This window comes from Oncorhynchus tshawytscha, linkage group LG18, assembly GCF_018296145.1.
Source record: "Oncorhynchus tshawytscha isolate Ot180627B linkage group LG18, Otsh_v2.0, whole genome shotgun sequence".
In the NCBI taxonomy this organism is placed as follows: Eukaryota; Metazoa; Chordata; class Actinopteri; order Salmoniformes; family Salmonidae; genus Oncorhynchus; species Oncorhynchus tshawytscha.
The window spans coordinates 39,304,630-39,368,482 of NC_056446.1; the positions used below are offsets into that span (position 1 = coordinate 39,304,630).

A 63,853-nucleotide genomic window follows, 5' to 3' on the forward strand; every position below is an offset into this window, starting at 1 on the left:
TACTGTCTCCAATTATTTTATGACTCATATTATGACAGACCAGCTAGATCTACTGTCTCTATTATATAGTGACAGACCAGCTAGATCTACTGTCTCTATTATATAATGACAGACCAGATAGATCTATTGTCTCTATTATATAATGACAGACAAGCTAGATCTACTGTCTCAATTATAATATGACAGACCAGCCAGATCTACTGTCTCTATTATATTATGAAAGACCAGCTAGATCTACTCTCTCTAGTATAGTATGACAGACCAGCTAGATCTACTGTCTCTATTATATTATGACAGACCAGCTAGATCTACTGTCTCTATTATATTATGACAGACCAGCTAGATCTACTGTCTCTATTATATTATGACAGACCAGCTAGATCTACTGTCTCTATTATATTATGACAGACCAGCTAGATCTACTGTCTCCATTATAATATGACAGACCAGCTAGATCTACTGTCTCTATTATATTATGACAGACCAGCTAGATCTACTGTCTCAATTATAATATGACAGACCAGCTAGATCTACTGTCTCTATTATATTATGACAGACCAGCTAGATCTACTGTCTCTATTATATTATGACAGACCAGCTAGATCTACTGTCTCTATTATATTATGACAGACCAGCTAGATCTACTGTCTCTATTATATTATGACAGACCAGCTAGATCTACTGTCTCTATTATATTATGACAGACCAGCTAGATCTACTGTCTCTATTATATATGACAGACCAGCTAGATCTACTGTCTCTATTATATTATGACAGACCAGCTAGATCTACTGTCTCTATTATATTATGACAGACCAGCTAGATCTACTGTCTCTATTATATTATGACAGACCAGCTAGATCTACTGTCTCTATGTCTATATAATATGACAGACCAGCTAGATCTACTGTCTCTATTATATTATGACAGACCAGCTAGATCTACTGTCTCTATCTATTATATTATGACAGACCAGCTAGATCTACTGTCTCTATTATATTATATGACAGACCAGCTAGATCTACTGTCTCTATTATATATGACAGACCAGCTAGATCTACTGTCTCTATTATAATATGACAGACCAGCTAGATCTACTGTCTATATTATATTATGACAGACCAGCTAGATCTACTGTCTCTATTATAATATGACAGACCAGCTAGATCTACTGTCTCTATTATATATGACAGACCAGCTAGATCTACTGTCTCTATTATATATGACAGACCAGCTAGATCTACTGTCTCTATTATATTATGACAGACCAGCTAGATCTACTGTCTCTATTATATTATGACAGACCAGCTAGATCTACTGTCTCTATTATAATATGACAGACCAGCTAGATCTACTGTCTCTATTATATTATGACAGACCAGCTAGATCTACTGTCTCTATTATATTATGACAGACCAGCTAGATCTACTGTCTCTATTATATTATGACAGACCAGCTAGATCTACTGTCTCTATTATATATGACAGACCAGCTAGATCTACTGTCTCTATTATATATGACAGACCAGCTAGATCTACTGTCTCTATTATAATATGACAGACCAGCTAGATCTACTGTCTCTATTATATTATGACAGACCAGCTAGATCTACTGTCTCTATTATAATATGACAGACCAGCTAGATCTACTGTCTCTATTATATTATGACAGACCAGCTAGATCTACTGTCTCTATTATAATATGACAGACCAGCTAGATCTACTGTCTCTATTATATTATGACAGACCAGCTAGATCTACTGTCTCTATTATATTATGACAGACCAGCTAGATCTACTGTCTCTATTATTAATATGACAGACCAGCTAGATCTACTGTCTCTATTATATTATGACAGACCAGCTAGATCTACTGTCTCTATTATATTATGACAGACCAGCTAGATCTACTGTCTCTATTATATATGACAGACCAGCTAGATCTACTGTCTCTATTATATTATGACAGACCAGCTAGATCTACTGTCTCTATTATAATATGACAGACCAGCTAGATCTACTGTCTCTACTGTCTCTATTATATTATGACAGACCAGCTAGATCTACTGTCTCTATTATAATATGACAGACCAGCTAGATCTACTGTCTCTATTATATTATGACAGACCAGCCAGCTAGATCTACTGTCTCTATATATATTATGACAGACCAGCTAGATCTACTGTCTCTATTATATATATGACAGACCAGCTAGATCTACTGTCTCTATTATATTATGACAGACCAGCTAGATCTACTGTCTCTATTATATTATGACAGACCAGCTAGATCTACTGTCTCTATTATATATATGACAGACCAGCTAGATCTACTGTCTCTATTATATTATGACAGACCAGCTAGATCTACTGTCTCTATATATATAATATGACAGACCAGCTAGATCTACTGTCTCTATTATATTATGACAGACCAGCTAGATCTACTGTCTCTATTATATTATGACAGACCAGCTAGATCTACTGTCTCTATTATATTATGACAGACCAGCTAGATCTACTGTCTCTATTATTTTATGACAGACCAGCTAGATCTACAGCTCTATTATCTTATGACAGACCAGCTAGATCTACTGTCTCTATTATATTATGACAGACCAGCTAGATCTACTGTCTCTATTATATTATGACAGACCAGCTAGATCTACTGTCTCTATTATATAATGACAGACCAGCTAGATCTACTGTCTCTATTATATATGACAGACCAGCTAGATCTACTGTCTCTATTATATTATGACAGACCAGCTAGATCTACTGTCTCTATTATATTATGACAGACCAGCTAGATCTACTCTCTCTATTATATATGACAGACCAGCTAGATCTACTGTCTCTATTATATATTATGACAGACCAGCTAGATCTACTGTCTCTATTATATTATGACAGACCAGCTAGATCTACTGTCTCTATTATATTATGACAGACCAGCTAGATCTACTGTCTCTATTATATTATGACAGACCAGCTAGATCTAATGTCTCTATTATATTATGACAGACCAGCTAGATCTACTGTCTCTATTATAATATGGACAGACCAGCTAGATCTACTGTCTCTACTATATTATGACAGACCAGCTAGATCTACTGTCTCTATTATATTATGACAGACCAGCTAGATCTACTGTCTCTATTATAATATGACAGACCAGCTAGATCTACTGTCTCTATTATATTATGACAGACCAGCTAGATCTACTGTCTCTGTATTATATTATGACAGACCAGCTAGATCTACTGTCTCTATTATAATATGACAGACCAGCTAGATCTACTGTCTCTATTATATTATGACAGACCAGCCAGCTAGATCTACTGTCTCTATTATAATATGACAGACCAGCTAGATCTACTGTCTCTATTATATTATGACAGACCAGCTAGATCTACTGTCTCTATTATATTATGACAGACCAGCTAGATCTATGTATCTATTAAAATATGACAGACCAGCTAGATCTACTGTCTCTATGTCTCTATTATATATGACAGACCAGCTAGATCTACTGTCTCTATTATAATATGACAGACCAGCCAGATCTACTGTCTCTATTATATTATGACAGACCAGCAGATCTACTGTCTCTATTATATATGACAGACCAGCTAGATCTACTGTCTCTATTATATTATGACAGACCAGCTAGATCTACTGTCTCTATTATATTATGACAGACCAGCTAGATCTACTGTCTCTATTATATTATGACAGACCAGCTAGATCTACTGTCTCTATTATATTATGACAGACCAGCTAGATCTACTGTCTCTATTATATTATGACAGACCAGCTAGATCTACTGTCTCTATTATTATGACAGACCAGCTAGATCTACTGTCTCTATTATATTATGACAGACCAGCTAGATCTACTGTCTCTATGTCTCTATTATATTATGACAGACCAGCTAGATCTACTGTCTCTATTATATTATGACAGACCAGCTAGATCTACTGTCTCTATTATATTATGACAGACCAGCTAGATCTACTGTCTCTATTATATCTCTACTGTCTCTATTATATTATGACAGACCAGCTAGATCTACTGTCTCTATTATAATATGACAGACCAGCTAGATCTACTGTCTCTATGTATTATTATAATATGACAGACCAGCTAGATCTACTGTCTCTATTATATATTATGACAGACCAGCTAGATCTACTGTCTCTATTATATTATATTATGACAGACCAGCTAGATCTACTGTCTCTATTATATTATGACAGACCAGCTAGATCTACTGTCTCTATTATATTATGACAGACCAGCTAGATCTACTGTCTCTATTATATTATGACAGACCAGCTAGATCTACTGTCTCTATTATAATATGACAGACCAGCTAGATCTACTGTCTCCTATTATATTATGACAGACCAGCTAGATCTACTGTCTCTATTATATATATGACAGACCAGCTAGATCTACTGTCTCTATTATATTATGACAGACCAGCTAGATCTACTGTCTCTATTATATTATGACAGACCAGCTAGATCTACTGTCTCTATTATATATGACAGACCAGCTAGATCTACTCTCTATTATTATATAATGACAGACCAGCTAGATCTATTGTCTCTATTATATAATGACAGACCAGCTAGATCTACTGTCTCAATTATAATATGACAGACCAGCCAGATCTACTGTCTCTATTATATTATGAAAGACCAGCTAGATCTACTGTTTCTATCATATTATGACAGACCAGCTAGATCTACTGCTTCTATCATATTATGACAGACCAGCTAGATCTACTGTCTCTATTATATAGTGACAGACCAGCTAGATCTACTGTCTCTATTATATTATGACAGACCAGCTAGATCTACTGTCTCTATTATATTATGACAGACCAGCTAGATCTACTGTCTCTATTATATATGACAGACCAGCTAGATCTACTGTCTCTATTATATTATGACAGACCAGCTAGATCTACTGTCTGTCTCTATTATATTATGACAGACCAGCTAGATCTACTGTCTCTATTATATTATGACAGACCAGCTAGATCTACTGTCTCTATTATATTATGACAGACCAGCTAGATCTACTGTCTCTATTATATTATGACAGACCAGCTAGATCTATGTCTCTATTAAAATTATGACAGACCAGCTAGATCTACTGTCTCTATTATATAATGACAGACCAGCTAGATCTACTGTCTCATGACCAGCTAGATCTATTATATAATGACAGACCAGCTAGATCTACTGTCTCAATTATTTTATGACAGACCAGCTAGATCTACTGTCTCTATTATATTATGACAGACCAGCTAGATCTACTGTCTCTATTATATAGTGACAGACCAGCTAGATCTACTGTCTCTATTATATAATGACAGACCAGATAGATCTATTGTCTCTATTATATAATGACAGACCAAGCTAGATCTACTGTCTCTATTATAATATGACAGACCAGCTAGATCTACTGTCTCTATTATATTATGACAGACCAGCTAGATCTACTGTCTCTAGTATAATATGACAGACCAGCTAGATCTACTGTCTCTATTATATTATGACAGACCAGCTAGATCTACTGTCTCTATTATATATGACAGACCAGCTAGATCTACTGTCTCTATTATATTATGACAGACCAGCTAGATCTACTGTCTCATTATATTATGACAGACCAGCTAGATCTACTGTCTCTATTATAATATGACAGACCAGCTAGATCTACTGTCTCTATTATATATGACAGACCAGCTAGATCTACTGTCTCTATTATATATGACAGACCAGCTAGATCTACTGTCTCAATTATAATATGACAGACCAGCTAGATCTACTCTCTCTATTATAATATGACAGACCAGCTAGATCTACTGTCTCAATTATAATATGCAGATCAGCTAGATCTAATGTCTCTATTATATTATGACAGACCAGCTAGATCTACTGTCTCAAGTATAATATGACTGACCTGCTAGATCTAATGTCTCTATTATATTATGACAGACCAGCTAGATCTACTGTCTCAATTATAATATGACAGACCAGCTAGATCTACTGTCTCTATTATATTATGACAGACCAGCTAGATCTACTGTCTCTATTATTTTATGACAGACCAGCTAGATCTACTGTCTCAATTATAATATGACAGACCAGCTAGATCTACTGTCTCTATTATATTATGACAGACCAGCTAGATCTACTGTCTCTATTATATTATGACAGACCAGCTAGATCTACTGTCTCTATTATATTATGACAGACCAGCTAGATCTACTGTCTCTATTATATTATGACAGACCAGCTAGATCTACTGTCTCTATTATATTATGACAGACCAGCTAGATCTACTGTCTCTATTATAATATGACAGACCAGCTAGATCTACTGTCTCTATTATATTATGACAGACCAGCTAGATCTACTGTCTCTATTATAATATGACAGACCAGCTAGATCTACTGTCTCTATTATATTATGACAGACCAGCTAGATCTAGCTAGATCTACTGTCTCTATTATAATATGACAGACCAGCTAGATCTACTGTCTCTATTATATTATGACAGACCAGCTAGATCTACTGTCTCTATTATATATTATGACAGACCAGCTAGATCTACTGTCTCTATTATATTATGACAGACCAGCTAGATCTACTGTCTCTATTATTTTATGACAGACCAGCTAGATCTACTGTCTCTATTATATTATGACAGACCAGCTAGATCTACTGTCTCTATTATATATGACAGACCAGCTAGATCTACTGTCTCTATTATAATATGACAGACCAGCTAGATCTACTGTCTCTATTATATAATGACAGACCAGCTAGATCTACTGTCTCAATTATAATATGACAGACCAGCTAGATCTACTGTCTCTATTATATTATGAAAGACCAGCTAGATCTACTGTCTCTAGTATATATATGACAGACCAGCTAGATCTACTGTCTCTATTATAATATGACAGACCAGCTAGATCTACTGTCTCTATTATATTATGACAGACCAGCTAGATCTACTGTCTCTATTATATTATGACAGACCAGCTAGATCTACTGTTTCTATTATATTATGACAGACCAGCTAGATCTACTGTCTCTATTATATTATGACAGACCAGCTAGATCTACTGTCTCTATTATAATATGACAGACCAGCTAGATCTACTGTCTCTATTATATTATGACAGACCAGCTAGATCTACTGTCTCTATTATATTATGACAGACCAGCTAGATCTGCTCTCTCTATTATATTATGACATACCAGCTAGATCTATTGTCTCTATTATATTATGACAGACCAGCTAGATCTGCTATCTCTATTATATAATGACAGACCAGCTAGATCTACTGTCTCCATTATAATATTACAGACCAGCTAGATCTACTGTCTCAATTATAATATGACAGACCAGCCAGATCTACTGTCTCTATTATATTATTAAAGACCAGCTAGATCTACTATCTCTAGTATAGTATGACAGACCAGCTAGATCTACTGTCTCTATTATAATATGACAGACCAGCTAGATCTACTGTCTCTATTATATTATGACAGACCAGCTAGATCTACTGTCTCTATTATATTATGACAGACCAGCTAGATCTACTGTCTCTATTATATTATGACAGACCAGCTAGATCTACTGTCTCTATTATAATATGACAGACCAGCTAGATCTACTGTCTCTATTATATTATGACAGACCAGCTAGATCTACTGTCTCTATTATATTATGACAGACCAGCTAGATCTACTGTCTCTATTATATTATGACAGACCAGCTAGATCTACTGTTATCTATCTAATGTCTCTATTAAAATATGACAGACCAGCTAGATCTACTGTCTCTATGTATATTATATAATGACAGACCAGCTAGATCTACTGTCTCTATTATAATATGACAGACCAGCTAGATCTACTGTCTCTATTATATTATGACAGACCAGCTAGATCTACTGTCTCTATTATATTATGACAGACCAGCTAGATCTACTGTCTCTATTATATTATGACAGACCAGCTAGATCTACTGTCTCTATTATATTATGACAGACCAGCTAGATCTACTGTCTCTATTATATAATGACAGACCAGCTAGATCTACTGTCTCTATTATAATATGACAGACCAGCTAGATCTACTGTCTCTATTATATTATGACAGACCAGCTAGATCTACTGTCTCTATTATAATATGACAGACCAGCTAGATCTACTGTCTCTATTATATTATGACAGACCAGCTAGATCTACTGTCTCTATTATATTATGACAGACCAGCTAGATCTACTGTCTCTATTATATATGACAGACCAGCTAGATCTACTGTCTCTTTCATAATATGACAGACCAGCTAGATCGACTGTCTCTATTATAATATGACAGACCAGCTAGATCGATTGTCTCTATTATATTATGACAGACCAGCTAGATCTACTGTCTCTATTATAATATGACAGACCAGCAGGATCTACTGTCTCTATTATATTATGACAGACCAGCTAGATCTACTGTCTCTATTATATTATGACAGACCAGCTAGATCTACTGTCTCTATTATATTATGACAGACCAGCTAGATCTACTGTCTCTATGTCTCTATTATATTATGACAGACCAGCTAGATCTACTGTCTCTATTATAATATGACAGACCAGCCAGATCTACTGTCTCTATTATATTATGAAAGACCAGCTAGATCTACTCTCTCTATTATAGTATGACAGACCAGCTAGATCTACTGTCTCTATGTCTCTATTATATTATGACAGACCAGCTAGATCTACTGTCTCTATTATATTATGACAGACCAGCTAGATCTACTGTCTCTATTATATTATGACAGACCAGCTAGATCTACTGTCTCTATTATATTATGACAGACCAGCTAGATCTAATGTATCTATTAAAATATGACAGACCAGCTAGATCTACTGTCTCTATTATATTATGACAGACCAGCTAGATCTACTGTCTCTATTATATTATGACAGACCAGCTAGATCTACTGTCTCTATTATATTATGACAGACCAGCTAGATCTACTGTCTCTATTATATTATGACAGACCAGCTAGATCTACTGTCTCTATTATATTATGACAGACCAGCTAGATCTACTGTCTCTATTATAATATGACAGACCAGCTAGATCTACTGTCTCTATTATATTATGAAAGACCAGCTAGATCTACTCTCTCTAGTATAGTATGACAGACCAGCTAGATCTACTGTTTCTATCATATTATGACAGACCAGCTAGATCTACTGTCTCTATTATATATGACAGACCAGCTAGATCTACTGTCTCTATTATATTATGACAGACCAGCTAGATCTACTGTCTCTATTATATTATGACAGACCAGCTAGATCTACTGTCTCTATTATATTATGACAGACCAGCTAGATCTACTGTCTCCATTATTTTATGACAGACCAGCTAGATCTACTGTCTCTATGTCTCTATTATATAATGACAGACAAGCTAGATCTACTGTCTCTATTATATTATGACAGACCAGCTATATCTATTGTCTCAATTATAATATGACAGACCAGCTAGATCTACTGTCTCTATTATATTCTGACAGACCAGCTAGATCTACTGTCTCTATCATATTATGACAGACCAGCTATATCTATTGTCTCAATTATAATATGACAGACCAGCTAGATCTACTGTCTCTATCTATATTATGACAGACCAGCTAGATCTACTGTCTCTATCATATTAAGACAGACCAGCTAGATCTACTGTCTCAATTATAATATGACTGACCAGCTATATATAATGTCTCAATTATAATATGACAGACCAGCTAGATCTACTGTCTCTATTATAATATGACAGACCAGCTAGATCTACTCTCTATTATATTATGACAGACCAGCAAGATCGACTGTGTCTATTATATTATGACAGACCAGCTAGATCTGCTATCTCTATTATATAATGACAGACCAGCTAGATCTACTGTCTCCATTATAATATTACAGACCAGCTAGATCTACTGTCTCTATTATATTATGACAGACCAGCTATATCTATTGTCTCAATTATAATATGACAGACCAGCTAGATCTACTGTCTCTATTATATTCTGACAGCCCAGCTAGATCTACTGTCTCTATCATATTATGACAGACCAGCTAGATCTACTGTCTACTGATTACTTGTTCGTTATTACTGCATTGTCGGGACTAGAAGCACAAGCATTTCGCTACACTCGCATTAACATCTGCTAACCATGTGTATGTGACAAATAAAATTTGATTTGATTTGAATATTTATGTTGTAATTTCGTATTTCTGTTGACGCCAACATGGAGGAGAAATACTTTTACGTCTGCGCGCCGTCTCAGATTATTGCAATGTTAGGCTTTTTCCGTAACGTTTAAAAAAAATCTGACACAGCGGTTGCATTAAGAACCAACTTTAATTATATGTAGAACATGTATCTTTAGTCAAAGTTTATGAGTATTTCTGTTATCTGGCATAGCTTTCTACAATTCCTTTGGATATTTTGGAGGCAGTTCTGAACATGGCGTCAATTTAAACCAAGATTTGTGGATATAAATATGCATATTATTGAACAAAACATAAATGTGTTGTGTAACATGTTATATGAGTGTCATCTGATGACGATTTTCAAAAGGTTAGTGATTCATTTTATCTCTAATCCTGCTTTTTTGACTCTATTTGGCTGGAAAAAATGGCTGCGTTTTCCCTTTGATTTGGTGGTGGTCTAACATAAATATATGTTGTGTTTTCGCTGTAAAAAAATTTACAAAAAAATCGGACATGGGTAGATGAACAAGATGTTTCTTTCATTTGACGTATTGGACTTGTTAATGTGTGAAAGTTAAATATTTCGAAATATTATTTTTTAATTCCCTGCGCCACCTTTTCAGCTGAATGCGGGGGGTGGAGTTCCCTGAGGGGAACTACTTGCCATAACAGGTTTTAAAGTAGTTGAATATATTTTTTTATTTTTTTAGGATCCCCATTAGCCGATGTCAGCTAGTCTTACTGGGGTCTGACACAAAAAAAATAATACTTGGCAATTTACATGTTTTAAATGTGTGTGTTTGTGCATCTCATTTACATATACACACAACCAATAGGTCACATGTCAGTACAGACACACAACCAGTAGGTCACATGGGGGAGAGGCGTTGTGCCGTGAGGTGTTGCTTTGTTTTGTTTTTTAAACCCGAGTTGCTGGTCTCTTGCACTATATGGAAGGGAGTTCCATCCAATCATGGCGCTATTTAAAACCTCTTAAGCCGTCCCCCTACTTTTTCGAACATTCTGTTAAAAATCGCGCAACATTTTGGCATCCTGCTACTCATGCCAGGAATATAGTATATGCATATGATTAGTATGTGTGGATAGAAAACACTCAGACGTTTCTAAAACTGTTTAAATCACGGCTGTGACTATAACAGAACGTCTGTTTCATCGAAAAGCGCAGGAAAATCTGATCACTGGAGATGGAAAAAAATATCCATGCGCCACTTCAACCCATTGTTAAAGGTGAACTGTATTAAATGAGGCCGAGGTTGCAGTACCTACAGCTTCCACAGGATGTATAGAGTCTTCTCATTTGATTCTGATTTGATTCTTGGTAGATCCGACCAAAGGGAACCGATTCCCTCCAACCACCAACTTGATGCATGGTCTCGGTGTTTTTCCGGACATTTTTTCCAGACGACCAGCTATCGAATTTACATCGCCTCCTGATGATTTTTATAGCTTATTAACGTGTACTAATACCTAAAGTTGCATTAGAAAGGTATTTCGAAGTGTTTTGTGAAAGTTTATCGTCGACTTTTTAACTTTTAAAAAATGACGTTACGTTATGAAACGCTATTTTTTTCCGTTTATCACACAGTTTTCATAGATCGATATCTAGGCAATATATGGACCGATTTAATCGAAAAAAAGACCCAGTATTGATTATGGGACATCAAGGAGTGCCAAGAAAGAAGATGGTCAAAGGTAATGAATGTTTTATATTTTATTGTGCGGTTTGTGTAGCGCCGACTATGCTAATTCTTTTGTTTACATCCCCTACGGGTCTTTTGGGGTGTTACATGCTATCAGATAATAGCTTCTCATGCTTTCGCCAAAAAGCATTTTAAAAATCTGACTTGGTGCCTGGATTCACAACGAGTGTAGCTTTAATTCAATACCAAGCATGTGTATTTTAATGAACGTTTGCGTTTTAACTAATACTATTAGCGTTTAGCGTAGCGCATTTGCATTTCCAGAGCTCTAGTTGGGACGTCTGCGTCTCAAGTAGGATCAAGAGGTTAATACTGGCGTTTAATTTGTTCTTGATTTGGGGACTGTGAAAAGACCCCTGGTGGCATGTCTGGTGGGGTAAGTGTGTGTGTTGACTATGCAAACAATGAGGAATTAAAACAAGGCAGTCAACCTTTCCTCAACTACCAGAAACAAAATTAAACAAATCTGTTTCCACAAGTGGTGTGATCCACAATCCCTTTTCCTCCAGACCCAGTCTGTCCCCAATCAGCAAACAGATGGTAGGCAGAAGAGAAACCCACATTTAAAAGACAAGCCATTTTGGAAGTCAAATTGTTTATTGAACAAATCATGCAAGAGTAGCAGGAACACCAGGCCAAATCAAAATCGTAACCGTACAACCTAAGTGTCAGCAATAGTGGCCAAATCAGATGTCAATTTTAGTCGTATGTTGAAGGAGATCCTCATTTCAAGTGAAGGAGTTCCTCATTTCAAACAAGTGCATTAGTTTGCACAATTTCTCACCTCAGTTACCTTTGCCCTTTTCTTCAAATGGAGGCAAAGTAACAGGGGAAAGACGATTAAGGAGTCGGGCAAACCAAATTATGATCTCCCCATCTAGCTTGTCGAGGGGTCGGGCCGTCTGTTCAAGGCCGGCCACCGCTTCTGCAGAGGCACGAAGGCCGGCGGCCGCTTCTGCAGAGGCACGAAGGCCGGCGGCCGCTTCTGCAGGGGTGTGGTTGGCAGTTGCTTCAGCTGATGCGCAGGGGCCATTGGCTTCTGCAGAGGCATGGTTGGCAGTTTCTTCAGCTGAGGGCGCGGGCCGCTTCTGCAGAGGTATGGTTGGCAGTTGCTTCAGTTGAGGCGTGGGCCGCTTCCACAGAGGTATGGTTGGCAGTTATTTCAGCTGAGGCGCGGGGGCCAGCCGCTTCTGCAGAGGAATGTTTGGCAGTTGCTTCAGCTGAGGCTTGGGCCGCTGTCGTGGAAATTTCCTCTATTTACCAAATCATGGGAGCAAACCACACACAAGTCAGAGTTAGTTATCAAAGTCCATCTTTAATTATATCAGCTCTATCACAATCCGGTGACTCTCAGGTAATTCAGTGTCTCTCAATGAATTCTCTGAGAGCCCCTTCCATATTGCAATAGCCTTTTGACTTTCAACAGTTCAGTATCTCTAATGAAAAGTTGAGAGTCCCCCCACAACGGCAAAATGGGATCCTTTATAGCAAAGATACACAGGATAAAACAGCATCGGCATAATTCATTGTTCAGCTTTGTCTCCTCTCTCAAACTCAGAACCATAAACCAATCCTCCATATCAACAGGCATATATCAAATTGTCATTTAGTACAACCAACTCTAAATACAACCAATCCTGGGCAAACTCATGGAGACACACTGAACTGGCACACAGACATTGTGGAGTCAAGAGATCTGTTTACACATGATGATACTTTGACCTCTCCCCCCTCTGCGGGACCTGCAACTTAGTCTTGACATAGAACAGATAACTGCAACCTCGCCACAGTATTATACAAAAATACCATTCTGATGAGAAGTAACTTACACACATTTGATAAATATAAAACATCTTACATATGTTACCAACAAATTCTGAATCTTCCACGACACCGCTTCTGCAGAGGCATGGCTGGCAGTTGCTTCAGCTGTGGCATTTGGACCCTGCATCACGCTTGCCAGGGTATTGTGGCCAGTAGCTTTAGCAGTTGGACCAGACACCACACTTGCTTGGGATCCAGTTGGTTCAGGTCCAGTGTAGGCAGGATGCCCATAAGCGTCACCTAGCAAACAAAGCATTACGGTAAAATGCCAGCCTTAAGCTATTGGAACTAGACTGTGATTTTAACTGAAGTAGTGTAATCCAAAACACACCTTAAAGTGGAAAACACATTATCCCTCCAATTAGCAGGCAACAAAGCCAAGAAACACTACAAAACATTCAGACAGTTAAGCATAAATAACCAGTGAAAAATATAAGAAAAAGGTAAACCAACCAGATGAATACGTTGAAAAACTAACCTCAAAGAGTCCAAAAGTCACAGCCATTTTAGTGATCAAAACCACAACCGTATTCAGAACTAATGCTAGACAGACACCCCACCAGAACATCCCTGTTGCTATTTTTAACAGCTGTTTTGGTTGCACCTCATAAAGGAACCCCCGACCCTTCTAACCTGAATGGCTAATTATGTACAGCTGTCAACCAATGTACTTTATGTCAATTGGTTCAATTTCCCAATTGCGATTAGGTGCTCTTGATTTCATTCAGCTGGTGTGCTGGAGTTTACACATTATGGATTAATTGGACAGTTTTAAAGAGTGAACTCTACCCACCCATTCCAGATTGAGTCAATTGTTTTTAAACAGGAGTCATCGTTGACGCATGGTGAACAACAGAGATGAATGTACGACAAAAAAAAGCACACACACCAAATTCAGTTTAATTGATGACGGGTTAGGGTTCCCATTTGGGAACGATCCCTTCCGACGTTAACTGGGACGTGGCGCATGGAACGCAAAAATATTCTTAGAAATATTTAACCTCCACACATTAACAAGTCCAAATAGCTCAAATGAAAGATAAACACCTTGTTCATCTAGCCAGCAAGTCAGATTTCTAAAATGTTTTACGGTGAAAACATAGCACATATTTATGTCAAACCACCACCAAAGACACAGCTAATTTGAATTAGCCACGTTGAACAAAATATGCAATCAACAACCGCAGGATTAAAAGAAAAATAATTCACTAACCTTTTGAAAATCTTCATCAGATGACAGTAATAGGACATGTTACACAGTACATTTGTTTTTTTCAATAATATGCAATTTATATCCATAAATCTCTGTTTACAATGACGCCATGTTCAAAAAATGCTTCTCAAATGTCCGGAGAAATGATGATATCTGCCGGAGCTAACGTCAGATAACAAGCAATACACATCATAAACTTTGACTAAATATACATGTTCTACATATAGTTAGAAAGATACACTTCTTCTTAATGCAACCGCTGTGTTACATGTATTTTTAACGTTACAGAATTCGTTCACTAGGCTATAATATGAGACGGCGCTCAGAAATTAGCATTATGTCTCCTCTATCTCGGAGTCCACAGAAACCCATAATTAACACATAAATATTCCCTTACCTTTGATGTTCTTCGATCAGAAGACGTGGAAGGAGTTATACTTACCAAAAACTGCGTTTGGTTTTCAAGTCTGTGTCTTTAGGTTATCAAACACGACAAATTCCGGTCGAAATGCAGGCAAAATTCTAGTGGATGCGCATCAAAACTTCAAAATTACATATTATATGTCGACTAAACTGGTCAAACTAAGTGCAGAATCGAGCTTTAGCATGTTCTAAACATACAAAACAATCCTTAGCGTGAACAGACAAACCTACATCGTTTGGTGAATCTTGGAACAAAGAGAGCTCCGGACCCGACGTGCGCATGAAAGTGCATGTATTTTCGCGTGACCCGGAGGTTTCAGCCCGCCAAAACTCGAGGGAGCGCGCGATTCTCACAATGGCAGGCCCCACTGAAAGGGGACATCGCGCTGAAGAGATAGAAACTGTTCCCAGATCTGTAGCTGGTTGGGAAGGGTGGGGGCGATGACGTCAAAGTTGTCCCAACTTTTCTGTTGCCAAGAGAGAGTTTGGGACAATGGCTGCCCTGAGAGTTCTGCTTTACATAGAGACATAATTTGAACGGTTTTAGAAGCTTTAGAGTGTTTTCTATTCAATAATAATTATTATATGCATATATTAGAAATTTTGGACAGATTTTTTTTCTGTTTACTATGGGCACGCAATTCCTCCAAAGGGGGCAGTAGTCAGCCCTATCTTTAACAGGTTTTAACATTTTACAGAAATTGATGAATGCATATTACATTTCATACATGTTTCATACATGCATCTGTCGCAGCCAAATTTTGATCTTTTTCCCACCAATTGGTCTTTTCACAAATCAGATCAGCTGTTTTGCCAGCAACGCGGGGCAAAAGGTCAGAAGTGGGCTGCCTGTGTAACCACAGCCTGTGTGGTTGGTACTTTGAGGAAGTTTGTGATTGTGTCCAAACAGACTTCGGCCCTTTCCAAAGCTTAGACGTTGCTGAAGTCTGACAGATCTTACATCGCCTTGATAGGTATTTTAAGTATTAGCTAACCACATCATATGTCAGTGGATGACACAGTTGATGTGGCATGCAACCATTGGTTGTTGCGTTGCCTCACCTTAGCTGTAGACAGTGACCTATTGCTGTGTTACACAGGCAGCCCAATTCTAATCATTTTTCCACTTATTGGTCTTTTGACCAATCAAATCAGATCTTTTCACACCAGATCTTTTCACATCAGATCTTTTTCAGAGCTGATTGGTGAAAATACTAATTTGAGAAAAAAATATCAGAATTGGGGTGCCTTTGTTATGCAGCCTATGAGGGAGTTCTACTAACCTGAACCGCAGTGCACCGGTCTACGGAAGGTGATGTGAACGGGAAAAAGCAGTCAGGGAGGATTACAATTCTCAAATCATACAGTCAGAGGTGTAATGGAGGCTATACGCAGGTATACCAATTTTTTGAAGTGGACATTTTGTGTACTCAATTCTTAATCCCCACTGATGTGTATCAAAGTAGTATAGTGGAGGTAAACACTGTATCAATTCGTAAGGCTGATGGAACATATCAGAATGGTAGGATCCAAATGTTGAAAAACTATTATTTCTTCACATTTTAAACGTATGAATATGTACACGGCGGTAGACCTATACAGAATGTTCCAAAATGCAGTTTACTTTCTAAAATGCGCACAGAGCAGGCTGGTGGGAAGAGCTATAGGAGGATGGGCTTATTGTAATGGCTGGAATGGAATCAATGGGACGGAGTCAAACATATCAAACATATTGGAATCTCTGTTCCATCAACTCCATTCCAGCCATTAAAATGAGCCCATCCTCCTATAGCTCCTCCGCTACACCTCACATTTGAGCAGTTTTATGTACAGATATTTGGACAGAGATGGTAAAATCCGTTACAGCGGTTTATGTTCACAGAGAAAAGATTGTAACGTCTTCAACCACTCAGCCTTGTTAAAATGTTCCAATCCAGAAGGTAGCGTTTGTTGGCATTGCATGTCCGTTTGTGTTGCTTTATGGTCCAGTGAATATCAGCTAGCTGTGCTGGTGTTGTAGAAAGCCCTTGTTGATACTATTCAGATGGCCACATCTAGATAACTAGCTAGCAAGATGACAAAGAAACAATTTCATCCAGTCTCCATAATTGCATACAGCCCATAGATGCTTGTTTTTAGCTAGCTGCCTAATGTTATCTAAATGGTTACCATGATTCGCTAGCTAGCTAGCTGTTGTGCTAGCATTACGCTGCACTCACCACACCATTAGCTTCCTATGAAGAGTGTTTGTGACTGCCTTGCTCAGTTAGCAAGCTAACGTTAGCTAGCTAGAGAGCTAACTAATAAGCTAGTGTACATTACCAAACTCAACAAAAAATATTTCTTCAGACAAAACTCTTAGCTAGACATACAATATATAAAGACTTGATATAGAAAAAAAGATGTATTATGCAGCTTTGTTTTAGGTAGAACAATTCTGATGACAAGTGCCCTATTTAACCTCCCCCACATGGAGGTTCGTGCTTTCTGATTGGCTCAATGTCAAGTTATCAGACAAAGTCAGGTTCATCCGCACACAGCAGGTATGTATTTTGTTCTAGCAAGATAAGCAATGGCCTTCTACCGTGATAAGCACCAAGCCGCACTCAGACAATGAATGCTAGACATTGAAAGAAAGTTGATTTGAACAAGACAGCAAATATGAGTTTCTAAAATATTTCCCTCAACATTTCTATGGTAGTATTTTGGCTTGGCTACTTTGAAGCAAGGTAAGACATGCCTCATAATATCAAGAAAAATGGTCCAGGATTCAAACAATATAGCTTCGGTAATGATAGACCTGTCTTCTGGTAGATGGAAAGGCTTTCCCAAAAACATTCTCTATTATATGTTCACAAGCTAAAAAGTAGCCTATCAGATTGACCTGTCAGAATGATATCATGAATGATATCATCAATTCAGTGGCCTTTTGTTCTCATGTGTGTTACAGAAACACTGCTAACCCAACAACAGTGCTAGGTGCCTGTACTACAGAAACATTGTTAACCCAACAACAGTGCTAGGTGCCTGTACTACAGAAACACTGCTAACCCAACAACAGTACTAGGTGCCTGTACTACAGAAAAACAGCTAACCCAACAACAGTACTAGGTGCCTGTACTACAGAAATACAACTAACCCAACAACAGTACTAGGTGCCTGTACTACAGAAACACTGCTGACCCAACAACAGTGCTAGGTGCCTGTACTACAGAAATGCAACTAACCCAACAACAGTACTAGGTGCCTGTACTACAGAAACACTGCTAACCCAACAACAGTGCTAGGTGCCTGTACTACAGAAATGCAACTAACCCAACAACAGTACTAGGTGCCTGTACTACAGAAACGCTGCTAACCCAACAACAGTGCCATGTGCCTGTACTACAGAAATACAACTAACCCAACAACAGTACTAGGTGCCTGTACTACATAAACACTGCTAACCCAACAACAGTGCTAGGTGCCTGTACTACAGAAATGCAACTAACCAAACAGTACTAGGTGCCTGTACTACAGAAACACTGCTAACCCAACAACAGTGCTAGGTGCCTGTACTACAGAAATGCAACTAACCAAACAGTACTAGGTGCCTGTACTACAGAAACACTGCTAACCCAACAACAGTGCTAGGTGCCTGTACTACAGAAATGCAACTAACCAAACAGTACTAGGTGCCTGTACTATAGAAACATTGTTAAACCAACAACAGTACTCTGTGCCTGCTCACTTGACTTAAAGGGTAACTACACAAAATAAATCTAATTTTCATAGGATTTCCCCAGACCTTAAAGGTGGTCTCCTGATTTAAAAGAAAACATTTTTTGTGTACTTCCAATGATGTTGTTTTTATATTGGGGCGGCAGGGTAGCCTAGTGGTTAGAGCATTGGACTAGTAACCGGAAGGTTGCAAGCTCAAACCCTGAGCTGACAAGGTACTAATCTGTTGTTCTGCCCCTGAACAGGCAGTTAACCCACTGTTCCTAGGCCGTCATTGAAAATAAGAATTTGTTCTTAACTGACTTGCCTAGTAAAATAAAATAAAAAATGAAGAACGTGTGACTGATAGCAAAAACATGAAAATAAATATTGACAATAGTAGGCCTACCAATACAGTATAGAGTGTTCACTCACTTTACCCATTGTGAGTGAAAATGCACTTTGGTGATACAATTATATTTTTACAGATATGAGGCTTCATGTTCAAAATCGTTCAGTGGGGTGTTTCTTTAGCATATCATTATACACAATAAGTCGGATTTTATCACCTTCTATTGACAGCCATGCAGCTTTCTCTAACCATTTGTGTTTTGTTTTACACGTTGTAGTGATTGTCTTCAAAGTTGCTTCCACGGGTCTTAAAAAGCTAAATGAACATGACAAGACCTGAATTAACTGTAAAAGGCCTTGAAAATAAAAAGCTTGTGGTACGCTCAGTGCTCCATTTACACTTCACAGAGATACGCTTGTTTTTGTGACAATTTTTTTTAAACAGCAATTTTGCATTAATATGAACAGCATATATTAAAATATTTACGTGGCGTGTCATTAAATTGATAACTATCTTACCTCTATATTGGTTTCTTCACGCATCGCGCCAACAGAAACAACCCTCTTTCTGGTAAGAAGAGGGGCGGGGGGGGGTATGCCTTATGATTAATGAGACGTGGTGATCATAACAACATACAGGAACTCAAGTCCTTCTGTTCACCTGATTTAGAATTCCTCACAATCAAATGTCGACCGCGTTATCTACCAAGGGAATTCTCTTCGATTATAATCACAGCCGTATATATCCCCCCCCCCAAGCAGACACATCGTTGGCCCTGAACAAACTTTATATGACTCTATGCAAACTGGAAACCACATATCCCGAGGCTGCATTCATTGTAGCTGGGGAATTTAACAAGGCTAATCTGAAAACAAGACTCCCTAAATTGTATCAGTATATCGATTGCACAACCAGGGCTGGTAAAATCCTGGATCATTGTTATTCTAACTTCTGCAACGCATATATGGCCCTCCCCTGCCCTCCTATCGGGAAAAGCTGACAACGACTCCATTTTCTTGCTCCCAGCCTACAGACAGAAACTAAAACAAGAAGCTCCCGCGCTCAGGTCTGTTCAACACTGGTCCGACCAATCTGATTCCACGCTTCAAGACTCCTTCTATAAAGTGAAATGGGATGTGTTCCGCATTGCGTCCAACAACAACATTGACGAACACTCTGATTCGATGAGTGAGTTCATTAGAAAGTGCATTGATGATGCATATCAACGATTAAAACATTCCCAAACCAGAAACCGTGGATTGATGGCAGCATTTGCGAGAAACTGAAAGTGCGAACCACTGCTTTTAACCAGGGCAAGGTGACCGGAAACATGACCGAATACAAACAGTGGAGCTATTCCCTCCGCAAGGCAATCAAACAAGCTAAGCGTCTGTAGAGACAAAGGAGAGTCAACGGCTCAGACGCAAGAGGTATGTGGCAGGATTTACAGTCAATCACGGATTACAAAAAGAAAACCAACCCCGTCGAGGACCAGGATGTCTTGCTCCCAGACAGACTAAATAACTTTTTTGCCCGCTTTGAGGACAATACAGTGCCACTGACACGGCCCGCAACCAAAACCTGTGGACTCTCCTTCAATGCAGCCGAAGTGAGTAAAACATTTAAACGTGTTAACCCTCGCAAGGCTGCAGGCCCAGACGGCATCCCCAGCCGAAATCCTCAGAGCATGCGCAGACCTGCTGGCTGGTGTGTTTACGGACATATTCAATCAATCCTGATCCCAGTCTGCTGTTCCCACATGCTTCAAGAGGGCCACCATTGTCCCTGTTCCCAAGAAAGCTAAGGTAACTGAGCTAAACGACTACCGCCCCGTAGCACTCACCTCAGTCATCATGAAGTGCTTTGAGAGACTATTCAAGGACCATATCACCTCCACCCTACCTGACACCCTAGACCCACTCCAATTTGCGTACCGCCCAAATAGGTCCACGGACGATGCAATCGTAACCACACTGCACACTGCCCTAACCGTTCTGGACAAGAGGAATACCTATGTGAGAATGCTGTTCATCGACTACAGCTCAGCATTGAACACCATAGTACCCTCCAAACTCGTCATCAAGCTCGAGACCCTGGGTCTCGACCCCGCCCTGTGCAACTGGGTACTGGACTTCCTGACGGGGCGCCCCCAGGTGGTGAGGGTAGGTAACAACTTCTCCACCCCGCTGATCCTCAACACTGGGGCCCCACAAGGGTGCGTTCTGAACCCTAACCCTGTACTCCCTGTTCCCCCACGACTGCGTGACCATGCACGCCTCCAACCTAATCATCAAGTTTGCGGACGACACTACAGTGGTAGGCTTGATTACAAACAATGACGAGACGGCCTACAGGGAGGAGGTGAGGGCCCTCAAGAGTGTGGTGTCAGGAAAATAACCTCACACTAAACAAAACAAAGGAGATGATTGTGGATTTCACAACAGAGGGAGCACCCGCCTATCCACATCGACGGGACAGTAGTGGAGAGGGTAGTAAGTTTTAAGTTCCTCGGCGTTACATATCACGGACAAATTGAATTGGTCCACCCACACAGACAGCGTGGTGAAGAAGGCGCAGCAGCGCCTCTTCAATCTTAGGAGGCTGAAGAAATTTGGCTTGTCACCAAAAGCACTCACAAACTTCTACAGATGCACAATCGAGAGCATCGTGTCGGGCTGTATCACCGCCTGGTACGGCAACTGCTCCGCCCACAACCGTAAGGCTCTCCAGAGGGTAGTGAGGTCTGCACAACGCATCACCGGGGGCAAACTACCTGCCCTCCAGGACACCTAGACCACCCGATGTCACAGGAAGGCCATAAAGATCATCAAGGACAACAACCACCCCAGCCACTGCCTGTTCACCACGCTATCATCCAGAAGGCGAGGTCAGTACAGGTGCATCAAGGCAGGGACCGAGAGACAGAAGCAGTTTTTCAATCTCAAGGCCATCAGACTGTTAAACAGCCACCACTAACATTGAGTGGCTGCTGCCAACACACCGACTCAACTCCAGCCACTTTAATAATGGAAATTGATGTAAAACTATATCACTAGACACTTTAAACAATGCTACTTAATATAATGTTTACATACCCTACATTACTCATATGTATATACTGTACTCGATACCATCTACTGCATTTTGCCTATGCCGTTCTGTACCATCACTCATTCATATATCTTTATATACCTATTCTTTATCCCTTTACTATTGTATAAGGTAGTAGTTTTGGAATTGTAAGGTTAGATTACTGGTTGGTTATTACTGCATTGTCCGAACTAGAAGCACAAACATTTCACTACACTCGCAGTAACATCTGCTAACCATGTGTATGTGACAAATAAAATTTGATTTGATAGCATTGGTAAATTCACTCTGGCTATCTACACCCTCATCTGTGTGACAGAACAACTGATGAATTTACAAATGTGCAACACCTGCTGAATATGACCGGTGTCAGTAAACGTAGACAACAGAAGTAATTGTTAGTCAAGAACGCTATAGATAACATGTTAACAGCCTAACCAGCTCTGCTACACTGAGTAAAATGGTCAGTGAGGTGTTCTCTCATTTCTGTCTGGAACAAGCTAGCCAACTTTAGCCAGTTAGCTTGGGTGCTTGGTTGGGACAAGCATGATTTGTCAGGCAAGCTGCAAAGGACGAGTAGGCTGCAAATCTCCATTGATTATCAGTGCAATTCTGACAGCCAGCTGAAAACGTTTGAGAGGGTTAATCTAATGTTCCTTTGTTCGATTTGTAGCTTCTCTTGCTAGCATAAGTTATTGATCTTGTTGATGTTCATAACTGAGGGAGAGAGAGCCTATCTTTTCCTGGTTGTTTGATCAATGGGACTGTAAAGATCCCAAATGTAAGAGGACTCATGTGAATGTTAACCAGCCATTGAAAAAGAGTGGGACAACATTCCACAGGCCACAAATAACAGCCTGAATAACTCTATGCAAAGACATGCGTTGTGCTGCATGAGGCAAATGTTGTTCACTCCAGATATTGACTGGTTTTCTGATTCATGCCCCTACCTTTAAAAAAAGTTCTGTGTTCAACAGATATTTGTATTCCCAGTCATTTGAAATCTACAGATTAGGTCCTAATGAATTGATTTCAATTTACTGATTTCCTTAAACGAACTGTAACCCAGTAAAATGTTTGAAATTATTGCATGTTGCATTTACAGTTTTGTTCAGTATATAAAAGGCTAACTCTCAACCCCAATTTCAGCTTTTGTCCAACCCCCTAAAATAAAATAAAAATGCATTCAGGTGAGAAGTAGTGCGTGGAGGGAAATGACTCATCAATACAGCATTCATTTTGGGTGAGGATAAACATTGTTGGGGTCAAGTGCAACTCTTGCTCACTAAAGCATACTTACCAGAAGTCCACTGGCATGATTTGATAATACAATAATGTGCATTGCAAGCAAATATGGTTCTGGACAGATATCTTACAGTGATAAAGCAATGCATTTCTGACATCTATTTCCCCTTGCAGTGTATGTTGGAATCCCCTATGGGGTACAAAACAAATCTTTGCAATTGGCTCAATCAAGGAATGGGTGGGTAGAGTTCACTCTTTAAAACTGTCGGATTGGCCCATGATGTGTAAACTCCACCCTCCAGCACACCAGCTGCATGAAATCAAGAGCACCTAATCGCAATTGGGAAATTGAACCAATTGAAATTAGGTTCATTGGTTGACACCTGTAAATAATTAGCCATTCAGGTAAGAAGGGTCTGGGATTCCTTTATTAGGTGCAACCAAAACAGCTGTTAGACATTGCAACAGGGATATTCTAGCATTAGTTCTGAATAAGGTTGTGGTTTTGATCACTTAAATGGCTGTGACTTTTGGACTCTCTTTGAGGTTAGTCTTTCAATGTATTCATCTGATTGGTTTACCTTGTCTTAAAGTTTTCACTGGTTATTGATGTTTACCTGTCTGAATGTTTTGTAGTGTTTCTTGGATTTGTTGCCTGCTAATTGGAGGGATAACGCGTTTTACCCTTCAAGGTGCGTTTTGGTTCAAACTAACCCAACTCACAATCTAGTTCCAATTGCTTAAGGCTGGCATTTTACCACAATGTTTTCTTTGTTTCCTAGGTGATGCTTATGGGCATCCTGCCTACACTGGACCTGAACCAACTGGATCCCAAGCAAGTGTGGTGTCTGGTCCAAATGCTAAAGCTACTGGCCACAATACCCTGGCAAGTGTGACGCCGGGTCCAACTGCCAACCATGCATCGTGTCACGAACCGGCTCAAAGCCCGTAACAAAAGGGAGACAACGTGGAGATAAGGAGTAACAAAAGATATATTTATTAACTAAAGCAACTAAGGAAAATATACAATGGTGTGTGTAATCAGTAATCAGTAGTGTAAGTGAGTGTTTTGCATGCATGAATGTGATAATGCAGGGTGTTGAAAGATGTTGTCACAAACAACCCAAAAACCACCAAGAAACACAACAAAATCCATAAAGGTGTCTGCATGGAGAGAGTCTCCTCCATGAATGGGGAAGTGGTGTATTTATCCTGGGAGACACCGGGCCCAGGTGTTTCCCATGTAGCTGACGACCCTCCCAACTCCACCCACCAGCATCCTAATAAGGAAATAACAGAGAGAGAATACGGCAGACAGAGTGGGAGGGTCGTCACAATCGGCAGAAGCGGCCCACACCTCAGCTGAAGCGACTTCCAACCATGTTTCTGCAGAAGCGGCTGGCCCCCGCGCCTCAGCTGAAGCAACTGCCAACCATACATCTGCAGAAGCGGCCGCCGGCCCCCGCGCCTCTGCAGAAGCGGCCCGCGCCTCAGCTGAAGCAACTGCCAACCATACATCTGCAGAAGCGGCCGCCGGCCCCCGCGCCTCTGCAGAAGCGGCCCGCGCCTCAGCTGAAGCAACTGCCAACCATACATCTGAAGAAGCGGCCGCCGGCCCCCGCGCCTCTGCAGAAGCGGCCCGCGCCTCAGCTGAAGCAACTGCCAACCATGCCTCTGCAGAAGCGACTGGCCCCCGCGCCTCAACCATACCTCTGCAGGAGCGGCGGCCGGCCTTGAACAGACGGCCCGACCCCTCAACAAGCTAGATAGGGAGATCATAATTTGGTTTGCCCAACTCCTTAATCGTCTTTCTCCTGTTACTGTGCATCCATTTGAAGAAAAGGGCGAAGGTAACTGAGGTGAGGAATTGTGCAAACTAATGCGTTTGTTTGAAATGAGGATCTTCTTCACTTGTGCATCATCATGCAAATTGTTTACAGGGGTGAACACTACAATGGTAGGAATTATTTTCAAAACCATACGACTAAATTTTACATCTGATTTGGCCAATATTGCTGACACTTAGGTTGTACGGTTATGATTTTGATGTGTCCTGGTGTTCCTGCTACTCTTGCATGACTTGTTCAATAAACAATTTGACTTCCAAAATGCCTTGTCTTTTAAATGTGGGTTTCTCTTCTGCCTACCATGCGTTTGCTGATTGGGGACAGACTGGGTCTGGAGAAAGTGATTGTGGCTCACACCACTTGTGTAAACAGATTTGTTTTCCTTTGTTTCTGGTAGTTGAGGAAAGGTTGACAACATTTCTTGTTTTAATTCCTCATTGTTTGCATAGTCCACACACACACTTACCCCACCAGACATGCCACCAGGGGTCTTTTCACAGTCCCCAAATCAAGAACAAATTAAGCACACAGTATTATATAGAGCCATGACTGGCTGGAACTCCCTTCCATATAGCGCAAGAGATCAGCAAACCGGGTTTAAAGAAACAAAACACCTCACTGTGTCTTCCCCCATGTGACCTACTGGTTGTGTGTGTGTATGTGTAACAGATGCACAAACACACTTAAACCATTAACAAATGAAAATTGGCAAGTTTTTTTTTTTTTTTGTGTGTCAGACCCCAGTAAGACTAGCTGTCGCTAATGGGGATCCTAAAATATATATTCAACTACCTTAAGCATTTGAAAAGCTGAAATAAACTACAAAACACTTTTCTACCCAGGTCTGACCACAAGACACTGGGTGTGAAATGCTTCCTTGCAAGCTCTTTCCTCAACAGTACAGAATCAATATAAAAGAAACAGAGAAAGGACAGAAAGAGTGACTGCAAATCATAGCACAGTCCATGTGTATGTTCCCATGGTAGCAAGCATCTCCAATCCAAAATTAAATCTAGAATGGGCTTTCTATTTTGCAACAAAACATCCCTCACTCATGCTGCCAAACACCCTTGTAAAACTGACTATCCACCAATCATTGACTTTGATATCTTACAAAAGGCCTCAAACGGCCCAACTCAGCATCACAGTGCCATCTGTTTTGTCACCAAAGCCCCTACTTCTCACCACTGCGAACTGTACTCTCCGTTGGCTGCTTCATACATCGCCAAACCCACTGGCTCCAGGTCTCAAGTCTAGGTAAAGAGCCTTTTCTCAGTTTGGTTTGGCCAACTCCTTAACGCGCTCCAGCAGGTATATTTCACTGGTAACCCCCAAAGCCAATTCCTCCTTTGGCCGCCTTTCATTCCAGTTCTCTGCTGCCAATGGCTGGAACGAACTACAAAAATCACTGAAGCTGGAGACTCTTTATCTCCCTCAATAACTAAGCACCAGCTGTCAGACCAGCTCACAGATCATTGCACCTGTACATAGCCCATCTGTAAATAACCCATCCATCTACCTCATCCCCATACTGTATTCATTTATTTTTTTGCTCCTTTGCACCCCAGCATCTCTACTTGCATATTCAACTTCTGCACATCTATCACTCCAGTGTTTAATTGCTATACCGTAATTACCTCGCCACTATGGCCTAATTCATTGCCTTTACCTCCCTTATCTTACCTCATTTGCACACACTGTATATATATATTTATTTTTTCTACTGTATTATTCTGTATGTTTGTTTATTCCATGTGTACCTCTGTGTTGTTGTATGTGTCGAACTGCTTTGCTTTATCTTGGCCAGGTCGCAGTTGTAAATGAGAACTTGTTCTCAACTTCCTACCTGGTTAAATAAAGGTTTAATTAAAAACAAAAAACAAAAACTAGCCTACTGATCTGACTGCAATTGTTATGTTAACAATAACACTGAAAATATCAAAAAAGAAGGACCAAGAGTTTTCAACAGGGGGGGGGATCAAGCTGATTCTACAACATTTTACAGAGGCCAGTTCATGAAGGAAGGCTTGCTCATTCAAGTTTTTTAGCATGCGTCTATGACAAATCAGGACAGGTTGTTTCACAGAGCAGCCATTACGAAAACGGTGATCACTAAGGTCATTACAGAAAACACCAGACTGATACCTATCAGGATTTTTGTGAGGGTGACATCAAGGAGAGTAGCCTTTTCTGGGTGTTTGGAGTCATACCTTGTGGTATTGCTGATAATCTGAGAAAGATTTTGGGAGTCCCATTGACTTAGGACTTGGTTCAGGTGGTTTAAGCATGTCCCAGTTTAGGTCACCTAGCAGGACAAATTCAGACTTAGTGTAAGGGGCCATGATAGAGTTTAGGGCAGGTAGATAACTGACCCGTGTTGATGGAGGACGATAGCACCAAGCAACAGTCAACAAAGAGATATTTGTAAGTTTAATGCTTAAAACAAGTAAATCAAATTGTTTGGGCACAGATTTGGTGGAGACAACTGAGCACTGAAGGTGATCCTTGGAAAAGATGGCCACTCCCCCACCTTTAGAAGATCTGTTTTCTGAGGGTTGGCAGTCAAGACATTGAATGCCGACCCTCAGAGATTGACTGTCGACACTGTTCGGAGGTGCTAAATACTAATCGGCAGGCAAACATTAGACAATCCTACCGGTGTGTCTGATCTATAATGGATATTACCATCTCTGTCCAAATATCTGTACATAAAACTGCTCAAATGTGAGGTTCAGCAGAGGAGCTAAAGGAGGATGGGCTTATTTTCATGGCCTTGAATGGAATTGATTGAACAGAGTTTCCAATATGTTTGATATGTTTGACTCCGTTCCATTGATTCCATTCCAGCCATTACAATCAAACTATCCTCCTCTAGCTCCTCCCACCAGCCTCCTCTGGTGTGGCATTTTGGAACATTCTGAATAGGCCTACCACCGTGTGCATATTCATGCACTTAAAATGTGAAGAAATAATAGTTTTTCAACATTTGGATCCTAACATTCTGATCTGTTCCATCAGCCTTATGAATTGATACAGCATACACCTCCACTATACTACTTTGATACACATCAGTGGGGATTAAGAATTGAGTACACTAAATGTCCATTGAAAACAAAGTGGTACACCTGCGTATATCCTCCATTACACCACTAACTGTACGATTTGAGAAGAGCGCTCCTCCCTCACTGCTTTTGCCTTTTCACATCACCTTCCGTAGACCGGTGCACTGCGGTTCAGGTTAGTAGAACTCCCTCATAGGCTGCATTACCAAGGCATCCCAATTCTGATTTTTTTTTTCACTAATTAGTCTTTTGACTAAGATCTGATGTGATTGCTCAAAACAATACTTGGAAAAACAATTAGAATTGGGCTCCCTGTGTAACACAGCAATAGGTCAGTTTCTACAGCTAAAGTGAGGCAACGCAACAACCAATGGTTGCGTGCCACATCATCAACCGTGTCATCCTCTGACATATGATGTGGTTAGCTGATACTTAAAATACCTATCAAGGCGATGTAAGATTTGGCAGACTTCAGCAACGTCTAAGCTTTGGAAATTGGCTGAAGTCTGTTTGGATGCAATCACACACTACCTCATGGTCTGTTTGGTCCCAGCCACACAGGATGTGTTTACACAGGGAGCCCAATTCTGATCCTTTGCTGGCAAAACGGCTGACCTGATTGGTGAAAAGACCAATTAGTGGGAAAAAGATCAGAATTTGGCAGCTACAGACGAATGAACATGTATGAAATGTAATATGCGTTCATCAATTGTCTGTTTTTTTGTAAGTTGTTGAACTGAATTTGGTCTCTTTCTTTTGTCGTCCAATTCTCCCTCTGTTGTTCACCATACGTCAACGAATGACTGCACCTAATCGCATTTGGGAAATTGAACCAATGGAAATGAAGTTCATTGGCTGACAGCTGTACATAATTAGCCAGCCAGGGTAGAAGGGTCTGGGATTCCTTTATGAGGTGCAACCAAAACAGCTGTTAGAAATAGCAACCGGGATATTCTGGCAGGCTGTTGAGAGTTAGTTCTTGAATACTGTTGTGGTTTTGATCACTAAAATGGCTGTGACTTTTGGACTCTCTTTGAGGTTAGTTTTTCAATGCGTTCATCTGGTTGGTTTACCATGTCTTAAAGTGTTCACTCGTTATTTATGTTTAACTGTCTGACTGTTTTGTAGTGTTTCTTGGATTTGTTGCCTGCTAATTGGAGGGATAACTTGTTTTACACTTAAAGGTGCGTTTTGCTTTACACTAATTCAGGTCAAATCACAGGTCTAGTTCCGATCCAAATGAAGGCTGGCATTTTACCACAATGTTTTCTTTGTTTCCTAGGTAACGATCATGGGCATCCTGCCTACACTGGACCTGAACCAACTGGATCCTATGCCCAAGCAAGTGTGGTGTCTGGTCCAAAAAGCTACTGGCCACAATGCCACGTCAGCAGAAGCTACTGGCCACAATGCCACGTCAGCGGAAGCTACTGGCCACAATGCCACGTCAGCGGAAGCTACTGGCCACAATGCCACGTCAGCAGAAGCTACTGGCCACAATGCCACGTCAGCAGAAGCTACTGGCCACAATGCCACGTCAAGCTACTGGCCACAATGCCACATCAAGTGTGAAGTCCGGCCCCGGCGCCTCAGCAGTAGCGTCCGGCCCCGGCGCCTCAGCAGTAGCGTCCGGCCCCGGCGCCTCAGCAGAAGCGTCAGGCCCCGGCGCCTCAGCAGAAGCGACAGGCCCTGGCGCCTCAGCAGAAGCAACAGGTCCCCGCGCCTCGTCAGCAGAAGCTACTGGCCACAATGCCATGTCAGCAGAAGCTACTGGCCACAATGCCACGTCAGCAGAAGCTACTGGCCACAATGCCACGTCAGCAGAAGCTACTGGCCACAATGCCACGTCAGCAGAAGCTACTGGCCACAATGCCACGTCAGCAGAAGCTACTGGCCACAATGCCATGTCAGCAGAAGCTACTGGCCACAATGCCACGTCAGCAGAAGCTACTGGCCACAATGCCACGTCAGACCACTCAACTATTGGCCATACATTTGCCACGTTTGGTCCGGCCCCGGCGCCTCAGCAGTCTTATCCCTGGCCCCGGCTCTCAGCTTGAGGCACAGTAAAGCCTAGCTGTCCGGTGGGGGCGCCTCAGCAATGTGCGTCCGGCCCCTAATGCGCCTGTTTGAAGGCCCCGGCGCCTCTCAGCAGAAGCTACTGGCCACAATGCCATGTCAGCAGAAGCTACTGGCCACAATGCCACGTCAGCAGAAGCTACTGGCCACAATGCCACTTCAGCAGAAGCTACTGGCCACAATGCCACGTCAGCAGAAGCTACTGGCCACAATGCCACGTCATGCAGAAGCTACTGGCCACAATGCCACATCCTTAAAATGAATGTCTCGGCGCCTACCATGTGCTTGCTGTGCGGTAACAGACTGTGGGCCTCAGAGTAGCGGGAATGTTGTTCACAACACTTGTATAAACGGCGTAGTTCAAAGCTAAACTTCTCTAACTTGTCAAAGCTCCCTCATGTTCAGCATCAGCGACCTGGCCCTATTGTAGGCCTCAGCAGAAGCGACATGGCCCTGGCGCCTCAGCAGAGCAAGCGACAACCCTCTACAGGCCCGGCGCCAATCCAGCCAGAGTACAGGCCTCGGTGTACGCCTCAAAGAATGGCCCCGGCGCCTCAGCAGAAGCGACAGGCCCCGGCGCCTCAGCAGAAGCGACAGGCCCCGGCGCCTCAGCAGAAGCGTCAGGCCCCAGCGCCTCAGCAGTAGCGACAAGCCTTGAACAGACGGCCCGGCCACTCAACCAGGGAGATCATAATTTGGTTTGGCCAACTCCTTAATCGTCTTATCCCTGTTACACCTTTTCTGCTAGAGGCACAGTAAAGGTAACTGAGGTGGGGAAATGTGCGAACTAATGCGCTTGTTTGAAATGAGGATCTCCTTCACTTGTACATCGTCATGCAAATTGTATACAGGGGTGGACGATACAATGTTATGAATTGATTTCATAAACATACGACTAAATTGACTTCTGATGTAACGGTATTGCTGACACACTTTTAGGTTCTACGGTTATGCTTTTGATTTAGCCTGACAACCTTCAGTGCTCAGTTGTCTCCACCAAATCTGTGCCCAAACAATTTGATTTGCTTGTTTTAAGCATTAAACTTACAAATATCTCTTTGTTGACTGTTGCTTGGTGCTATCGTCCTCCATCAACACGGGTCAGTAATCTACCTGCCCTAAGCTTTATCATGGCCCCTTACACTAAGTCTGAATTTGTCCTGCTAGGTGACCTAAACTGGGACATGCTTAAACCACTTGACCAAGTCCTAAGTCAATGGGACTCCCTACATCTTTCTCAGATTATCAGCAATACCACAAGGTATGACTCCAAACACCCAGAAAAGGCTACTCTCCTTGATGTCACCCTCACAAAAAATCCTGATAGGTATCAGTCTGGTGTTTTCTGTAATGACCTTAGTGATCACCGTTTTCGTAATGGCTGCTCTGTGAAACGACCTGTCCTGATTTGTCATAGACGCATGCTAAAAAACTTTAATGAGCAAGCCTTCCTTCATGAACTGGCCTCTGTAAAATGGTATAGAATCAGCTTGATCCCCCCCTGTTGAAGACACTCAGTCCTTTTTTGATATTTTCAGTGATATTGTTAACATAACAAGTGCCGTCAGATCAGTAGGCTAGTTTTTGTTTTTTGTTTTTAATTAAACCTTTATTTAACCAGGTAGGCTAGTTGAGAACAAGATCTCATTTAAAACTGCAAAGCAGTTCGACACATACAACAACACAGAGGTACACATGGAATAAACAAACATACAGAATTATAAGTAGAAAAAATAAATATATATGGTACAGTGTGTGCAAATGAGGTAAGATAAGGGAGGTAAAGGCAATGAATTAGGCCATAGTGGCGAGGTAATTACGATATAGCAATTAAACACTGGAGTGATAGATGTGCAGAAGATGAATGTGCAAGTAGAGATACTGGGGTGCAAAGGAGCAAAAAAATTAATGAATACAGTATGGGGATGAGGTAGATGGATGGGTTATTTACAGATGGGCTATGTACAGGTGCAATGATCTGTGAGCTGCTCTGACAGCTGGTGCTTAGTGAGGGAGATAAAGAGTCTCCAGCTTCAGTGATTTTTGTAGTTCGTTCCAGCCATTGGCAGCAGAGAACTGGAATGAAAGGCAGCCAAAGGAGGAATTGGCTTTGGGGGTTACCAGTGAAATATACCTGCTGGAGCGCGTGCTGCGGTTGGGTGCTGCTATAGTGACCAGTGAACTGAGATAATGCGGGGCTTTACCTAGCAACGACTTGAAGACCTGGAGCCAGTGGGTTTGGCGATGAGTATGAAGCGAGGGCCAGCCAACGAGAGAGTACAGTTCGCAGTGGTGAGAAGTATATGGGGCTTTGGTGACAAAACAGATGGCACTGTGATAGACTGCATCCAATTTGTTGGGAGTTTGAGGCTATTTTGTAAATGATATCACCGAAGTCAATGATTGGTGGATAGTCAGTTTTACAAGGGTGTTTGGCAGCATGAGTGAGGGATGTTTTGTTGCAAAATAGAAAGCCCATTCTAGATTTAATTTTGGATTGGAGATGCTTGCTACCATGGGAACATACACATGGACTGTGCTATGATTTGCTGTCACTCCCCTCTTTGTCCTTTCTGTTTCTTTTATATTGATTCTGTACTGAGGAAAGAGCTTGCAAGGAAGCATTTCACACCCAGTGTCCTGTCATCAGACCTGGGTAGAAAAGTGTTTAGTTCATTTCAGCTTTTCAAATGCTTAAGGTAGTTGAATATATATTTTAGGATCCCCATTAGCCAATGTCAACAGCTAGTCTTACTGGGGTCTGACACAGAAAAAAAAAAAACAATTTACATATGTTAATGCTTTAAGTGTTTGTGCACACGTAGGTCACGAGAGAGGCGTTGTGCCGTGAGGTGTTGCCTTGTTTTTAAAAAAAATATAGTTTGCTGTTCTCTTGCGCTATATGGAAGGGAGTTCCAGCCAATCATGGCTCTAACACTGTGCGTTTAATTTGGAGACTGTGAAAAGACCCCTGGTGGTATAAGTGTGTTGACTATGCAAACAATGAGGAATTAAAACAAGGCAGTCAACCTTTCCTCAACTACCAGAAACAAAGGAAAACAAATCTGTTTACACAAGTGTTGTGATCCACAATCCCTTTTTCTCCAGACCCAGTCTATCAATAATCAGCAAACATGGTAGACAGAAGAGAAACCCACAGCATTTTGGAAGTCAATTTGTTTATTGAACAAATCATGTAAGAGTAGCAGGAACACCAGGACAAATCAAAATCATACCAGTACAACCTAAGTGTCAGTAATGGTGGCCAAATCAGATGTACATTTTAGTCGTATGGTTTTGAAAACAATTCATTCCATTCTAGTGTTCACCCCTGTAAACAATTTGCATGATGATGCACAAGTGAAGGAGATCCTCATTTCAAACAAACGCATTAGTTTGCACAATTCCTCACCTCAGTTACCTTTGCCTTTTTCTTCAAATGGAGGCAAAGTAACAGGGAAAGACGATTAAGGAGTTGGGCAAACCAAATTATGATCTCCCTATCTAGCTTGTTGAGGGGTTGAGCCGTCTGTTCAAGGCGGCCGCTTCTGCAGAGAAGCGGGGGCGCGGCCGCTTCTGCAGAGACATGGTTGGCAGTTGCTTCAGCTGAGGCGCGGGGGCCAGCCGCTTCTGCAGAGACATGGTTGGCAGTTGCTTCAGCTGAGGCACGGACCGCTTCTGCGGAGGTATGGTTGGCAGTTGCTTCAGCTGAGGCGCGGGGGCCAGGCGCTTCTGCAGAGACTTGGTTGGCAGTTGCTACAGCGGAGGCGAGGGCCGCTTCTGCAGAGGCATGGTTGGCAGTTGCTTCAGCTGAGGCGCGGGCCGCTTCTGCAGAGGTATGGCTGGCAGTTGCTTCAGCTGAGGCGCGGGGGCCAGCCGCTTCTGCAGAGGCGCGGGGGCCGGCGGCCGCTTCTGCAGAGGTATGGCTGGCAGTTGCTTCAGCTGAGGCGCGGGGGCCAGCCGCTTCTGCAGAGGCGCGGGGGCCGGCGGCCGCTTCTGCAGAGGTATGGTTGGCAGTTGCTTTAGCTGAGGCACGGGGGCCAGCCGCTTCTGCAGAGACACGGTTGGCAGCTGGACCCGGCGTCACACTTGCCAGGGTATTGTGGCCAGTAGCTTTAGGACCAGACACCACACTTGCTTGGGATCCAGTTGATTCAGGTCCAGTGTAGGCAGGATGCCCATAAGCATCACCTAGGAAACAAAGAAAACATTGTGGTAAAATGCCAGCCTTAAGCAATTGGAACTAGATTGTGAGTTGGGTTAGTTTGAACCAAAACGCACCTTGAAGGGTAAAACGTTATCCCTCCAATTAGCAGGCAACAAATCCAAGAAACACTACAAAACATTCAGACAGGTAAACATCAATAACCAGTGAACACTTTAAGACAAGGTAAACTAATCAGATGAACGCATTGAAAAACTAACCTCAAAGAGAGTCCAAAAGTCACAGCCATTTTAGTGATCAAAACCACAACCGTATTCAGAACTAATGCTAGACAGACACCCTGCCAGAATATCCCTGTTGCAATGTCTAACAGCTGTTTTGGTTGCACCTCATAAAGGAATCCCAGACCCTTCTTACCTGAATGACTAATTATGTACAGGTGTCAACCAATTAACTTAATTTCAATTGGTTCAATTTCCCAATTGCGATTAGGTGCTCTTGATTTCATTCAGCTGGTGTGCTGGAGGGTGGAGTTTACACATCATGGACCAATCCTACAGTTTTAAAGAGTGAACTCTACCCACCCATTCCAGATTGAGCCAATTGTTTTTCATCCGTTGACGCATGGTGAACAACAGAGTTGAATGTTCGCCAAAAATCACACACCAAATTCATTTAAACATTTTACAGAAAACAGACAATTGATGAATGCATATTCATTTTCATACATGTTCATGCGTCTGTAGCTGCCAAATTCTGATCTTTTTACCACTAATTGGTCTTTTCACCAATCAGATCAGCCGTCTTGCCAGCAAAAACCTTCTATTTTATGTTCACCAGCTAAAAAGTAGCCTATCAGATTGACCTGTCAGAATGATATCATGAATGATATCATCAATCCAGTGGCCTTTTGTTCTCATGTGTGTTACAGAAACACTGCTAACCCAACAACAGTGCTAGGTGCCTGTACTACAGAAACATTGTTAACCCAACAACAGTACTAGGTGCCTGTACTACAGAAACACTGCTAACCCAACAACAGTACTAGGTGCCTGTACTACAGAAACACTGCTAACCCAACAACAGTACTAGGTACCTGTACTACAGAAACACTGCTAACCCAACAACAGTACTAGGTACCTGTACTACAGAAACAACTAACCAACCAGTACTAGGTGCCTGTACTACAGAAACACCGCTAACCCAACAACAGTACTAGGTGCCTGTACTACAGAAACATTGTTAACCCAACAACATTACTAGGTGCCTGTACTACAGAAACATTGTTAACCCAACAACAGTACTAGGTGCCTGTACTACAGAAAAACAGCTAACCCAACAACACTACTAGGTGCCTGTACTAGAGAAATGCAACTAACCAAACAGTACTAGGTGCCTGTACTACAGAAACACTGCTAACCCAACAACAGTGCTAGGTGCCTGCTCACTTGAATTAAAGGGTAACTACACAAAATAAATCTAATTTTCATAGGATTTCCCCAGACCTTGAAGGTGGTCTCCTGATTTAAAAAAAAACGTTTGTGTGTACTTCCAATGCTGTCGTTGTTCCAATTATGTTGTTTGTTTATTAAGAAAGTGTGACTTTGAGAGCAAAAACATGAAAATAAAAAAAATGACAATAGTAGGCCTAACAATACAGTATAGAGTGTTCACTCACTTTACCCATTGTGAGTGAAAATGCACTTTGGTGATACAATTGTACTTTTACATATTTTTACAGATATGAGGATTCTTGTTCAAAATCGTTCAGTGGGGTGTTTCTTTTTTTTAAACAGCAATTTTGCATTAATATGAACAGCATATATTCAAATATTTACGTGGTGTGTCATTAAATCGATAGCTATCTTACCTCTATATTTACGTGTTGCGTGTTGTGTCATTAAATCGATAAATCGATAACTATCTTACCTCTATATTGGTTTCAAGCCTCTTTCTGGTAAGAAGAGGGGGGGGGGTATGCCTTATGATTAACGAGACGTGGTGTGATCATAACAACATACAGGAACTCAAGTCCTTCTGTTCACCTGACTTAGAATTCCTCACAATCAAATGTCGACCATATAGTCCACCAAGGGAATTCTCTTGGATTATGATCACAGCCGTATATACCCCCCCCCACCCCCGCCCCCACAATGCATATAAGGCCCTCCCTCGCCCTCCTTTCGGAAAAGCTGACCACAACTCCATTTTGTTGCTCCCAGCCTACAGACAGAAACTAAAACAAGAAGCTCCAGGTCTGTTCAACACTGGTCCGACCAATCTGAATCCACGCTTCAAGACTGCTTCGATCACGTGAATTGGGATATGTTCCGCATTGCGTCCAACAACAACATTGACGAATACGCTGATTCGGTGAGCGAGTTCATTAGAAAGTGCATTGACGATGTCGTACCCATAGCAACGATTAAAACATTCCCAAACCAGAAAACGTGGATTGATGGCAGCATTCGAGTGAAACTGAAAGTGCGAACCACTGCTTTTAACCAGGGCAAGGTTACCGGAAACCTGACCGAAAACAAACAGTGGATCTATTCCCTCCGCAAGGCAATCAAACAAGCTAAGCGTCAGTATAGAGACAAAGTAGAGTCGCAATTCAACGGCTCAGACACAAGAGGTATGTGGCAAGGTCTACAGTCAATCACGGATTACAAAAAGAAAATGAGCCGACGTGAGTAAAACATTTAAACTTGTTAACCCTCGCAAGGCAGCAGGCCCAGACGGCATCCCCAGCCGCGTCCTCTGGCTGAGCTGGCTGGTGTGTTTACGGACATTTTCAATCAATTCTTAAGAGGGCCACCATTGTCCCTGTTCTCAAGAAAGCTAAGGTACCTGAGCTAAACGACTACCGCCCCGTATCACTCACTTCCATCATCATGAAGTGCTTCGAGAGACTAGTCAAGGACCATATCACCTCCACCCTACCTGACACCCTAGACCCACTCCAATTTACCGCCCAAATAGGTCCACAGACGATGCAATCGCAACCACACTGCACACTGCCCTAACCCATCTGGAAAAGAGGAATACCAATGTGAGAATGCTGTTCATTGACTACAGCTCAGCACTTAACACCATAGTACCCTCCAAACTCGTCATCAAGCTCGAGACCCTGGGTCTCAACCCCGCCCTGTGCAACTGGGTACTGGACTTCCTGAAATGCCGTCCCCAGGTGGTGAGGGTAGGTAACAACATCTCCACCGCACTGATCCTCAACACTGGTGCACCAGAAGGGTGTGTTGAGTTTTAAGTTCCTCGGCGTACACATCACGGACAAACTGAATTGGTCCACCCACACAGACAGCGTGGTGAAGAAGGCGCAGCAGCGCATCTTCAACGTCAGGAGGCTGAAGAAATCTGGCTTGTCACCAAAAGCACTCAAAAACTTCTACAGATGCACAATCGAGAGCATCCTGTCAGGCTGTATCATCGCCTGGTACGGCAACTGCTCCGCCCACAACTGTAAGGCTCTCCAGAGGGTAGTGAGGTCTTCACAACGCATCACCGGGGGCAAACTACATGCCCCCCAGGACACCTACATCACCCGATGTCACAGGAAGGCCATAAAGATCCTCAAGGACAACAACCATCCGAGCCACTGCCTGTTCACCCCGCTGTCATCCAGAAGGCGAGGTCAGTACAGGTGCATCATAGCAGGGACCGAGAGACTGAAAAACAGTTTCTATCTCAAAGCCATCAGACTGTTAAACAGCCACCACTAACATTGAGTGGCTGCTGCCAACACACTGACTCAACTCCAGCCACTTTAATAATGGAAATTGATGTAAATATATATCACTAGCCACTTTAAACCATACCCTACATTACTCATCTCATATGTATATGTATATACTGTAATCTATATCATCTTCTACATCTTTATGTAATACATTATCACTAGCCACTTTAAACCATACCCTACATCACTTATCTCGTGTGTATATGTATATAGTGTACTCTATATCATCTTCTACATCTATATGTAATACATGTATCACTAGCCACTTTAAACTATGCCATCTACTAGATCTAATGTCTCTATTAGATTATGACAGACCAGCTAGAACTACTGTCTCTATTATAATATGACAGACCAGCTAGATCTACTGTCTCTATTATATTATGACAGACCAGCTAGATCTACTGTCTCTATTATATTATGACAGACCAGCTAGATCTACTGTCTCTATTATATTATGACAGACCAGCTAGATCTACTGTCTCTATTATATTATGACAGACCAGCTAGATCTACTGTCTCTATTATATTATGACAGACCAGCTAGATCTACTGTCTCTATTATATTATGACAGACCAGCTAGATCTACTGTCTCTATTATATTATGACAGACCAGCTAGATCTACTGTCTCTATTATATTATGACAGACCAGCTAGATCTACTGTCTCTATTATAATATGACAGACCAGCTAGATCTACTGTCTCTATTATATTATGACAGACCAGCTAGATCTACTGTCTCTATTATAATATGACAGACCAGCTAGATCTACTGTCTCTATTATATTATGACAGACCAGCTAGATCTACTGTCTCTATTATATTATGACAGACCAGCTAGATCTACTGTCTCTATTATAATATGACAGACCAGCTAGATCTACTGTCTCTATTATATTATGACAGACCAGCTAGATCTACTGTCTCTATTATATTATGACAGACCAGCTAGATCTACTGTCTCTATTATAATATGACAGACCAGCTAGATCTACTGTCTCTATGTATATATATGACAGACCAGCTAGATCTACTGTCTCTATTATATTATGACAGACCAGCTAGATCTACTGTCTCTATTATAATATGACAGACCAGCTAGATCTACTGTCTCTATTATATATATGACAGACCAGCTAGATCTACTGTCTCTATTATATTATGACAGACCAGCTAGATCTACTGTCTCTATTATAATATGACAGACCAGCTAGATCTACTGTCTCTATTATATTATGACAGACCAGCTAGATCTACTGTCTCTATTATATTATGACAGACCAGCTAGATCTACTGTCTCTATTATATTATGACAGACCAGCTAGATCTACTGTCTCTATTATAATATGACAGACCAGCTAGATCTACTGTCTCTATTATATTATGACAGACCAGCTAGATCTACTGTCTCTATTATAATATGACAGACCAGCTAGATCTACTGTCTCTATTATATTATGACAGACCAGCTAGATCTACTGTCTCTATTATATTATGACAGACCAGCTAGATCTACTGTCTCTATTATATTATGACAGACCAGCTAGATCTACTGTCTCTATTATATTATGACAGACCAGCTAGATCTACTGTCTCTATTATATTATGACAGACCAGCTAGATCTACTGTCTCTATTATAATATGACAGACCAGCTAGATCTACTGTCTCTATTATATTATGACAGACCAGCTAGATCTACTGTCTCTATTATATTATGACAGACCAGCTAGATCTACTGTCTCTATTATAATATGACAGACCAGCTAGATCTACTGTCTCTATTATATTATGACAGACCAGCTAGATCTACTGTCTCTATTATAATATGACAGACCAGCTAGATCTACTGTCTCTATTATATTATGACAGACCAGCTAGATCTACTGTCTCTATTATATATATGACAGACCAGCTAGATCTACTGTCTCTATTATATTATGACAGACCAGCTAGATCTACTGTCTCTATTATAATATGACAGACCAGCTAGATCTACTGTCTCTATTATATTATGACAGACCAGCTAGATCTACTGTCTCTATTATATTATGACAGACCAGCTAGATCTACTGTCTCTATTATAATATGACAGACCAGCTAGATCTACTGTCTCTATTATATTATGACAGACCAGCTAGATCTACTGTCTCTATTATAATATGACAGACCAGCTAGATCTACTGTCTCTATTATATTATGACAGACCAGCTAGATCTACTGTCTCTATTATATTATGACAGACCAGCTAGATCTACTGTCTCTATTATATTATGACAGACCAGCTAGATCTACTGTCTCTATTATAATATGACAGACCAGCTAGATCTACTGTCTCTATTATATTATGACAGACCAGCTAGATCTACTGTCTCTATTATAATATGACAGACCAGCTAGATCTACTGTCTCTATTATATTATGACAGACCAGCTAGATCTACTGTCTCTATTATATTATGACAGACCAGCTAGATCTACTGTCTCTATTATATTATGACAGACCAGCTAGATCTACTGTCTCTATTATATTATGACAGACCAGCTAGATCTACTGTCTCTATTATATTATGACAGACCAGCTAGATCTACTGTCTCTATTATATTATGACAGACCAGCTAGATCTACTGTCTCTATTATAATATGACAGACCAGCTAGATCTACTGTCTCTATTATATTATGACAGACCAGCTAGATCTACTGTCTCTATTATATTATGACAGACCAGCTAGATCTACTGTCTCTATTATATTATGACAGACCAGCTAGATCTACTGTCTCTATTATATTATGACAGACCAGCTAGATCTACTGTCTCTATTATATTATGACAGACCAGCTAGATCTACTGTCTCTATTATATTATGACAGACCAGCTAGATCTACTGTCTCTATTATATTATGACAGACCAGCTAGATCTACTGTCTCTATTATATTATGACAGACCAGCTAGATCTACTGTCTCTATTATATTATGACAGACCAGCTAGATCTACTGTCTCTATTATAATATGACAGACCAGCTAGATCTACTGTCTCTATTATAATATGACAGACCAGCTAGATCTACTGTCTCTATTATATTATGACAGACCAGCTAGATCTACTGTCTCTATTATATTATGACAGACCAGCTAGATCTACTGTCTCTATTATAATATGACAGACCAGCTAGATCTACTGTCTCTATGTCTATATATATGACAGACCAGCTAGATCTACTGTCTCTATTATAATATGACAGACCAGCTAGATCTACTGTCTCTATTATATTATGACAGACCAGCTAGATCTACTGTCTCTATTATATATATGACAGACCAGCTAGATCTACTGTCTCTATTATATTATGACAGACCAGCTAGATCTACTGTCTCTATTATAATATGACAGACCAGCTAGATCTACTGTCTCTATTATATTATGACAGACCAGCTAGATCTACTGTCTCTATTATATTATGACAGACCAGCTAGATCTACTGTCTCTATTATATTATGACAGACCAGCTAGATCTACTGTCTCTATTATAATATGACAGACCAGCTAGATCTACTGTCTCTATTATATTATGACAGACCAGCTAGATCTACTGTCTCTATTATAATATGACAGACCAGCTAGATCTACTGTCTCTATTATATTATGACAGACCAGCTAGATCTACTGTCTCTATTATATTATGACAGACCAGCTAGATCTACTGTCTCTATTATATTATGACAGACCAGCTAGATCTACTGTCTCTATTATATTATGACAGACCAGCTAGATCTACTGTCTCTATTATATTATGACAGACCAGCTAGATCTACTGTCTCTATTATATTATGACAGACCAGCTAGATCTACTGTCTCTATTATATTATGACAGACCAGCTAGATCTACTGTCTCTATTATATTATGACAGACCAGCTAGATCTACTGTCTCTATTATAATATGACAGACCAGCTAGATCTACTGTCTCTATTATATTATGACAGACCAGCTAGATCTACTGTCTCTATTATATTATGACAGACCAGCTAGATCTACTGTCTCTATTATATTATGACAGACCAGCTAGATCTACTGTCTCTATTATATATATGACAGACCAGCTAGATCTACTGTCTCTATTATATTATGACAGACCAGCTAGATCTACTGTCTCTATTATAATATGACAGACCAGCTAGATCTACTGTCTCTATTATATTATGACAGACCAGCTAGATCTACTGTCTCTATTATATTATGACAGACCAGCTAGATCTACTGTCTCTATTATAATATGACAGACCAGCTAGATCTACTGTCTCTATTATATTATGACAGACCAGCTAGATCTACTGTCTCTATTATAATATGACAGACCAGCTAGATCTACTGTCTCTATTATATTATGACAGACCAGCTAGATCTACTGTCTCTATTATATTATGACAGACCAGCTAGATCTACTGTCTCTATTATATTATGACAGACCAGCTAGATCTACTGTCTCTATTATAATATGACAGACCAGCTAGATCTACTGTCTCTATTATATTATGACAGACCAGCTAGATCTACTGTCTCTATTATAATATGACAGACCAGCTAGATCTACTGTCTCTATTATATTATGACAGACCAGCTAGATCTACTGTCTCTATTATATTATGACAGACCAGCTAGATCTACTGTCTCTATTATATTATGACAGACCAGCTAGATCTACTGTCTCTATTATATTATGACAGACCAGCTAGATCTACTGTCTCTATTATATTATGACAGACCAGCTAGATCTACTGTCTCTATTATATTATGACAGACCAGCTAGATCTACTGTCTCTATTATAATATGACAGACCAGCTAGATCTACTGTCTCTATTATATTATGACAGACCAGCTAGATCTACTGTCTCTATTATAATATGACAGACCAGCTAGATCTACTGTCTCTATTATATTATGACAGACCAGCTAGATCTACTGTCTCTATTATATTATGACAGACCAGCTAGATCTACTGTCTCTATTATATTATGACAGACCAGCTAGATCTACTGTCTCTATTATATTATGACAGACCAGCTAGATCTACTGTCTCTATTATATTATGACAGACCAGCTAGATCTACTGTCTCTATTATATTATGACAGACCAGCTAGATCTACTGTCTCTATTATATTATGACAGACCAGCTAGATCTACTGTCTCTATTATAATATGACAGACCAGCTAGATCTACTGTCTCTATTATATTATGACAGACCAGCTAGATCTACTGTCTCTATTATATTATGACAGACCAGCTAGATCTACTGTCTCTATTATATTATGACAGACCAGCTAGATCTACTGTCTCTATTATATTATGACAGACCAGCTAGATCTACTGTCTCTATTATATTATGACAGACCAGCTAGATCTACTGTCTCTATTATATTATGACAGACCAGCTAGATCTACTGTCTCTATTATATTATGACAGACCAGCTAGATCTACTGTCTCTATTATAATATGACAGACCAGCTAGATCTACTGTCTCTATTATATTATGACAGACCAGCTAGATCTACTGTCTCTATTATAATATGACAGACCAGCTAGATCTACTGTCTCTATTATATTATGACAGACCAGCTAGATCTACTGTCTCTATTATATTATGACAGACCAGCTAGATCTACTGTCTCTATTATATTATGACAGACCAGCTAGATCTACTGTCTCTATTATAATATGACAGACCAGCTAGATCTACTGTCTCTATTATATTATGACAGACCAGCTAGATCTACTGTCTCTATTATATTATGACAGACCAGCTAGATCTACTGTCTCTATTATATTATGACAGACCAGCTAGATCTACTGTCTCTATTATATTATGACAGACCAGCTAGATCTACTGTCTCTATTATATTATGACAGACCAGCTAGATCTACTGTCTCTATTATATTATGACAGACCAGCTAGATCTACTGTCTCTATTATATATATGACAGACCAGCTAGATCTACTGTCTCTATTATATTATGACAGACCAGCTAGATCTACTGTCTCTATTATAATATGACAGACCAGCTAGATCTACTGTCTCTATTATATTATGACAGACCAGCTAGATCTACTGTCTCTATTATAATATGACAGACCAGCTAGATCTACTGTCTCTATTATATTATGACAGACCAGCTAGATCTACTGTCTCTATTATATTATGACAGACCAGCTAGATCTACTGTCTCTATTATATTATGACAGACCAGCTAGATCTACTGTCTCTATTATAATATGACAGACCAGCTAGATCTACTGTCTCTATTATATTATGACAGACCAGCTAGATCTACTGTCTCTATTATAATATGACAGACCAGCTAGATCTACTGTCTCTATTATATTATGACAGACCAGCTAGATCTACTGTCTCTATTATATTATGACAGACCAGCTAGATCTACTGTCTCTATTATATTATGACAGACCAGCTAGATCTACTGTCTCTATTATATTATGACAGACCAGCTAGATCTACTGTCTCTATTATATTATGACAGACCAGCTAGATCTACTGTCTCTATTATATTATGACAGACCAGCTAGATCTACTGTCTCTATTATATTATGACAGACCAGCTAGATCTACTGTCTCTATTATATTATGACAGACCAGCTAGATCTACTGTCTCTATTATAATATGACAGACCAGCTAGATCTACTGTCTCTATTATATTATGACAGACCAGCTAGATCTACTGTCTCTATTATATTATGACAGACCAGCTAGATCTACTGTCTCTATTATATTATGACAGACCAGCTAGATCTACTGTCTCTATTATATTATGACAGACCAGCTAGATCTACTGTCTCTATTATATTATGACAGACCAGCTAGATCTACTGTCTCTATTATAATATGACAGACCAGCTAGATCTACTGTCTCTATTATATTATGACAGACCAGCTAGATCTACTGTCTCTATTATAATATGACAGACCAGCTAGATCTACTGTCTCTATTATATTATGACAGACCAGCTAGATCTACTGTCTCTATTATATTATGACAGACCAGCTAGATCTACTGTCTCTATTATATTATGACAGACCAGCTAGATCTACTGTCTCTATTATATTATGACAGACCAGCTAGATCTACTGTCTCTATTATAATATGACAGACCAGCTAGATCTACTGTCTCTATTATATATATGACAGACCAGCTAGATCTACTGTCTCTATTATATTATGACAGACCAGCTAGATCTACTGTCTCTATTATATTATGACAGACCAGCTAGATCTACTGTCTCTATTATATTATGACAGACCAGCTAGATCTACTGTCTCTATTATATTATGACAGACCAGCTAGATCTACTGTCTCTATTATATTATGACAGACCAGCTAGATCTACTGTCTCTATTATAATATGACAGACCAGCTAGATCTACTGTCTCTATTATATTATGACAGACCAGCTAGATCTACTGTCTCTATTATATTATGACAGACCAGCTAGATCTACTGTCTCTATTATAATATGACAGACCAGCTAGATCTACTGTCTCTATTATATTATGACAGACCAGCTAGATCTACTGTCTCTATTATATTATGACAGACCAGCTAGATCTACTGTCTCTATTATAATATGACAGACCAGCTAGATCTACTGTCTCTATTATATTATGACAGACCAGCTAGATCTACTGTCTCTATTATAATATGACAGACCAGCTAGATCTACTGTCTCTATTATATTATGACAGACCAGCTAGATCTACTGTCTCTATTATATTATGACAGACCAGCTAGATCTACTGTCTCTATTATATTATGACAGACCAGCTAGATCTACTGTCTCTATTATATTATGACAGACCAGCTAGATCTACTGTCTCTATTATATTATGACAGACCAGCTAGATCTACTGTCTCTATTATATTATGACAGACCAGCTAGATCTACTGTCTCTATTATAATATGACAGACCAGCTAGATCTACTGTCTCTATTATATTATGACAGACCAGCTAGATCTACTGTCTCTATTATAATATGACAGACCAGCTAGATCTACTGTCTCTATTATATTATGACAGACCAGCTAGATCTACTGTCTCTATTATAATATGACAGACCAGCTAGATCTACTGTCTCTATTATATTATGACAGACCAGCTAGATCTACTGTCTCTATTATATTATGACAGACCAGCTAGATCTACTGTCTCTATTATATTATGACAGACCAGCTAGATCTACTGTCTCTATTATAATATGACAGACCAGCTAGATCTACTGTCTCTATTATATTATGACAGACCAGCTAGATCTACTGTCTCTATTATATTATGACAGACCAGCTAGATCTACTGTCTCTATTATAATATGACAGACCAGCTAGATCTACTGTCTCTATTATATTATGACAGACCAGCTAGATCTACTGTCTCTATTATAATATGACAGACCAGCTAGATCTACTGTCTCTATTATATTATGACAGACCAGCTAGATCTACTGTCTCTATTATATTATGACAGACCAGCTAGATCTACTGTCTCTATTATAATATGACAGACCAGCTAGATCTACTGTCTCTATTATATTATGACAGACCAGCTAGATCTACTGTCTCTATTATATATATGACAGACCAGCTAGATCTACTGTCTCTATTATATATATGACAGACCAGCTAGATCTACTGTCTCTATTATAATATGACAGACCAGCTAGATCTACTGTCTCTATTATATTATGACAGACCAGCTAGATCTACTGTCTCTATTATATTATGACAGACCAGCTAGATCTACTGTCTCTATTATAATATGACAGACCAGCTAGATCTACTGTCTCTATTATATTATGACAGACCAGCTAGATCTACTGTCTCTATTATATTATGACAGACCAGCTAGATCTACTGTCTCTATTATATTATGACAGACCAGCTAGATCTACTGTCTCTATTATATTATGACAGACCAGCTAGATCTACTGTCTCTATTATAATATGACAGACCAGCTAGATCTACTGTCTCTATTATATTATGACAGACCAGCTAGATCTACTGTCTCTATTATATTATGACAGACCAGCTAGATCTACTGTCTCTATTATAATATGACAGACCAGCTAGATCTACTGTCTCTATTATATTATGACAGACCAGCTAGATCTACTGTCTCTATTATAATATGACAGACCAGCTAGATCTACTGTCTCTATTATATTATGACAGACCAGCTAGATCTACTGTCTCTATTATATTATGACAGACCAGCTAGATCTACTGTCTCTATTATATTATGACAGACCAGCTAGATCTACTGTCTCTATTATATATATGACAGACCAGCTAGATCTACTGTCTCTATTATATTATGACAGACCAGCTATATCTACTGTCTCTATTATATTATGACAGACCAGCTAGATCTACTGTCTCTATTATATTATGACAGACCAGCTAGATCTACTGTCTCTATTATATTATGACAGACCAGCTAGATCTACTGTCTCTATTATATATATGACAGACCAGCTAGATCTACTGTCTCTATTATAATATGACAGACCAGCTAGATCTACTGTCTCTATTATATTATGACAGACCAGCTAGATCTACTGTCTCTATTATATTATGACAGACCAGCTAGATCTACTGTCTCTATTATAATATGACAGACCAGCTAGATCTACTGTCTCTATTATATTATGACAGACCAGCTAGATCTACTGTCTCTATTATATTATGACAGACCAGCTAGATCTACTGTCTCTATTATATTATGACAGACCAGCTAGATCTACTGTCTCTATTATATTATGACAGACCAGCTAGATCTACTGTCTCTATTATAATATGACAGACCAGCTAGATCTACTGTCTCTATTATATTATGACAGACCAGCTAGATCTACTGTCTCTATTATATTATGACAGACCAGCTAGATCTACTGTCTCTATTATATTATGACAGACCAGCTAGATCTACTGTCTCTATTATAATATGACAGACCAGCTAGATCTACTGTCTCTATTATATTATGACAGACCAGCTAGATCTACTGTCTCTATTATATTATGACAGACCAGCTAGATCTACTGTCTCTATTATATATATGACAGACCAGCTAGATCTACTGTCTCTATTATATTATGACAGACCAGCTAGATCTACTGTCTCTATTATATTATGACAGACCAGCTAGATCTACTGTCTCTATTATAATATGACAGACCAGCTAGATCTACTGTCTCTATTATATTATGACAGACCAGCTAGATCTACTGTCTCTATTATATTATGACAGACCAGCTAGATCTACTGTCTCTATTATATTATGACAGACCAGCTAGATCTACTGTCTCTATTATATTATGACAGACCAGCTAGATCTACTGTCTCTATTATATTTATGACAGACCAGCTAGATCTACTGTCTCTATTATATTATGACAGACCAGCTAGATCTACTGTCTCTATTATATTATGACAGACCAGCTAGATCTACTGTCTCTATTATATTATGACAGACCAGCTAGATCTACTGTCTCTATTATATTATGACAGACCAGCTAGATCTACTGTCTCTATTATATTATGACAGACCAGCTAGATCTACTGTCTCTATTATATTATGACAGACCAGCTAGATCTACTGTCTCTATTATATTATGACAGACCAGCTAGATCTACTGTCTCTATTATATTATGACAGACCAGCTAGATCTACTGTCTCTATTATATTATGACAGACCAGCTAGATCTACTGTCTCTATTATAATATGACAGACCAGCTAGATCTACTGTCTCTATTATATTATGACAGACCAGCTAGATCTACTGTCTCTATCATATTATGACAGACCAGCTAGATCTACTGTCTCTATTATATTATGACAGACCAGCTAGATCTACTGTCTCTATTATATTATGACAGACCAGCTAGATCTACTGTCTCTATTATATTATGACAGACCAGCTAGATCTAAGCTAGATCTACTGTCACTATTATAATATGACACACCAGCTAGATCTACTGTCTCTATTATATTATGACAGACCAGCTAGATCTACTGTCTCTATTATATTATGACAGACCAGCTAGATCTACTGTCTCTATTATATTATGACAGACCAGCTAGATCTACTGTCTCTATTATATTATGACAGACCAGCTAGATCTACTGTCTCTATTATATTATGACAGACCAGCTAGATCTACTGTCTCTATTATATTATGACAGACCAGCTAGATCTACTGTCTCTATTATATTATGACAGACCAGCTAGATCTACTGTCTCTATTATATTATGACAGACCAGCTAGATCTACTGTCTCTATTATATTATGACAGACCAGCTAGATCTACTGTCTCTATTATATTATGACAGACCAGCTAGATCTACTGTCTCTATTATATTATGACAGACCAGCTAGATCTACTGTCTCTATTATATTATGACAGACCAGCTAGATCTACTGTCTCTATTATATTATGACAGACCAGCTAGATCTACTGTCTCTATTATATTATGACAGACCAGCTAGATCTACTGTCTCTATTATAATATGACAGACCAGCTAGATCTACTGTCTCTATTATATTATGACAGACCAGCTAGATCTACTGTCTCTATTATATTATGACAGACCAGCTAGATCTACTGTCTCTATTATATTATGACAGACCAGCTAGATCTACTGTCTCTATTATATTATGACAGACCAGCTAGATCTACTGTCTCTATTATATTATGACAGACCAGCTAGATCTACTGTCTCTATTATATTATGACAGACCAGCTAGATCTACTGTCTCTATTATATTATGACAGACCAGCTAGATCTACTGTCTCTATTATATTATGACAGACCAGCTAGATCTACTGTCTCTATTATATTATGACAGACCAGCTAGATCTACTGTCTCTATTATATTATGACAGACCAGCTAGATCTACTGTCTCTATTATATTATGACAGACCAGCTAGATCTACTGTCTCTATTATATTATGACAGACCAGCTAGATCTACTGTCTCTATTATATTATGACAGACCAGCTAGATCTACTGTCTCTATTATATTATGACAGACCAGCTAGATCTACTGTCTCTATTATATTATGACAGACCAGCTAGATCTACTGTCTCTATTATATTATGACAGACCAGCTAGATCTACTGTCTCTATTATATTATGACAGACCAGCTAGATCTACTGTCTCTATTATATTATGACAGACCAGCTAGATCTACTGTCTCTATTATATTATGACAGACCAGCTAGATCTACTGTCTCTATTATAATATGACAGACCAGCTAGATCTACTGTCTCTATTATATTATGACAGACCAGCTAGATCTACTGTCTCTATTATATTATGACAGACCAGCTAGATCTACTGTCTCTATTATATTATGACAGACCAGCTAGATCTACTGTCTCTATTATATTATGACAGACCAGCTAGATCTACTGTCTCTATTATATTATGACAGACCAGCTAGATCTACTGTCTCTATTATATTATGACAGACCAGCTAGATCTACTGTCTCTATTATAATATGACAGACCAGCTAGATCTACTGTCTCTATTATATTATGACAGACCAGCTAGATCTACTGTCTCTATTATATTATGACAGACCAGCTAGATCTACTGTCTCTATTATATTATGACAGACCAGCTAGATCTACTGTCTCTATTATATTATGACAGACCAGCTAGATCTACTGTCTCTATTATATTATGACAGACCAGCTAGATCTACTGTCTCTATTATATTATGACAGACCAGCTAGATCTACTGTCTCTATTATATTATGACAGACCAGCTAGATCTACTGTCTCTATTATAATATGACAGACCAGCTAGATCTACTGTCTCTATTATATTATGACAGACCAGCTAGATCTACTGTCTCTATTATATTATGACAGACCAGCTAGATCTACTGTCTCTATTATATTATGACAGACCAGCTAGATCTACTGTCTCTATTATAATATGACAGACCAGCTAGATCTACTGTCTCTATTATATTATGACAGACCAGCTAGATCTACTGTCTCTATTATAATATGACAGACCAGCTAGATCTACTGTCTCTATTATATTATGACAGACCAGCTAGATCTACTGTCTCTATTATATTATGACAGACCAGCTAGATCTACTGTCTCTATTATATTATGACAGACCAGCTAGATCTACTGTCTCTATTATATTATGACAGACCAGCTAGATCTACTGTCTCTATTATATTATGACAGACCAGCTAGATCTACTGTCTCTATTATATTATGACAGACCAGCTAGATCTACTGTCTCTATTATAATATGACAGACCAGCTAGATCTACTGTCTCTATTATATTATGACAGACCAGCTAGATCTACTGTCTCTATTATATTATGACAGACCAGCTAGATCTACTGTCTCTATTATATTATGACAGACCAGCTAGATCTACTGTCTCTATTATATTATGACAGACCAGCTAGATCTACTGTCTCTATTATATTATGACAGACCAGCTAGATCTACTGTCTCTATTATATTATGACAGACCAGCTAGATCTACTGTCTCTATTATATTATGACAGACCAGCTAGATCTACTGTCTCTATTATATTATGACAGACCAGCTAGATCTACTGTCTCTATTATATTATGACAGACCAGCTAGATCTACTGTCTCTATTATATTATGACAGACCAGCTAGATCTACTGTCTCTATTATATTATGACAGACCAGCTAGATCTACTGTCTCTATTATATTATGACAGACCAGCTAGATCTACTGTCTCTATTATATTATGACAGACCAGCTAGATCTACTGTCTCTATTATAATATGACAGACCAGCTAGATCTACTGTCTCTATTATATTATGACAGACCAGCTAGATCTACTGTCTCTATTATATTATGACAGACCAGCTAGATCTACTGTCTCTATTATATTATGACAGACCAGCTAGATCTACTGTCTCTATTATAATATGACAGACCAGCTAGATCTACTGTCTCTATTATATTATGACAGACCAGCTAGATCTACTGTCTCTATTATATTATGACAGACCAGCTAGATCTACTGTCTCTATTATATTATGACAGACCAGCTAGATCTACTGTCTCTATTATATTATGACAGACCAGCTAGATCTACTGTCTCTATTATATTATGACAGACCAGCTAGATCTACTGTCTCTATTATATTATGACAGACCAGCTAGATCTACTGTCTCTATTATATTATGACAGACCAGCTAGATCTACTGTCTCTATTATAATATGACAGACCAGCTAGATCTACTGTCTCTATTATATTATGACAGACCAGCTAGATCTACTGTCTCTATTATAATATGACAGACCAGCTAGATCTACTGTCTCTATTATATTATGACAGACCAGCTAGATCTACTGTCTCTATTATAATATGACAGACCAGCTAGATCTACTGTCTCTATTATATTATGACAGACCAGCTAGATCTACTGTCTCTATTATATTATGACAGACCAGCTAGATCTACTGTCTCTATTATATTATGACAGACCAGCTAGATCTACTGTCTCTATTATATTATGACAGACCAGCTAGATCTACTGTCTCTATTATATTATGACAGACCAGCTAGATCTACTGTCTCTATTATATATATGACAGACCAGCTAGATCTACTGTCTCTATTATATTATGACAGACCAGCTAGATCTACTGTCTCTATTATATTATGACAGACCAGCTAGATCTACTGTCTCTATTATATTATGACAGACCAGCTAGATCTACTGTCTCTATTATAATATGACAGACCAGCTAGATCTACTGTCTCTATTATATTATGACAGACCAGCTAGATCTACTGTCTCTATTATATTATGACAGACCAGCTAGATCTACTGTCTCTATTATATTATGACAGACCAGCTAGATCTACTGTCTCTATTATATTATGACAGACCAGCTAGATCTACTGTCTCTATTATAATATGACAGACCAGCTAGATCTACTGTCTCTATTATATTATGACAGACCAGCTAGATCTACTGTCTCTATTATATTATGACAGACCAGCTAGATCTACTGTCTCTATTATATTATGACAGACCAGCTAGATCTACTGTCTCTATTATATTATGACAGACCAGCTAGATCTACTGTCTCTATTATATTATGACAGACCAGCTAGATCTACTGTCTCTATTATAATATGACAGACCAGCTAGATCTACTGTCTCTATTATATTATGACAGACCAGCTAGATCTACTGTCTCTATTATATTATGACAGACCAGCTAGATCTACTGTCTCTATTATATTATGACAGACCAGCTAGATCTACTGTCTCTATTATAATATGACAGACCAGCTAGATCTACTGTCTCTATTATATTATGACAGACCAGCTAGATCTACTGTCTCTATTATAATATGACAGACCAGCTAGGACCTACTGTCTCTATTATAAAATGACAGACCAGCTAGATCTACTGTCTCTAATATATTATGACAGACCATTTAGATCTACTGTCTCTATTATATGTATGACGACCAGCTAGATCTACTGGTTCTATTACTATGACAGATCAGCTAGATCTACTGTCTCTATTATATTATGACAGACCTCTCTAGATCTACTGTCTCTAATATATTATGACAGACCATTTAGATCTACTGTCTTCAATTATAAAATGACAGACCAGCTAGATCTACTGGTCTCTATTATAATATGACAGATCAGCTAGATCTACTGTCTCTATTATATTATGACAGACCACTGATCTACTGTTCCAATTATAATATGCCAGACCACAGATATACTGTCTCTATTATATTATGACAGACCAGCTAGATTCTACTGTCTCTATTATATTATGACAGACCAGCTAGATCTACTGTCTCTGTGTCTCTATTATATTATGACAGACCAGCTAGATCTACTGTTCCTATTATATTATGACAGACCAGCTAGATCTACTGTCTCTATTTTATTATGACAGACCAGCTATATCTACTGTCTCTATTATATTATGACAGACCAGCTAGATCTACTGTCTCTATTGTTCTATGACAGATAAGCTAGTATCTACTGTCTTTTAAATATGACAGACCAGCTAAGATCTGTCTCTATTGTATTATGAAAGACCAGCTAGATCTACTGTCTCTATTATGATATGACAGACCAGCTACATCTACTGTCTCTATTATATTATGACAGACCCAGCTAGATCTACTGTTTCTATTATATTTTTACAGACCAGCTAGTTCTACTGTCTGTATTATAATATGACAGACCAGCTAGATCTACTTTCTCTATTATAAAATGACAGACCAGCTAGATCTACTGTCTCTGTGTCTCTATTATCATTTTGACAGACCAGGTACATCTACTGTCTCTATATATATTATGACAGACCACTGTGATCTACTGTCTCGATTATAATATGACAGACCAGCTAGATCTTTACTGTCTCTATTATATTATCAAAAGACCAGCTAGATCCACTGTCTCTGTTTTTAATATGACAGACCAGCTAGATCTACTGTCTCTATTGTACTATGACAGACCAGCTAGATCTACTGTCTCTATTTTAATATGACATACCAGCTAGATCTACTGTCTTAATGTGTACAATGACAGACCAGCTAGATCTACTGTCTCTATTACAATATGATAGACCAGCTAGATCACTGTTCTCTATTATATTATGACAGACCAGCTAGATCTACTGTCTCTCTTATATTATGACAGACCAGCTAGATCTACTGCTTTCTATAATAATATGACAGACCAGCTAGATATACTGTCTCTATTATATTATGACAGACCAGCTAGATCTACTGTCTCTATTATAATATGACAGACCAGCTAGATCTACTGTCTCTATTATATTATGACAGACCAGCTAGATCCACTGTCTCTGTTATAATATGACAGACCCGCTAGATCTACTGTCTCTATTATAATATGACAGACCAGCTAGATCTACTGTCTCTATTATATTATGACAGACCAGCTATAATCTACTGTCTCTGTTATATTATGACAGACAAGCTAGATATACTGTTCCGATGATATTATGACAGACCAGCTAGATCTACTGTCCATTATATATGACAGACCAGCTAGATTTACTGTTCCTATGATATTATGACAGACCAGCTAGATCTACTGTCTCTATTGTATTATGACAGACCCAGCTAGATCTACTGTCTCTATTATATATGACAGACCAGCTAGATCTACTGTCTCTTTTATATTAACTGTCTCTAGTGTACTATGACAGACCAGCTAGATCCACTGTCTCTATTATAATATGACAGACCAGCTAGATCTACTGTCTCTGTTATATTATGACAGACCAGCTAGAACTACTGTCTCTATTTTTAACATGACAGACTAGCTAGATCTACTGTCTCTATTGTACTATGACAGACCAGCTAGATCTACTGTTCTCTATGATATTATGACAGACCAGCTAGATCTACTGTCTCTATAATAATATGACAGACCAGCTAGATCTACTGTCTCTATTATATTATGACAGACCAGCTAGATCTACTGTCTCTATTATATTATGACAGACCAGCTAGATCTACTGTCTCTATTTATAACATGACAGACCAGCTAGATCTACTGTCTCTATTATATTATGACAGACCAGCTAGATCTACTGTCTCTATTTATAATATGACAGACTAGCTAGATCTACTGTCTCTATTATAATATGACAGACCAGCTAGATCTACTGTCTCTATTATATTATGACAGACCAGCTAGATCTACTGTCTCTATTTTATTATGACAGACCAGCTAGATCTACTGTCTCTATGATATTATGACAGACCAGCTAGATCTACTGTCTCTATAATAATATGACAGACCAGCTAGATTTACTGTCTCTATTATATTATGACAGACCAGCTAGATCTACTGTCTCTATTGTATTATGACAGCCCAGCTAGATCTACTGTCTCTATTATATTATGACAGACCAGCTAGATCTACTGTCTCTATTATATTATGACAGACCAGCTAGATCTACTGTCTCGATTATAATATGACAGACCAGCTAGATCTACTGTCTCTATTATATTATGACAGACCAGCTAGATCTACTGTCTCTATTGTACTATGACAGACCAGCTAGATCTACTGTCTCTATTATAATATGACAGACCAGCTAGATCTACTGTCTCTGTTATATTATGACAGACCAGCTAGAACTACTGTCTCTATTTTAACATGACAGACTAGCTAGATCTACTGTCTCTATTGTACTATGACAGACCAGCTAGATCTACTGTTCCTATGATATTATGACAGACCAGGTAGATCTACTGTCTCTATAATAATATGACAGACCAGCTAGATCTACTGTCTCTATTATATTATGACAGACCAGCTAGATCTACTGTCTCTATTATATTATGACAGACCAGCTAGAACTACTGTCTCTATTTTAACATAACAGACCAGCTAGATCTACTCTCTCTATTGTACTATGCCAGACCAGCTAGATCTACTGTCTCTATTTTAATATGACAGACCAGCTAGATCTACTGTCTCTATTATAATATGACAGACCAGCTAGATCTACTGTCTCTATTATATTATGACAGACCAGCTAGATCTACTGTCTCTATTATATTATGACAGACCAGCTAGATCTACTGTCTCAATTATAATATGACAGACCAGCTAGATCTACTGTCTCTATTATATTATGACAGACCAGCTAGATCTTCTGTTCCTATGATATTATGACAGACCAGCTAGATCTACTGTCTCTATTATATTATGACAGACCAGCTATATCTACTGTCTCTATTATATTATGACAGACCAGCTAGATCTTCTGTTCCTATGATATTATGACAGACCAGCTAGATCTACTGTCTCTATTATATTATGACAGACCAGCTATATCTACTGTCTCGATTATAATATGACAGACCAGCTAGATCTACTGTCTTTTTTATATTATGACAGACCAGCTAGATCTTCTGTCTCTATTGTATTATGACAGACCAGCTATATCTACTGTCTCTATTATATTATGACAGACCAGATAGATCTACTGTCTCGATTATAATATGACAGACCAGCTAGATCTACTGTCTCTATAATATTATGACAGACCAGCTAGATCTAATGTCTCGATTATAATTTGACAGAGCAGCTAGATCTACTGTCTCTATTATATTATAACAGACCAGCTAGATCTACTGTGTCTGTGTCTCTATCATATTATGGCAGACCAGCTAGATCTACTGTCTCTATTATATTATGACAGACCAGCTAGATCTACTGTCTCGATTATAATTTGACAGAGCAGCTAGATCTACTGTCTCTATTATATTATGACAGACCAGCTAGATCTACTGTCTCTGTGTCTCTATCATATTATGGCAGACCAGCTAGATCTACTGTCTCTGTTATATTATGACAGACCAGCTAGATCTTCTGTCTCTATTATATTATGAAAGACCAGCTAGATCTACTGTCTCTATTATATTATGACAGACCAGCTAGATCTACTGTCTCGATTATAATATGACAGACCAGCTAGATCTACTGTCTCTATTATATTATGACAGACCAGCTAGATCCACTGTCTCTATTTTAATATGACAGACCAGCTAGATCTACTGTCTCTATTGTACTATGACAGACCAGCTAGATCTACTGTCTCTATTTTAGTATGACAGACCAGCTAGATCTACTGTCTCTAGTGTACAATGACAGACCAGCTACTGTCTACTGTCTCTATTACAATATGATAGACCAGCTAGATCTACTGTCTCTGTTATATTATGACAGACCAGCTAGATCTACTGTCTCAATTATAATATGACAGACCAATTAGATCTACTGTCTCTTTTATATTATGACAGACCAGCTAGATCTACTGTGTCTGTGTCTCTATCATATTATGACAGACCAGCTAGATCTACTGTCTCTATTATATTATGACAGACCAGCTAGATCTACTGTCTCTATTATAATTATGACAGACCAGCTAGATCTACTGTCTCTATTATATTATGACAGACCAGCTAGATCTACTGTCTCTGTCTCTATATATTATGACAGAGCAGCTTGATATACTGTCTCTATTATATTATGACAGACCAGCTAGATCTACTGTTGCTGCGTCTCTATCATATTATGACAGACCAGCTAGATCTTCTGTCTCTATTATATTATGACAGACCAGCTAGATCTACTGTCTCGATTATAATATGACAGACCAGCTAGATCTACTGTCTCTATTATATTATGACAGACCAGGTACATCTACTGTCTCTATTTTAATATGACTGACCAGCTAGATCTACTTTCTCTATTATAATATGACAGACCAGCTAGATCTACTGTCTCTATTTTAATATGACAGACCAGCTAGATCTACTGTCTCTATTATATTATGACAGACCAGCTAGATCTACTGTCTCTATTATAATATGACAGACCAGCTAGATCTACTGTCTCTATTATATTATGACAGACCAGCTAGATCTACTGTCTCTATTATATTATGACAGACCAGCTAGATCTACTGTCTCTATTATAATATGACAGACCAGCTAGATCTACTGTCTCTATTATATTATGACAGACCAGCTAGATCTACTGTCTCTATTATATTATGACAGACCAGCTAGATCTACTGTCTCTATTATATTATGACTGACCAGCTAGATCTACTGTCTCTATTATAATATGACAGACCAGCTAGATCTACTGTCTCTATTATATTATGACAGACCAGCTAGATCTACTGTCTCTATTATATTATGACAGACCAGCTAGATCTACTGTCTCTATTATATTATGACAGACCAGCTAGATCTACTGTCTCTATTATAATATGACAGACCAGCTAGATCTACTGTCTCTATTTTAATATGACAGACCAGCTAGATCTACTGTCTCTAGTGTACTATGACAGACCAGCTAGATCTACTGTCTCTATTATATTATGACAGACCAGCTAGATCTACTGTCTCTATTATATTATGACAGACCAGCTAGATCTACTGTCTCTATTATATTATGACAGACCAGCTAGATCTACTGTCTCTATTACAATATGACAGACCAGCTAGATCTACTGTCTCTCTTATATTATGACAGACCAGCTATATCTACTGTCTCTATTAAAATATGACAGACCAGCAAGATCTACTGTCTCTATTATAACATGAAGGACCAGCAAGATCTACTGTCTCTATTTTAATATGACAGACCAGCTAGATCTACTGTCTCTATTATATTATGACAGACCAGCTAGATCTACTGTCTCTATTATAATATGACAGACCAGCTAGATCTACTGTCTCTATGTCTCTATATATTATGACAGACCAGCTAGATCTACTGTCTCTATTATAATATGACAGACCAGCTAGATCTACTGTCTCTATTATATTATGACAGACCAGCTAGATCTACTGTTCCTATGATATTATGACAGACCAGCTAGATCTACTGTCTCTATTATATTATGACAGACCAGCTAGATCTACTGTCTCTATTATAATATGACAGACCAGCTAGATCTACTGTCTCTATTATATTATGACAGACCAGCTAGATCTACTGTCTCTATTATATTATGACAGACCAGCTAGATCTACTGTCTCTATTATAATATGACAGACCAGCTAGATCTACTGTCTCTATTATATTATGACAGACCAGCTAGATCTACTGTCTCTGTGTCTCTATTATATTATGACAGACCAGCTAGATCTACTGTCTCTATTATAATATGACAGACCAGCTAGATCTACTGTCTCTATTTTAATATGACAGACCAGCTAGATCTACTGTCTCTAGTGTACTATGACAGACCAGCTAGATCTACTGTCTCTATTATAAAATGACAGACCAGCTAGATCTACTGTCTCTATTATAATATGACAGACCAGCTAGATCTACTGTCTCTATTGTACTATGACAGACCAGCTAGATCTACTGTTCCTATGATATTATGACAGACCAGCTACATCTACTGTCTCTATAAAAATATGACAGACCAGCTAGATCTACTGTCTCTATTATATTATGACACACCAGCTAGTTCTACTGTCTCTATTATAAAATGACAGACCATCTACTGTCTCTAGATCTACTGTCTCTATTATATTATGAAAGACCAGCTAGATCTACTGTCTCTGTGTCTCTATTATATTATGACAGACCAGCTAGATCTACTGTCTCTATTATAATATGACAGACCAGCTAGATCTACTGTCTCTATTTTAATATGACAGACCAGCTAGATCTACTGTCTCTAGTGTAGTATGACAGACCAGCTAGATCTACTGTCTCTATTATAATATGACAGACCAGCTAGATCTACTGTCTCTATTATAATATGACAGACCAGCTAGATCTACTGTCTCTATTGTTCTATGACAGACCAGCTAGATCTACTGTCTCTATTCAAATATGACAGACCAGCTAGATCTACTGTCTCTATTGTACTATGACAGACCAGCTAGATCTACTGTTCCTATGATATTATGACAGACCAGCTACATCTACTGTCTCTATAAAAATATGACAGACCAGCTAGATCTACTGTCTCTATTATATTATGACACACCAGCTAGTTCTACTGTCTCTATTATAATATGACAGACCAGCTAGATCTACTTTCTCTATTATAAAATGACAGACCAGCTAGATCTACTGTCTCTATTATATTATGACAGACCAGCTAGATCTACTGTCTCTATTATATTATGACAGACCAGCTAGATCTACTGTCTCTATTATAATATGACAGACCAGCTAGATATACTGTCTGTATTATATTATGACAGACCAGCTAGATCTACTGTCTCTATTATATTATGACAGACTAGCTAGATCTACTGTTCTCTATGATATTATGACAGACCAGCTAGATCTACTGTCTCTATTAAAAATATGACAGACCAGCTAGATCTACTGTCTCTATTATAATTTGACAGACCAGCTAGATCTACTGTCTCTATTATAATATGACAGACCAGCTAGATCTACTGTCTCTATTATATTATCAAAGACCAGCTAGATCTACTGTCTCTGTGTCTCTATTATATTATGACAGACCAGCTAGATCTACTGTCTCTATTATAATATGACAGACCAGCTAGATCTACTGTCTCTATTTTAATATGACAGACCAGCTAGATCTACTGTCTCTATTATATTATGACAGACCAGCTAGATCTAGTGTCTCGATTATAAAATGACAGACCAGCTAGATCTACTGTCTCTATAATAATATGACAGACCAGCTAGATGTACTTTCTCTATTATTCTATGACAGACCAGCTAGATCTACTTTCTCTATTATATTATGACAGACCAGCTAGATCTACTGTCTCTATTATATTATGACAGACCAGCTAGATCTACTGTTCCTATGATATTATGACAGACCAGCTAGATCTACTGTCTCTATAAAAATATGACAGACCAGCTAGATCTACTGTCTCTATTATAATATGACAGACCAGCTAGATCTACTGTCTCTATTATAATATGACAGACCAGCTAGATCTACTGTCTCTATTATATTATGACAGACCAGCTAGATCTACTGTCTCTATTATATTATGACAGACCAGCTAGATCTACTGTCTCTATTATATTATGACAGACCAGCTAGATCTACTGTCTCTATTATAATATGACAGACCAGCTAGATCTACTGTCTCTATTATAATATGACAGACCAGCTAGATCTACTGTCTCTATTATATTATGACAGACCAGCTAGATCTACTGTCTCTATTTTAATATGACAGACAAGCTAGATCTACTGTTCCTATGATATTATGACAGACCAGCTAGATCTACTGTCTCTATAATAATATGACAGACCAGCTAGATTTACTGTCTCTATTATATTATGACAGACCAGCTAGATCTACTGTCTCTATTGTATTATGACAGCCCAGCTAGATCTACTGTCTCTATTATATTATGACACACCAGCTAGATCTACTGTCTCTATTATATTATGACAGACCAGCTAGATCTACTGTCTCGATTATAATATGACAGACCAGCTAGATCTACTGTCTCTATTGTATTATGACAGCCCAGCTAGATCTACTGTCTCTATTATATTATGACACACCAGCTAGATCTACTGTCTCTGTGTCTCTATCATATTATGACAGACCAGCTAGATATACCTTCTCTATTATAATATGACAGACCAGCTAGATCTACTGTCTCTGTTATATTATGACAGACCAGCTAGAACTACTGTCTCTATTTTAACATGACAGACTAGCTAGATCTACTCTCTCTATTGTACTATGACAGACCAGCTAGATCTACTGTTCCTATGATATTATGACAGACCAGCTAGATATACTGTCTCTATAATAATATGACAGACCAGCTAGATCTACTGTCTCTATTATATTATGACAGACCAGCTAGATCTACTGTCTCTATTATATTATGACAGACCAGCTAGAACTACTGTCTCTATTTTAACATGACAGACCAGCTAGATCTACTCTCTCTATTGTACTGTGCCAGACCAGCTAGATCTACTGTCTCTATTTTAATATGACAGACCAGCTAGATCTACTGTCTCTATTATAATATGACAGACCAGCTAGATCTACTGTCTCTAGTATATTATGACAGACCAGCTAGATCTACTGTCTCTATTATATTATGACAGACCAGCTAGATCTACTGTCTCAATTATAATATGACAGACCAGCTAGATCTACTGTCTCTATTATATTATGACAGACCAGCTAGATCTTCTGTTCCTATGATATTATGACAGACCAGCTAGATCTACTGTCTCTATTATATTATGACAGACCAGCTATATCTACTGTCTCTGTTATATTATGACAGACCAGCTAGATCTTCTGTTCCTATGATATTATGACAGACCAGCTAGATCTACTGTCTCTATTGTATTATGACAGACCAGCTATATCTACTGTCTCTATTATATTATGACAGACCAGATAGATCTACTGTC

General features: G+C 39.1%; 2 protein-coding genes and 2 long non-coding RNA genes across 4 annotated transcripts; 3 read left to right on the forward strand and 1 right to left on the reverse strand.

The window, feature by feature from the left end:
• Window positions 1–12,953: 12,953 nt before the first annotated feature.
• Window positions 12,954–14,569, reverse strand: LOC112237218. The gene is made up of 3 exons (XR_002951375.2): window positions 14,338–14,569; window positions 13,894–14,099; window positions 12,954–13,288 (listed from the first exon to the last, which is right to left on the reverse strand). It is a non-coding gene; the product is annotated as an uncharacterized LOC112237218 (long non-coding RNA).
• Window positions 14,570–24,342: 9,773 nt separating this feature from the next.
• LOC112237217 lies at window positions 24,343–24,873 on the forward strand. Its single transcript, XR_002951374.2, has 3 exons — window positions 24,343–24,427; window positions 24,518–24,573; window positions 24,664–24,873. It is a non-coding gene; the product is annotated as an uncharacterized LOC112237217 (long non-coding RNA).
• Window positions 24,874–25,142: 269 nt separating this feature from the next.
• LOC121839996 (alpha carbonic anhydrase 8-like) lies at window positions 25,143–25,975 on the forward strand. The gene is made up of 2 exons (XM_042301029.1): window positions 25,143–25,319; window positions 25,398–25,975. The coding sequence occupies exons 1-2, from the start codon at window positions 25,262–25,264 to the stop codon at window positions 25,616–25,618; spliced, it is 279 nt and encodes a 92-aa protein (XP_042156963.1). The 5' UTR covers window positions 25,143–25,261; the 3' UTR covers window positions 25,619–25,975.
• Window positions 25,976–29,703: 3,728 nt separating this feature from the next.
• On the forward strand, window positions 29,704–30,850 carry LOC121839949 (probable endo-1,3(4)-beta-glucanase An02g00850). Its single transcript, XM_042300544.1, has 3 exons — window positions 29,704–29,828; window positions 29,919–29,974; window positions 30,073–30,850. Exon 3 carries the CDS (start codon window positions 30,170–30,172, stop codon window positions 30,848–30,850), a length of 681 nt encoding a protein of 226 aa, XP_042156478.1. The 5' UTR covers window positions 29,704–29,828; window positions 29,919–29,974; window positions 30,073–30,169.
• Window positions 30,851–63,853: the final 33,003 nt, after the last annotated feature.

Excerpts from the sequence above, each read along its gene's own strand:
- LOC121839996 (XM_042301029.1), top strand. The coding sequence starts at position 25,262 with ATGTTTCTGCAGAAGCGGCTGGCCCCCGCGCCTCAGCTGAAGCAACTG. Across the intron at positions 25,320-25,397 it reads GAAGCAACTGCCAACCATAC|ATCTGCAGAAGCGGCCGCCG; the intron begins ATCTGCAGAAGC and ends TGCCAACCATAC.
- LOC121839949 (XM_042300544.1), top strand. The coding sequence starts at position 30,170 with ATGCCACGTCAGCAGAAGCTACTGGCCACAATGCCACGTCAGCGGAAG.